Below are 72,089 nucleotides of genomic sequence, written 5' to 3'. Positions count from 1 at the left end.
TCTCCCAACACTCAACATTGGCCATTGAGAGCCCCTTCAGGTTGGCACCTGTTTCCTTTTGATGTGCCTTCATCATTTTTGAGTTCTTCCTTATTTTTGGCACCACAAAGTGTTCCAGGCTTATCATGCATCTTCCCTGACCTCAGCCCTGAAATTAACCCTATTTCTAGGGAGCCCTGGTTCATCATTAACTGGAGAATGGCAGTAGAAACCATGATCTGAGCACTAGATGTGCTCATTAGCACTGGAATGTCATTTACTCTAGGATCTCTCCATTGACAGAGCTAAGAACTCTATGTTGGTGTACTCACACATGCATTGACATTTGTCTATACCTATCTGACTGTGTTACCTACCTACTTATAAAAACTATGAGTTCTTACTGTTGCCTTTGATTCCACTCTAACACCACTGAATTTATTCTAGCTTTTCCTTCTTTGTAACTTCTAACAGCGAGAAAATTGGCTTTTATTTTCCAAAATATGTTCACTTGTTTGTTTGTTTGTTCCTGGTGTGTGTGTGTGTGTGTGTGTGTGTATGTGTGTGTATAGTAGATTGAGAATTGTGAAACCATATGCTTGTTGAGAAATAAATTTACTAATTAGAAAATAGTATTTGTGGGACTTTTTTTGTCTTTAGCTTTCAACAATGAAAATAGAGTTTTCCAAAGTTACTTAGGCTAGTTATGTTCTTCCCCACCTCTTTCTGTGTGCTCATATTATTAGATTTCCTTTTATTAGATTCCCATTTCATTAGATTCCTTTTTATCCTTTTTAGATATTTTATGCACAAATGAGCAGATAACATGTATGATTTTTAATATCCCCGTCTCATTATATGAAGTGTAGCTTATACCACGTGTGTGTGTGTGTATATATATATATATACATATATATATATACACACATATATATATACACACACATTCTCGCTCTGCGTTTTGCATTTTTTCTTTCCACTTAACAATATAGCCTATATTTTAGAACATATTTAAACTTACTTTCATCTTAGCATGCTGTGATAGCAAACAGTTTCATTATTTTTCAGCCATAGAATTTTGTCTATAAAATATTCACTTCAGAAATGTAAAAGTAAAGCATCAACATTAACAGAAACATTGTCTTTTTAAGGTTTTTCTTTTTTTTTCTTTTCTTTTCTCTTTTTTTTTTTTTTGAGATGGAGTCTCACACTGTCGCCCAGACTGGAGTGCATTGGCGTGATCTCCACTCACTGCAACCTCTGCCTCCTGGGTTCAAGCAGTTCTCCTGCCTCAGCTTCCCCGAGTAGCTGGGACTACAGGCATGTGCCACCACACCCGGCTAATTTTTGTGTTTTTAGTAGAGACAGAATTTCACCATGTTGGCCAGGCTGGTCTCGAACTTCTGACCTCAGGTCATCCGCCCACCTTGCCGTCCCAAAGTGTTGGGATTACAGGCATTAGCCACCACGCCCGGCTGAGGTTTTGCTTCTTAAAACTTAACATTCTGGGGTCACTCAGGTATTTTCCCACTGTAGACTTCTGTTAAAGTAGTATAAATTTTTGGTAGTAATTTAAATGTCTTTATTTATAAATGCACATTTATGTTTCATTTCTAGCTGGTTGCAGTGTTTGATGAGCAAGATCTACATCATGGAGGTGATGACACCAGTGCCAGCTCCACGCATACCCAGAGCCCAGAGAGATTTACTAGTGCTAGTGAGCTTGGCACCAACAATGTCTCAGCCTTTCAGTCTGATCAAGCAGCAAGTGAAATTGAGGTCACATATTCAGTACTTCATGCAAGTAAGTGAAAGCTCTTTCTTCTCTGCATACTTCATCCTTTTTTTTTTTTTTTTTGAGACGGAGTCTTGCTCTATTGCCCAGACTGGAGTGTAGTGGTGCAATCTCAGCTCGCTGCCACCTCTGCCTCCCAGGTTCAAGCGATTCTCCCTGCCACAGCCTCCTGAGTTGCTGGGCAGCTGCCCCCATGCCCAGCTATTTTTTGGATATTTTTAGTAGAGATGGGGTTTTGCCATGTTGGGTAGGCTGGTCTCGAACTCCTGACCTCAGATGATCTGCCCACCTTGGCCTCCCAAAGTGTTGGGATTACAGGCATGAGCCAGTGCACCTGGCCACTTCATCTTCATTTGAAGGATACAAAGTTTTGTCATCCATTCTTGCTTCTGTGAATGCAAGGAATTCATTCCTTGAACAGATAATAGAATTCATGACCTGTTTTTATCCAGAATTCAGTTTAGAACCTTGGCAAATGTCTTTCAAGAGAAGTAGGCATATTAAAATTACATTTTAATGAATTAAACTTACTTTAGTCAACTTTTCATGGTAGGGCAGGGTCTATCAAGGCAGGGGGATAGAGAAATATTTAAACACTGGTATGGCCCAAGTCCCAACCAGTTTTAGTATGTGTGCTGCTGAAGTGAGCACCCAAGTCCCAACCAATCTGAATGAATCGTTCTACCATATCCAGCCAATATTAATATTATTCATAATAAAATCTTAATAAATGAAAGTACAGTAAATAAAAAATGAATATAAAATACCTAAACATAAATGTGTCTTAAAACACTAGTTGAGGGTTCTAAACATACCAAGAGTAACTGTGTCAAGACGCTTTAAAGCATTGCAATTTGTACAACCAAAAGGAAATACATCCTAAGGAAAAAAATGAATTGCCAAACAAGGACCCTAAAACTGTTTGTTGTTGGCATTGTTCATCTTCAATTTGTAGATCGGTATTATAGGATGAAGGAGATGAGGAGAAATAATACTTTAATTCTGTCATTCCTGTTGTCATTGAGGACCTAGGATTCTTAGTATAGGAGAAAGGGGATACAGATAGAAGTTACAGAGTAATAAACAACTACTTTATAGTCCTCAATTTGTATAGGACAAGTCATCATGGATTCATGATTTTTTTTTCTTTACAACCTACACTTTATTGATTTTATAGCAGGAAATTAGAATGGAGAAGATTAAAAACTTAAAGACATTGAACTGTCCCAGAATGATAACTTTAGAACTTGAATGAATTCAGAAATCTGAAAATTTAATGAATTTAAGTTATATTGTGGAAATTTCAAATTGCTTTAGAACTGGACTTAGTCCACATCTTTCAATTTATCAGTGTGTTGTGGTTTCACAGACCTACAATAATACACAGAAATATTTGATACTTACAGGTTGCTATTTATAGATTTTCTTCTTGTTATTTGGTTTGAAAGTGCATATGTTACTGCACTTACATGCAACTAATATGATGGTTATTGGTCATCAGTAATAATTTATTGAGCTCATGACTGATGCAAAGCATTGTGCTAGGAGTTATGGTGGATACACAGAGGTTTAGAACTATGATCCTGGCTATAAGGAGCTTGCTATCCAGTTAGGTAGGACTGATGGGAGTTCCCCCCTTGAACCTTTGCACATTTTTCACTGAGAATTTACTGATCACCTAAAGTATATCGCAAAAACTGCTATACATTTTCTGTGTACTAACTCATGTAATCATCAAAATAAATAGTCTGAAAAGGAAACTGAAACTCAGAGGCATAATTTAACTTGATTCGTGTCGTGATATGTTTCAACTCTCAGAGAAAAGAGAACCCAGAAGGAAGGAGAACTCCTGTATGTATTCACAGAAAAAAGCACGAATCAAGGACCAACTTAGTAAGGCAGCATTTCTCATATACAGTCTATATGCTGGAAATAACAATTTTTTTATAAAAAGAGATCAGAGTTCCTTGGAGAAATGCCTGAATTTAGGTCTGGACAGAAGATGTATGAGATGATTCTGGATCATTCTGACATATCATAAAATAAGGATGCTATGAAACACAACTAGGGTATATCAGGGGGCCTAGGAGACGACACGATGCTCCTACTGTCCAAAAACAGGACAATTGGAACTTCAATTGGTATAGTAACAGCAATAAATGCATGGATTTGTAATTATAATAAATAAGTTTACAAGCAAGAAAAAGGCTGCCAGTGATCCAATTTATTATTTGGAAAGCTGATAAGGGAATAATTCATCTATTCTGCATTTCCTGTGTGGGTGGTGTCACTGGATAACTAACAGATCAAGGGGAAGTTACTTTTTATGTAAGTATTTCAGCTAATAAATGAAGGTGTAATGATAGCATTAGAATATTACTATTTTGCAACTCCTGGTGAAATAATAGATCTAGCGATTGATGATTGTATGAAAGGACAATAAAAATTGGGGACCCAATTTACCACGCCAAAAGAAAAAAAGTTAACCTGAAAGCTGAGTCATGCAAGAAGCCACCTTTCCTTGGCTTTGTAAGCAGTTACAGATAAAAGTTTAAACATTTCCACAGGTAGCTACCCTGTTCATCTTATCTAATCAAGTGCTGATTTATTGAGCATAAGATCAGTACAAAATTGACTATTTCCCTACCTGCTCCTTTTGTCTTGCAACGTGAGGATCACCACACACTTCCTATTTCCTCTCTAGGTCACTTTTCCTTTTTAAATATTGAAGCCCTCAAAATCATCTTTGGAGAAAATCACAGACCACAGACTGTGTCTGTGATTCTGTGTTTATTTCTTCTGGGCATGTTCTTAACCTTGGCAAAATAAACTACTACATTGATTGAGACCTGGCTTGGATACTCTTTGGTTTTAGAATTGCTATGGTCTTAATGTATCCCTCAAAATGTATCCGTTAGAACTCTAATCCCTAAGACCACACTGTTGGGAGCTGCAGCCTAATGGAGGTGTTTAGGTAAAAAAGCTACGTATTATTTGGAAAACTGATAAAGGAGAGAATAATTTATTTATCTATTCTGCATTTCCCATATGTGGGTTGTATCTACTATCCTGTAGTAGGTGAGGGAGATGTTACTTTTTATATACATACAAAATAGTTACATCTTATATAAGTATAAAAAGAGCTTGAAGGATTCAGTTTCCTTTTTGTCACTCTTCTGTCATGTGAGCATATCACATCCATCCTCTCTCCCTTTCACCTGCCTCCATGTGAGGATGTAGTAGGAATGCCCTCTCCAGAGGCCTCTTGATTTTGGACTTCCTAGCCTGCAGAACTGTGAGAGAATAAATTTCTGTTCTTTATGAGTTACCTAGGTTCAGGAACTCAGTTATAGCAACAGAACACTCCCAACTGGAGTTCTTCAGCACACCGCAGTCCATCCCCTCACTAACCGCCCACCTGTCCAGTCTTATCTGCTTTTATATCAAAAGCCCACAGCTAACCCAGAGGGCTTCAGCCCTGCCCTGCCTGACTTCCTAGGAAGCCCCCCTCTCCACCCAGAACACTGTCTGATCAGAACACTGTCTGAAGGTTCTCTCTCACCATTTTAAAAAGAAATTTGTCTGACAGAGAGGTTCTGGTGAGGAGGCCAGCTCCCACATCAGAGGGAGATCGCAGTTTGGGCTGGACCAGGATAAAACCGTGCTGTCTCGGGGCTGGCCATCTGATAAGGGGCTCCAGAAAGTGCAGTGATGGACCCCTGGGAGGCTTTCTGCTCTCCTGTCTGCAGGTTCCTGGTGAAAGGACCTATTGGCCACTAGGGTGTCTGCATATGTGTTTGCATGTGTGTGTGTGTGTCTTTGTGTGTGTGTGTCAGAGTGATGTGTGTGTTCTTGGCTTGATTTCTTTCAGCATGAAGCCCACTTTTTTGCTGAATGTATCTCATTGTTTCCTGAAACTCAGTGCCTTCAGCTGGTTCAAGGGTCCTGGGGCCTCACTGTGTCATATTTGCACAAGCCTAGTGTCTGTGCAGACTGTATGCTGGAGTTCAGTTGTAAGACCCTTTTGATCCCTTATCCTGACCCTGTAATAGAAAAGCCATTTCATTCAATGGAACAGAAACCCAGATCTAATGGAGAGATGGTCTAATCTGCCATACATTGGAGCACTATCCAGTGATTTGGACTTTGTGGCATTGATGGAAATTTCCAGGTTCTCTAGGTGGTGGGCAGAGACCTCACTTTTTTAAGAAACTCCCCCACTCCACCCCTGCCAATGAGGACACTGCTTGAGGACATTCCTGTTAATGTTAAGTAGAAGAGATGGTTTCTTTTCTTTTCTTTTCTTTTTTTTTTTTTTTTTGAGAAGGAATTTTGGTCTTGTTACCTAGGCTAGAGAGCAATGGCCCGGTCTCAGCTCACTGCAACCTCTGCCTCCCAGTTTCAAGTGATTCTCCTGCCTCAGCCTCCCAAGTAGCTGGATTACAGGGGCACACCCCCACGCCCAGCTACTTTTTTAATTTTTAGTAGAGACAAGGTTTCACCATGTCGGTCAGGCTGGTCTCGAACTCCTGACCTCAGGCAATCCACCTGCCTCAGCCTCCCAAAGTGCTGGGATTATAGGCATGAGCCACCATGCCTGGCCAAGAAATCGTTTCTTCATGTTGAATTTCAGGTAAGGAAGCCAGCTCCTGCATATCAGGGTGGCGGTGCTTGGGCTGAGACAGGTCTAGACAGCACTGTCTGAAAACGGGCTCAAGGAAGTACCTGTGAAAGGCCCCTGGGATGTTTTCTGCTCCCCTCTCTGCAAATGTCCTGGAGGGACATCCTGTCACTTTGGGGTATGTGTGTGTGTGTGTGTGTGTGTGTTCATCACTTGGTTTTGTTTGTTTTTGCTTTTCTTCATGAAATCTGCAGAGTTGCCCAAAGTACCTTGTTGTTTTCTGAAAGCAGAACCAATGACCACATTCCAGGGACTGAGTCCTCAAATCTGTGGTATTTGCTAAGGATGGGTGTATACCTGCAGACAGTGTGATGGGGTTCAGGGCCAAAGAACACTAGTTTCTGTGCCCTGTTTCTATGTTAAAAAGACATTTAATTCAACTGGATAACAGGGCAATCTGGTGGAGAAAAGGTCTACTCTGCCATAGGATGGGGCAGCAGCCTGCAGTTCAGAACACTGGTGTGTGTCTGGAAATTTCCAGAGCCTCCAGTTGCTGGTAGAGGCCCAGAAGGTATGGGGCATTTGTCTGCAGATAAAAGGTGAGGGTTCTGCTCACCCCATTATCTGGGCCATGTGTGCACTCTTGAGTTTGCAAGGTTGGATGTCCTGACTGACTGTGCCATAGGAGGGTATGAGACTGAGGGTGACAAAGCTATAGGCTGTGGGGATGATGTACATAGGGAGCTTCCCTGCTGCCTGTGGCAAGAGTAAAGAGTGAAATGCTTGGGGCTGGGAAGAGACAACAAAAGTCTACAGAATCTATTGTCCCCAGATCATCTCCCATCGTAGTCCAATCATGGCCTAACCTCCTTAGCTACCAATTGCAGAGGAGACTCTGTGCATTTGTGTTCATGTGGCCTTGGATGTTGGCAAATTCAGATTGGTGCCCCAGGCATCTGTGCCTGTAACTGCAGTTTCAACAGGCTCAGGACTAGGCTAAAGGGCCTCCAAGCTTCCTCCAGTTTCCTGGTGCCTGCATGTGCAATATACTCCCCTGGCCTGGGTCTTTTCTGCCTCTTCTTGCCAGTTGGGTCAGAGCTAGCTTATTAACCAGTGTTTTCTGAGATTTAATAGAACTGGCTCAGAGCAGTTGGAGACTTGAAAAGGGCTACATGATAGTAACAGATTTTTAAAGATACATTATTATTTTAGAGTAGATTTGAGTGTACAGCAAAATGGAGTGCAGAGTCCAGAGTTCCCATATGCCCTCGATTCCTGTACACTCTTGGGTCACTCCACCAACAATCTCCTACACCAGAGTAGAATATTTATTATAGTCAGTGAACTTACATTGACACATCGTCATCACCCAGAGCAATACTCTTGGTGGCACACATTCTAAGGGCTTGGAGAAATGTATAATGAGAATGAAATGTATAATGAATGTATCATTATAGCTGTTATGATATCCTGCAGTGTATTTTCATTGCTGTAATAATCTTGTGCTCTATTTATTTATCCTTTCTTTTCCTAACCATTGGAAACCACCAATCTTTTCACTCTCCATAGTTTTGCATTTTTCTGAATGTTATATACTTGGAATCATAGAGTAGATAACTTTCCAGATTAGCTTCTTTCAGTTAGTAATATGCATTTAGTGTGTAATACACAGTTAGTAATAGCTCATTTCTTTTCAGAGGTGATTAATATTTCATTTTCTAAATATATCACATTTGTATTTATCATTAAGCTACTTAAGGACATCTTGGTTCCTCCTAACTTTTGGCAGATATTTTAATAGCTGCTATAAACATCTGTGTGCAGGTTTTTGTGTGGACATAAGCTTTCTGGTCATTTGGATAAAGACCTAGGGAGTGCAACTGCTGGATCACATAGTAAGATTGTGTATAGTTTTGTAAGAAACTGCCCATATTAGGAGAGTCTTTATGATGGTAGAAGAGAACGTGTTCACATACTGAGAATCAATCCCATGAAGGAGGTAGAACTTGAAAATCCAGAAACAATGACATAACCATGAGAGCTGTTAAAAGATACAATTAGGCTCTTTGGAACATTAGGAAGTATATTTGAGCATTCAGAAATGCATAAACCAGGCAGCCCGAGACTGCAAACATCCCTGAGCTCCAACAGAGAGGCTTAGGGAGGGTGGGGGAAGGCTTTTATATGGTGAATATGGAAGAAAAAGAAAATACTTGATTGGGTAAAGTGCAGCAGTGGCCTCATTTGGAACATTACAGTGGAAAGTCTCTGGTTAGATGGTAGTTAGTGGTTTCTGATTGGTTAAGCTTAAGTTTCCTTTTATTATTTAATTGAGTCAAGTTTTGGTTTGTTGAAGGAGGAACTGAGCGTACTGGAACCACCTCAGCCTCATAGCCATCTGTTTATTTGATCATTTTTAACAGAGAAGATCCTTTTAAAAATATGTGTTGCCCCACCTGGAGTGCAGTGGTGTGATCACGGCTCACTACAGCCTCAACCTTCCAGGCTCAGGTGATCCTCCCACCTCAGTGCTCCCCACCCTGAGTGGCTGGGACTACAGGCATGTGCCACCGCACCACCACGCTCAGCTACTTATTTGTTTGTATTTGTTTTAGAGATGGGTTTCCCTAAGGTGCTTGGGCTTGTTTCAAAATCGTAGGCTGAAGTAGTCTGCCTGCATTGGTCTCCCCAGGTGCTGGAATTACAGGCCATGTAAATCTTTTATCTCAGATTTGCCTTGTGAGAAAAGGAGAGGTACTTTTTCTGACATGATGAGGCAGAGAAAGATGAGGTGGGTGCATCCTGTGCATATTATTTTCTTAGGTGATGAGAGGATGATCGGCTCTTGCCTAACGGGATATATTTTCTCCTTGAATGATATGGCAAGATATTCAGGTGAAAGAAGTAGAATGAAAGTTAGAGGAACATAGAAAAGATTGGTTATACATGTTGGGTTTCTGAAGAAATGATGTCATTGGAGAAACAAAAGTTTTATTGATTTTTGGAAATATTTAGGGCCAATTTGTTGTGTAATTAATTTGAATTTATGATGACATTCTGACCACTTTTTGATATTTTTCTGGTTCAGCTGAGTGGTGTCATTGAGCCAACACAAAGTGGTGCTCATCCAGGGATGAGATTTTGCCAGAGAAAAGACAAGCATTGAGTCAGGGAGCTTAAAGTAATTATGACAAAGTGACTATCTAAAATTGCTTAGGTAGGAAAGAGATTGGATTTTTGTGTATTTGGTATTTGGGAGAAGAGGGGTGTGGGTATGTACATGAGATGTGTTGTTTATTCTCTTAAGAGAGAAAATGAGGGGATTAATGGACTGTAGTTCTGGACAAGGTGGAAAACTCTTAAAGTGGAAGTATTGGTGCAAGTGCTGTGACAGGCTGAAATGGTGCAGTCAGTCCCTTCATCCATAAATCAGTAGAATATTAGCAGTTCAGACTCAAACCTTGTAAAAAATAGGTGGAGAAAAGGAAGTCCCTCGCAGTAACTGGCACCATAATCAAGACAGAATGTTTCTAGAATAAATGGAGTCATCTGCTTTCAGCCCCAGGTTGTAGCTATTGTCTGCCCTGATGACATGTGATAATAATTTGTGATCCCAATGTCTTAAAATGGGGTCACTCATCTCCAGTAGAATTAAGTCCACAATGAAGTTGTCCCCTCATCCCCAAAGAGATAAACATATATGATTGGACTGAGATGATAACAACTACCGCTGCCTGGGATCATGAGAGACCTGAAACGAACTGATAGGAAGTGAAAGGTGGCTGAGAAAATGAGAATGGACCCATCTGCAGAGGATCATGAAACCAGCAAAGACAAGGTCTTGTCCAAGATGCCTTCAGAAGCTTTGTCCATGAGAACTCTAAGGACTTCTCCATACCTGGTGGCTGCTGCTGTGATCTCTGCCCAAAAGGAGCCTCTGACCAGTATCCAAAGGGCTTCTGGACCCACTGGACTCTTCTGGAGGTACATTGGTCTCCCGAGTCATTGTTGTGGTTTTTTATTCCCTTTACTACTGCCTGTGTGTAGAATGATATTGCCTAATGGATTATGTGAATAACTCTTGATACATGGTACATCTGAGCATATGTAATTGGCTGCCATGTCATTGTGAAACCTCACAGCTTCAGTCAGTGTCAGCACAGCTAGGCAGCTTGCACCTAACGCAAATATCAGTGGGCATAGTCCACAGGCACCTAATGACTCAGGAACTTTAACAGTCACTAAGAGTGTATCTGCAAGGAATAGTCCAACAACACATGGCTGGCCTGACCCAAGGTAACTATATGTCCAATCCAGGGTCATACTGAGTGGACATCTGCCAAACACAGGTCATTCCCCCTGCCTGCCATTGAGCGTTCAAAAGTGACTGGTGTAAGCAGACATGAGTGAGCTTGTTCAACTCAGTATTTGCTTCTTCCGACGGGATCATACTCAGGATCTAGGTCATTGTGCCTTATTGGAGTCCTACACATTTCACTTGTAAATTATATTGGAAAATTAAATTACCATGTTGCTAGTCGTTCACAAAACATTTTTAAAAATTACATTCTAGAACCCGTATTAACATCCTGTGACCTGTAGAAAACAATAGAGAAATGTATTAGGCAAAACGTTCTGGCAAAGACCAGCCTGATACTGGCCTGATTACTCAACCTCAGGCATTGGTCACATTAACTCACAGAGCTAACAAAAATAAAAAGTACTAGTCTTGTTACTCAAGACATTAGGAACTATTGATTTAGATAGATAAAAGATTTTACCTAACAAAATATTATAAAGTCATCCTGAAGAATATGTCCATCTTCCAGAGAACCTAGGAGGTTATCATCGCATCTGGAAAGCCTGACCAGGAATAACAGTGAAAGTTACATAGCTGCCTGAGTGCAGAAATATAATCTCTACTGAAAATAAGTTTTATAGTAGGCACAAATTTCAAGACATCCATAGAATTTTTGCTTACAAAGTCAAATCACATCTACAAATTCCATATGGTTTAGAAGTTAATGGTGGTAAATTCATTATGCTTAAGGGAAGCGAAGTAGGACAAATGATTGGAACAGCAAATAACTCCAGGATTCATGATGAATTAATTGATAGAGCGCAAAATATCCAAGACCTTCATGACTTATGCTGTGGACAGGTAACAGAAGTTGGATGAGACAATACCCAAAAGTGATTCCCAGGTTTACCTAAACTAAACAATGGAAGACTGTAGAAGATGCCATTAAGATATCTCATGAATATGGAAGATTATTATTCACTTCTGATGGGACAGGACGTTATAGGGCACCTGAAAAAATTCTCATGAAAAACGACTTTTACAAAATGTCAAGTTATGATATCCAAGATGAAACCAACGAGTCACAACATTCACATAATATACTGTATAACCCTGATCTCTTGACTGTCATAAAATCTTTCTTACCTCTAAACCAAAGTTTCATTTAATAATTTAATTTTTCTCATTTGTTCTGTCCTCTCAGCTTAAGAAAAGATCATTACAACCTTTTTTGTATGTTTTCATATATGCTTGCAAAGGATTGTAAAATTTTATTGTGATTATTCTTGCTCTAAGCCAAAACTTCCCTAATCTTTCTTTAGAGATTGTGGAATGGCATGCTAGTTTATTTTCCATATCCAGTTGTTTCTTCTGTATTCATTACCCTAGCTATATGATCATGTCTTTTGAACCTCTCCTGCAGCTAGGTATGGTCTTGTGACTAAGTTTTAAGCCAATATTTTGTAAGCACTGTGCTATGAGTACCTTCTAAAAAACCTTCCTTCTTCTTTACTCTCTCTACCCTGTTGTCTGGAATGAAGATCCAATAGCTGGAGATCAGTAGTCATCCTAGGTAAAGCAGGCAACATGGTCTGTTAACACCCTTACTGGAAGATAAGTTTAACAAGAATAAGAACGTTGTTTATGTTGGTCCAAGCAATAGCCCCAGAACTTACATACAGTGTGCGGCATGTTTGCTAAGGGTTCAGGTACTAAATAGGTATTGAATGAATGGATGAATTAGTTTACTTTGGAGCCATAAAGAAACAAGGTCTCAGCTCATTTCAGAATTGATTTCAGAATCAAGCTCCTGATTAATTCAAATCACAGTACTCTAAGTTATTTCTTTTTGCTCTCTCAGACTTGCCAGTGTCATGGTAGGATATGATTTTTCTTAATGTACTTCAATATTATCTTCAACCAAAATGTTTTAAAATCTATTTTCATAACAATGTTTCCCAATATTTTCCTGTTTAGAGAGTTTAAAATTCTTCCATTTTTAAAGTCATGGATATCTGTGGGCCGGGTGCGGTGGCTCACGCCTGAAATCCCAGCACTTTGGGAGGTCGAGGTGGGCAGATCATGAGGTCAGGAGTTCAAGACCAGCCTGACCAACATGGTGAAACCCCATCTCTACTAAAAATACAAAGATTAGCTGGGCATGGTGATGTGCGCCTGTAATCCCAGCTACTCAGGAGGCTGAGGGCTGGAGAATCGCTTGAACCCAGGAGGCAGAGGTTGCAGTGAGCCGAGATTGTGCCACTGCACTCCAGCCTAGGGGACAGAGTGAGACTGTCTCAAAAAAATAAAAAGTAAAGTAAAGTCATGCAGAGTGTGTCTGTTGTTAAGTGCAGACACTATTTTGTAACTTTAAATAGACATCATCTCAAGTCTACAAAAATTATCCAAAATGGTACCTAATGATATTTCTAGGTCTTCAGATGCTATTAACGCAGATTGTAGCCACTAGGTCCTGAGGGTTTTACTAGATATTGGTTACTGAAATTGAACTTTCTTGAATTCTTTTTTTTTCCACTGTGGTTTCCCACATTTCAACATATCACCTATTTTTGTCCTCGAACTTAAATATTTTCAACAAAATTAAATTACATGTGAATCATCCCTTCTTCCCTGATTTTTGAAATTACCCATTGCTTCCTATGATGATGATTCTTCTGGTCCTTTTTGTAGTGATCTTATGTTAGAATTTGTAAATATTCACACATTTTGGAATTGCATATAATTTTCTTCTTTTTTCCTCTTCCCCGAAAGTTGTTGTTACTTCTTTTAACTCTCTGTGGGAACAATTAAACTCATGTTTCACTTTTTTGATATACTTATTGGTAATTGAACTACTTGGTTTATGCTCAAATTGCTTTTCCAGTTATCCACTTTTAGGGAAGATATTAGTTGGGTTTTGTTTAGTGTACCAAGCTTTTTTGTTGTTGTTGTTAGATGTATCAAGAACTGTAGACTTTTCTATACATAGTATCCTTTTTCCCACAGTAGTTTTTTGAAAAGTCTATTAAAATAAAGGTCATCAAAGGGTCTCTTCCTAAACCTTTCCTCTACCAGAAACATTTCTGGAATGACATGTTCCTTTCTCCCATCTTGCTTTTGTAGAAGTCCAAAGCTAATCTGCCCTGATCTGGATTGCGTGCACTTGTGCCTTTTGGGGGCCCTTCTGGATTCGTTCTTCCTTCTCTTCTAAACTCAAAAATGTATTTTCTCTGTTGGCTCTTTCCCTTTAACATAGAAGTATACTCACCCTTTTTGTTGAATCTTGGAATAAAAGGCTTTCTTTACCATATTTACCCTTTAACTACTACCTACATCTCTCTTCTCCAAGCCAAATACTCGGAAAGAGAAGCCCTCAGTTTGTGTCATTGTTTTCTCACCTCCAGTTCAATACTTTACCCATTACCTGACATCCAGCTCACTCACACACACACACAAGCCCAATCACTAAGTTATCATAGCCAATTTGTAGCTTTCCTGCCCTCCTGGCAACATTTCACTCTGTGCATTGAGATAATACATGTTGAGTACCATTGACCAGGCACTGTGTTAGGTGCTGCTGTTACAGAAATGAAAAGCAGACATCATCTCCTTTCTAATGACTTACAGAGGCAGCCATTCCTGATTTATATGCAGGTCTCTTGACTCCCAGTGCTCACTTTGCCAAGCTTCACTTAATGCCGTGGAAATCACCCTATTCTCCAGGGTTTTTTTTCCTCCCAATTCTTCTTACTGTACACAATTTCTCAAGGTAATCACTTCCATGCCCACGGCTTCAGTTGCATTCTCTATTCTCTGAGGACAATAGAATTTTAAATGTTTTGTTTCATGTAGTAGCTTTATTTTATACAAGGTGCCTCATTTGCTATAACCATAAATTCAGAATTGCTCCATGAAAGTAATAAATGAAAAATGGTGACATTATTAGCATGCAAATTTTAGAAAATTTCCCCAGTTACTCTTAATGGTTTGATTTAGTATGTGTGTTATTTTTGAAACATATGTTGGAATGTCACAAATGGACTTAGCCTACATAGATTTATATTCAACTTTTGACCATAGAATTCCATTTTATGTGACACTGAGAGTAAAAAACTATCTTTTCCTCCTTACCTATTTCTCTTCCTACATTCTCTGCCAGGAGGAAGGCACCGCTACATAGCCAGTCTTCCCCAGCAGAGCCTGAGCAGCTCTGTTTTCCCTCTACTTCACCTCTTCTTTCACATCTCTTGACCACACACTTCCTATTCCATCTCTGAAATGATCGGAAAATTTTTCCTCCACTTTTGTCACTGCCACTGCCTTTATCATTATTCTTCTTTTAGATAAAGTCTCTTAATTGGTCTTGTTACTTCCTTCAGTCCTTCCTTATTATACAGACCACTATACACACATCTGACAGAGACTCTTCACCTGTGTATGGTTCAATAACTCAAATTTTCAGAATAAAATTAAAACCATCCCAGCATCAAATTTGGGGTCAAATAGAGGTGGGTCTGTATCTCAGGTTTATACCCTGTCCGGCAGTGTGGTCTCAGAAACCTGAACTCCTTAAGCCTTTATTTTTGTATCTGCCTATGAGCATTAAGAGTTAGGACTGTTTTGGCCTGGCACGGTGGCTCACTCCTGTAATCCCAGCACTTTGGGAGGCTGAGGCAGGCGGATCATGAGGTCAGGAGATCGAGACCATCCTGGCTAACACGGTGAATCCCTGTCTCTACTAAAAACAGAAAAAATAGCCTGGTGTGGTGGTGGGCGCCTGTAGTCTCAGCTACTTGGGAGGCTGAGAAAGGAGAATGGCGTGAACATGGGAGGCGGAGCTTGCAGTGAGCCTAGATCACGCCAGTGCACTCCTGCCTTGGTGACAGAGCAAGACTCCATCTAAAAAGAAAAAAAAAAGATGTGAAAGGACTGTTTCACACATACAGTGACTGGCATGGAGAAGGGACTTAATCAATGTTGAATGAAGTGGAGGCATTTTAAAATCCACATAAAAAAATGTTTTTCTTTTAAAAATATACTGATCTACTATGTCACTTTCCCTCCAAGCTTGACTTCTACCTTTACTTTCTGATATGGTTTGGGCATGTCCCCACCCGAATCTCATCTTGAATTGTAATCCCATAATCTCCACGTGTTGAGGGAGGGACCCAGTGGGAGATGACTGGATCATGGGGACAGTTTTCCCCATGCTGTTCTCATGATAGTGAGTGAGTTCTCATGAGACCTGATGGTTTTATACGTGTTTGACAGTTGCTCCTTCACACGCTCATGCTCTCTGGCCTGCTACCATGTAAGAAGTGCCTGCTTCCTTTTCCACTGTCATTGTAAGTTTCCTGAGGCCTCCCCAGCCATGTAGAACGTGAGTCAATTAAGCCTCTTTCCTTTATAAATTACTCAACCTTAGGTATTTCTTTATAGCAGTGTGAAAATGGACCAATACACTTTCTGATAATCACGCTTGAGTAATTGGGGAATTCATACTACCTGGGATCAAATTGTGGCCCCAGCCTGAGCAGTCGTGTGACCTTGGGGAGATAACTTACCTCTCCATTTCAATGTCTTCTGTAAAACCTGTAAAATGAGATTGTTCTGAGGGTTAAATGAGCATAGCATAGTTAGAACACTGTCAGGCACATACTGATTGCCAGATGTTGAACATTCATCTTTATTGAGTTAGGACTGTGGTACCCCACTTTACAGCTCTCTATTTTGTATGATAAAATCATGCTTAATGCTTTGTTAGTAAAAGAGAGAAAATCTGAAAGTCCTTGCCATGGAAGGAAGAAACAGAGGGGAGAAAAGGGAGTTGGTAAGTTTCAGCATTTCAGAACTTGGAGGGACAAGTTAGGTTTCTAGTTTATGGAGAAGGAGGTGGAGGCGGGATGGGTCCTAACGTGTGATTCAAGACACACAGCCATAACTCTTTATTGAGAGTAGAGCTAGGGCCCCAGGGACTGCTATGGTCAAGCTGCAGACAAAAACTACCACTCATTGGAAGACAGGAGAGGAGTATTTAGTTACAAAAGCAGTCAACAATTCAGGTGTATCTACATTGAGTCAGCAAATAAAAATTGTTCAACTGGGTTGCTAATGGGACCCACTCTACTCACTGAGGGTTTGTATAGAACTCATAGAGGAAGATGGCTTCAAGTAAGGAAACACCTTATGCTTTCCTTAGGACTAAAAAGCTCAGGAAGCTGTTGATGAATGAAAATCTTAGTCCCACTGGCACTGCACAAGGGGCCAGGAGAGCAGCAGCAGCATAAGTCACAGGGTGGGGCAGGCCAGGCAGGGACATTCTGAGCTGTGGGGGAGGGGTGGCAGCCAGAGTGGGGCATTGTGAGCTGTCAGGGAGGGCATTGTGAAGTGTAGGGCAGGGCATTGTGAGCCACAAGCCTGGGCTCCCACCTGGGCCAGTGGGCTTCAGTCTGTAGGTGACTACAGAAGAAGGAGGAGCTCCATCTGTTCTCTCTTCAGGCAGTTGTTGTGTCTCTCAGCGCTTGTTGGGTTCACAACCTATTAAATAAGCTGGCTGGTCTTCACTCTCCCAGACAAGTCAACTCAGGGGAGGCGGCAGGGCACGGGCCTTGGCCTGCAGCCCCAGCCGGGGCTGGGGCTGGGCTGCGAGGTGGGCAGGCGAGCAGCGGGCAAGACCATCTCTGCATGTGCAGCATAGCCTCGGCCTGGGGCAGCGGGAGTGTGTGGCCAAAGCTGTGAGCAGAGGCACAGGTGGTGACAGGAGTAGAGGCACCCCATGGGAAACATACTGACCTGTTGTGTGTGTCCCAGGGCCAGCCCCGAGTTGCACCAGCACGAGGGGTCGGTGTGTCACTGTGAGTCTGAGATCTATGAGGCAGCAGCTGGGGACCTGATAGCAGGAGTGCCTGTGGCTGCGGCTGTAGAGCCTGGTGAGGTGACTTTTGAAGCTGGTGAGGGCCTCCACATGCACCACATCTGTGAACCGGAGATGCCTGAAGGTAAGGAGGTGACAGGTGCCTTCTGCCCTTGGCACACTTCTGGCTGCTGCTATCCCCAGGGTCCTCTGGGAGGCATCCCCCACCTCAGGCTCCTTTCTGCCTGTAGCCAGCTATCCTAGGGCTCTCCAGGAACAAAACCTGGCTTGCCTTGCGTTTCCACCCCTTAGTGTTTCTCCACAGAGTCCAGTTAGTTTATTTTTTCCTTCCCTCCAAAACTCCCAATTCTTGCTCCCTCATCTCATTCTCCCCTTCTGGCATGGGACCATTTATTTATGGCTGTTCTTGTCTGTAGCTCTGTTTAGTATCCTGTGGGACTTTGTTGAGGCTTCTTTGGAATATTCTCTTCCTTTTCTCAATAAAAACTCAAATATCCCAACTTTCCAGTACCCATCTCATTCTTTTTATACCTATCCAGATAGTACCTAAGTGAAGGAACCAGGTATGTGCCTAATTGTTTCCTTTGTTAAAGTAGCCAAATCTCAGGACAATTCATACTGAAATATTTGGGGATTTCTTATTTAAAATCAGAATGCAGGTTGCCATAGGAGAGACTATATGGGTTGCTTTAAGTCACCTTGATAGAAGCTGCTTAGTTTCTTCTAACTAATCTGAACACAGAAGGAAAGAAAATGGAGGGTGCTTAAAATAATTGGGAAAGGTGTGAAATGTCATGGCCAGGGCTGCAGAAAAATGCGTGTGGGGTGGTTTCCCCAAAGAAGTTTACCTAAGAGGCTCTGATTACTTTAAAATTCTTACTTTAACACAAAATGTGTCTCCAGATTTATTCTGGTGACTTAACAGACATTATTTACCTCCTCATTCTAAAAGAGAGGTGCGGATGATTTGTGGTCAAAACTTTCGAAAGACAAAACGTAAATGTAGGCTTTGAATGTGTATTATAAAGATTGAAGGTTAAAATGTCAGACCTTGCCTGTGTAAGAGTGTTTGTTGCCATGGCTTCCCCTTTGTCCTTCCCCCTCCTGACCATAGCATCTTGTTCAAAATAAGAAAGTTAGAGTTTTTCAGTCTCTACACTGCTGGGAGAGGTGGGGTATGGGAGGGGGTAGAAAAGAGAAAACAGTTGGTTTGCCTCTAAAATTTTGCAAAGAGGTGAATCTAAGTAAAAAGAATTCTGGGTAACAATATGGTTCTTGAATAAAAACTAAATTTTTCCAAATAGAAAACATTTTATCATAAAGATACTAAATCCACTGGCTTTTTGGTTTCATTTAAATGCCAGAGGTTTATTACTGTAGAGGAAATGTCTTATAGCTCTTCTATTTAAACTTTGATTGGGCTTTGTATAGCCAAGACAATCCTAAGCAAAAAGAACAATGAGAACACATGGACACAGGGAAAGGAACATCATACACTGGGGCCCATCAGGGGGTGGGGGAAAAAGGGAGGGAGAGCATTAGGACAAATACCTCATGCATGTGAGGCTTAAAATCTCGATTGTGGGTTAATAGCTGCAGCAAACCACCATGGGACATGTATACTTATGTAACAAACCTGCATGTTCTGCACATGTATCCCAGAACTTAAAGTGAAAAAAAAAAAAAAAAAAAAACTTTGGTTGGGCTTTTATTTTTTTCAGAGGTGGAATAATTAAGACTCATGATGAGTGTGACTTTGTAACTTGGAGTACTATACTCATTTTCCAAGATATTTAAGAATTTAGAATAAACAAATATGTGAATTAATTCATTATACCTTTATACACAAAGCATGTAAGTACTTGTGTAAACATACTCCACTTGGTGGTGTAAGGAAAGCCTCTGAGTGATTTTTCACACCAGTTAATAGATGGGTAGTGTTGGATGAGAGCTCAAAAAAGGCTCTTTATTGTCATTCTTTAGGATTACAGCACAGTTTATGTATGTCTCATTTGGCTCTTTGCAATACAAATAAGGCCTATATATGTTCTCCCTACATTTTGCTAATGAAGAAATGAAGACTTAGAGATCTCATGTGACTATGGAAGACAGCTACTCAACAGAACTAAGGTTCTGTGTCCTCAGAATGACATGGAAGAGACAGATATGCTGAATTTACTTTTTAAAAATTTTAAAAATTCCAGATTACATCTTATATTTTGCCTATAAAATAGACCTGTCTTTTAAAACATACTGCCATCTTGTTTTATTCTATGCAGTTGATTTTACACAACTTAAAGGCAAATTTACCTTTTTTTTGTTTTAAATAAAGGAGGGTCTCACCATGTTACTCATGCTGGCCTCAAATTCCTGACCTGGGCTCAAGTGATTTTTGCATCTCAGCCTCCTGAGTAGCTGGGACTACAGGCATGTGCCATCTTGCCTGGCTCTATCGTCTGTCTATACATTCATTTCAATGGATAAGAATAAAAGTAGAGGTAGTGAAATAGCCTAAATGCAGCAGTCAAATAAATGAGTTGATAAATTTTTATAAATGATCACATATTTTTTTTCTCTCCCTCTATAGATATACCTTTGGAGCCCAACCCTTCTGACCATCCAAAGGCAAGCACGATATTCCTGAGAAAATCTCAAACAGATGGTGAGACAACATTGTTTATTCTGCCAAGAAAGAGATTGAAAACTCTTGTTATTTGATCAGATGTATTATAGAAAATATTTAGAAAAACTCATATTGGTTTAATTTTTTCAACTTTTCACATATTCACTTGTCTTATTTTAATACGTGATATACTTTTTTTAGTTGTTACTCGGTTAGTGAAATCATGTAAATTTTTTATTTATACATTTTGCCATCTTTTTATCAACACAATTTGTCGTGTGATGGAGGAGTCATAGATTTATCTTTTTTTATAATTCTTTGCCCCTTTTCCCTTGCTCCTAAGAGTATATTTTAAAGACAGAACTTAGGCTTCAGCTTGGTTTCCACTTAAACAAATAATAAAAAAAACATAGTTGTTCATCAACAGAGATTGAATCTGTGATTTTGGCCTCCTCTTGCACAGTCCTCTGATCACATGCATTTATCACATCCAAGTTTATGCTTCTCAAAACTTTTAAGTTATTAACCTTTTCATCTGATGTAAATTTAAACATGCCCTACTTCTGCTTATTTTCCTTAATGTTAAGTTAAATCCTCGTTTGTTTGCTAGAAAGCCATACACGGCCAAGTTTTCCAGTTGATTTAAGCAGCAAGAATACAAGTGAGGATCTATAATAATATGGGAAGTAATGCAGCACAGTAAAATATGGGAGTTTGTAACCTTTCTTTTTGTAGTTTTGAGTAGACTTTGCCTGTCTTGAGTAAGTTATTTCTGGTTAGAATTTGTGTTCATTTTTGTGTTACTATAAAGAGGTACCTAAGGCTGGGTAATTTATAACAAAAAGAGGTTTAATTGGCTCATAGATCTTCAGGCTGTACAAACATGGCTTCAACATCTGCTTCTGGTGAGAGCCTCAGCAAGCTTACAATCATGATGGAAGACAAAGCGGAAGCAGGTGGTTCCACCCAGTGAGAAGGGAGGGAGAGGCAGGTAGAGGGAAGGTGTCACACTCTTTTAAACTACCAGAATGAGAATTTGCTTCTTACCATGGGGATGGCACCAAGCCATTCATAAGGAATCCACCACCATTACCCAAACACTTCCCACTAGGCCCTGTCTCCAACATTAAGGGTCATATTTTAACATGAGATTTGGAGGGGGAAAATATCCAAACCATGTCAGAGTTGTTTTTCCCAGTTCCTTCCAGAGCTATGGGCTTCTCACACATAGAGAGCATGGAAGAGGTAAAAACAAAAGCTATTCCATGTCCCTCACTCTTCAGTGGTAGGAATGTTTGCCTGCAAGGCCCTTCCAGCATCAAAGGTGGAGGCAGTGTAGGAAACAAAGCATGGCCCAAGTCCTCTTGGAGCTTTCATTATGCTGTCCTTTTTTTTTTTTTAGAAAAAAAAGATTTTTTGTGCTGCAGACGCCATGTCCAATCAGGTTTGTATAGTCATTTTAAAATTTAAATTTAAGATAAGTTACTTTCCAGTTGTTTTGTTTTTAGTGACATATTAGTAGATGATCACTAAGTGTGGTTTGAGATGCTTACAGGGATTCTGGTGCATCCAGAGGTAGGTGCCTAGCCAGAAAGTAGTTCTTAGAACTGTTAACTCTTAGATTCTGGCAAATAAAGTAAGCTATGTGTAAATGCAGAATGAGAAAATACTCATGGCTCATATATGCAACAGTTAAACTTTTTTATTAGCTAACTTTTTCATCTGTCCTCATTTTTTTTTTTTGCTCTTTTATGCACAAGGATTCTTTCATGTGTATGTAAAAGAAACAAAAAGTAAACTAGATCAAAAAGTAAAACTAAGTTATTAGATTTTACTTTATGAGATTTATCATGCCAGATAATTTAAATGTAAATTGTTGAAAGTAATTTTTTAAAATGGATTTTTTTCTTATTTAGGAGTAATTAGTAAGACATTAGCTACTACTCTTATTTTATGGTATTTGTATCAGAAGTGACCATTTTCTTTTTCATTCTTAGTACAAGAAAAAAGAAAAAGCAACTATACAAAGCATGTACGTAAACAGTCAAAAAGTTAAGAAATTGACAGTTTGATATAAAAATATGTCTCTCTTGATTCCTTTAAATTATAATGGGGACCGAGTGGTGATAGACTGGACTTCTTTTTGTATTTTCCTGAGTATAAAATTTACTCAGAGAAGTCTTCAGCTTAGAAATTTTAAGAATTTCTGACATTTAAGTTAAATTTCAATACTCTGGTTGTGGTATAAAGATCTGCCTTAAATATTTAATCATATTCTTAATCAAATAACAAAAATAGAATAGCTAAGAATTAACAAATAACAAAATAACAAACACAGAATAACAAATAACAAAAATAGAATAGTTATCAGCACTGTCCATTGACTTTGTCGTAGCAGGTGAAAGCATACCTTCCTCACTACACCATGACCTTATTTTTCTCCCTCTGTTTCTTCCAATTGTAGCACACTTTTTAATTAAATCAGTAATATTTACATGATTATGACTATGCAAATTCTATTCACTGCTAAGTCATATGATGTTTTCACTGTGCCTCTGCATTATATGTCCTTCATTCTTTCTCTGAAACAGTTCTGAAATCTGAGCATTTCGGCACTTTTCCTGGATCATCTCTTTTTCCCTAGCCTATGTTACTTTACCCAGCCAAATGCAATAAGTAGCCCCTGGCTGGTCTGTTTGCTTTCACATCCATTTTCTTTTTTTAGCCTGAAGCTAATTTTCTGACTATATTCATTTGCCTGTTTTCTAACAGCTGTTTTCCCCCTAAGTGTTGCAGCATTTATCACATGCCTTTCAAAGATACTTTCCATCAGCTAAAACACATATGTTCCTTTTTTTTTTCTTTTTGCCAGGGGTGGGGGGTAACTTTCTTTGGCATTTTGTCATCCTAGTTCAATATAGAGTGGCTTTCCCTAAATATGCTCGATGTCCGCTTTTCTGTGCTAGCTCCTTGAAGTCTTTTGGGATCTCACATAACTGCCATCTTGTGTGGGATCACCTGAGTCCTAGATTCTGTTTCCTTCTGTCCTGTTATCCTCACTAGTTGTACTTGAGCACATTTTCCTGGGCAGAGATGTTTAGGGATCTGGCCAGTCTTAAAATCCCCCCTTTTTGATACAGAGTAAACTTCTAGGTTGAATCTAAACTTTATGGTTCTGAAGATATTTTGCAATTGTGCTCTCATTACAGTGTTGTTCTTGACTCTATTGCCATTGTGAGATACATTATTTATAACCAGGTTTTATGTCTCTGTGGAAGCTTTTTAGAAGCTTCTCTCTCACTGAGATTCTGAAATTTCATAACAGCTTGGTGGGAATCTTTTCATTTTATTGAGGCTACTAAGTCTGAAGACTATCTCTTCTTGAGAATTTTTTTATTTTCTCTGTTCCTTTTTTTCTGATAGTCTTGTTATTCAGACACTCAGCTGCTTAGACCAGTATACCTGCATTGGTTTTTAATTTTTCCCCTTCGATTTTTCAGTTTCTGTGACTTTTTACTCTAATATTTCTATTGAATTTTACATCTTTTTCAGAGTGTTTTTAGATTTTTTTTTAAGTTTTGCTCCTGATTTTGACTAGTCCCATGAATCCCTTTTTTCAGTTGTTTTGATGTCTCTTGTTGGAGGCTTCCCTCCAATGTGTGGTGGTCCCTGGCTTTATTTGGAAGCAGGACTTCTGTTAACTGGTGGCACTCAGTGTGAGGTTTTGGAAGCCAAACTAGCTGTTCATTTGTGGGACTTCAGTATATTATCTGGGGATCTTTATTCGAGCCAGTTCAGTTTCTTCTGAGAAAGGGTCTCCCAATTTTCTCCCTGGGAAGTAAAAGAATGGCTACTTGCTTTCCAAAAGCAGAATTAGGGAAGCAAGTTGGAGTTCTATTTTTGGTGTACAGTTTTCTTTATATCTCAGGTTTAAGCCGTGGTATTTCTGAACCTAGAAATTCTCAGGTTTGGTATATCCAGAGAACACACATCTAAGTTTCTTATCAGATGGGTGGACAGGTGGACTTGGGGCTCTAACCACAGATTTTCTGACCTTGCTGGCTTTTGTTTTATGTTTTACCCTACTTTCCAAACTTCCATTTGCCTGTAAGTTCATAGCCTGCCTTTAGTTCTACAAGACAAACTGGCTTGCTTCTCTTCCAGTCACTCTTTGTAGGGACCAAAGTTGTGCTTCTGTGTTATTTACCACTCCTTTATCTACTTTTTATGTCCCAGCATTTATTAAAAATCATCTCTGTCAACCTTCTCTCTTGATCCTGTGTGTAAACTGTATTTTATATATGACTAACGAGACTTCCAGAGGCAGAGGAAATAAATTTGTGTTCAATCTATTATATTTAATCCAAATTTAGGACTTATATTTACATGTGAATCAAAGTTTAATTTCAATATAATTAGTGGTATTAACCTAGACAATTTTTTTAGTGATGTATCTATAATAAGTATATTATACTTTTCTCCTAAGGCCTTGTTTAATATTTTTATTCAAACTTTCACTGCCGTATTATCCCATTACCTCACAACATAGATGGAGCTGTTTTCATGAATGCCCAAAGTGTTAGAAATATTTAAGTTAATTAAAATTTGTTTATTTTTAGCCTGGTCAACATAGCAAGAGCTCATCTCTACAAAAACATGTACCCTAAAACTTAAAGTATAATAATAATAAAATTTAAAAAAAGTTAAATAACAAATTAGCCAGGCTTGGTAGCATGTGCCTTTAGTTTTACCTACTCATGAGGCTGAGGCAGAGGATCGCTTGAGCTCAGGAGTTTGAGGCTGCAGTTAACTATAATTGCACCACTGCACTCCAGCCTAGGCAACAAGGGGAGACCCCGTCTCAGAAAAAGAAAAAAGTTATTATTTAAAAACATTTCTAAAATTTGTCCTGCCGAAAAGGAGAGAGGAAAACGTAAACTTGAGTTTTCATTTTATTTTATATTTGCTGGGAAGAATGCCGTAGTTTATTTATTTATATATTTTTATTTCCATAGGTTTTGGGGGAAACAGGTGGTATTTGGTTACATGAGTAAATTCTTTAGTGGTGATTTGTGAGATTTTGGTGTACCTGTCACTTGAGCAGTATCCAGTGAACCCAATTTGTAGTTTTTTATCCCTCACCCCCGTCCCACCCTTTTCCTTGTGTCCCCAAAGTCCATTGTATCATTCTATGCATTTGCATCCTTATAGCTTAGCTCCCACATATGAATGAAAACATATGATCTTTAGTTTTTCATTCCTGAGTTACTTCACTTAGAATAGTAGTCTCCAATTCCATCTAGGTTGCTGGGAATGCCATTAATTTATTCCTTATTATGGCTGAATGGTATTTCTTAATCCACTTGTTGATTGATGGGCATTTGGGCTGATTCCATATTTTTATAATTGCAAATTGTGCTGCTGCAAACATACATGTGCAACTATCTTTTTTGTATAAATATTTCTTTTCCTCTGGGTAGTTACCCAGTAGTGGGATTGCTGGATTGAATGGTGGGTCTACTTTTAGTTTTCTAAGGAATCTCCACACTGCTTTCCATAGTGCTTGTACTAGTTTCCATTTTTACCAGCATTGTAGAGAAGTGTTTTAACCACATCCACACCAACATCTATTATTTTTTGATTTTTTGATTATGGCCATTCTTGCAGGAGTAAGGTGGTATGGCATTGTGGTTTTGATTTTCATTTTCCTGATCATTAGTGATGTTGAGCATTTTTTCATATGTTTGTTGCCCAGTGATATATCTTCTTTTGAGAATTTTGTATTTATCTCCTTAGCCCACTTTTTGATGGGATTGTTTGTTTTTTCTCTTGCCCATTTGTTTGAGTTCCTTGTAGATTCTGTATATTAGTCCTTTGTCAGATGTATAGATTTTGAAGATTTTCTCCCATTCTGTGGGTTGTCTGTTTACTCTGCTGATTGTTCCTTTTCCTGTGCAGAAGCTCTTTAGTTAAGTCTCAACTGTTTATCTTTGTTTTCATTGCATTTGCTTTTGGATTCTTGGTTATGAAGTCTTTGCCTAAGTCAATGTGTAGAAGGTTTTTCTGATATTATCTTCTACAGTTTTTATGGTTTCAGGTTGTAGATTTATGTCCTTGATCCATCTTGAGTTGATTTTTGTATAAGGTGAGAGTTGAGGATCCAGTTTCATTCTCCTGCACATGGCTTTGCCAATTATCCTGGCACCATTTCTTGAATAGGGTTTACCTTCTTCACTTTATGTTTTAGTTGGCTTTGTTGAAGATAAGTTGGCTGTAGGTATTTGGGTTTATTTCTGGGTTTTCTATTCTGTTCCATTGGTGTATGTGCCTATTTTTATACTAGTACCATGCTGTTTTGGTGACAATGGCCTTATTGTATAGTTCGAAGTCAGACAATGTGATGGCTCCAGTTTTGTTGTTTTTGCTTAGTTTTGTTTTGGCTATGGGGGGGTCTTGTTTGGTACCATATTTTAGAATTGTTTTTTCTAGTTCTGTGAAAAATGATGATGGTATTTTGATAGGAATTGCATTGAATTTGTAGATTGCTTTTGGCAGTATGGTCATTTTCACAATATTGATTCTACCCATCATGAGCATGGGATATCTTTCCATTTGTTTATGTCATCCATACTTTCATTCAGCAATGTTTTGTAGTTCCCAATGGCATATCAAAAAGATAATCTGCCCTGATCAAGTGGGTTTCATACCAGGGGCAGGGATTGTTTAACATAAGCAAGTCAATAAATGTGATACATCACAGAAACAGAATTCAAAACAAAAATCACATGATCATCTCAATAGATGCAGAAAAAGCATTTGACAAAATCCAGCATCCTTTTATGATTAAAACCCTCAGCAAAATTAGCATACAAGGGACATACCTCAATGTAATAAAAGCCATCCATTTCAAACCCACAGCCAACATAATATTGAATGGCAAAAGTTGAAAGCATTCCCCCTGAGAACTGGAACAAGACAAGGATGCCCACTCTCACCACTCCTATTCAATATAGTACTGGAAGTCCTAGCCAGCCAGAGCAATCACACAAGAGAAAGAAATAAAGGGCATCCAGATCAGTAAATAGGAAGTCAAACTGTCGCTGTTTGCTGATGATATGATCGTATACCTAGAAAACCCCAAAGACTCTTCCAAAAAACTCCTAGAACTGATAAATGAATACAGAAAAGTTTCAGGATATAAAATTAATGTATACAAATCAGTAGCTCTGTTATACCCCAACAGCGACAAAGCTGAGAATCAAACAAAGAACTCAACTCCTTTACAACAGCTGCAAACAAAACAAAACAAAACAAATCAAAACAAAACAAAAAAACAGCTTAGGAATATAACTAAGCAAGGAGGTGAAAGACCTCTACAAGGAAAACAGTTTTAGTGTTTTTAATGGGTTAAAATAGAGGCAGCAGGTGCAGTGGAAGAAGTCAGTGGTTGGGCATCGGCGTCCAACGGGTACTGGACCTTTGATGGTAAGGCTTTGGTTTTGACTTACTAAAATATGAGGTATGATTATTGTCTAGTTTTTGTCATTAAACCTTAAAACCACTAAGTAAACCCTTCCATTTCTTGTTAAAGATTGTAAAATTTCATACTCTGTGATTTATGCTGACTGAAGTTAGATTTGTTTCTATTTTGTGACTACCTTAAATAATACCTATAAACAGTAAACCGTTAGTAGTGTTTTTGCTGTAATTAAATGTAGTAAGACTTACCTTCCAAATTATAACTGAATTAATTTGTCAAACACTTGAACTTTTTGATTTATTCAAAATTTTATGCTGAGCAGCTGGAGGTAGGAACAGTTAGGGCTCTCCCTTACTCTTATGGAGAGGCGTACTTTCTCATGAGGTGAATACTCTGCTAGAATTAGTATCTTGTAATCAGTTAGTGTACACAAAAACATGTTTTGGTGAGGCTACTGGCAAAGAGATCCAAGAGGGTAGATGGAGTCAAGCTTGTTGAAACAAGGAAGGAGAAAAGCATTATTCCAGACAGAGAACAGGGGTAGAGCAGGAAAATGCCTAGGTGTGGGTCAAATGATTTATAGAATAAAATTAATCAAGTTTTGAAATGAATGGGAAGTATTCTCTGAGGGTCTCATTTGAGTCATGTCATGGCAATCTCATTTAAACATGAAGTGAAGGTTAAATTTTTTAAGTTGTCATCTGTTTTCAGGGTGTGAGAGAATATTTAGGTGATACTCTTTTTATCCTCCACATAAGAAAACAGGACTAGAGAAACCTATGTCTTCCTCACTTGTTGGTGGCCTAGCAGCCCTGGTACATGAGCCTCTGAATCTGAAACACTTGTTTTGTCACAATATCGCCTGAAATAATACATTTAGGATTAGTAACTTAGTAAATGCGTTAGTCTTAGTCTTGTATTCATTGCAGTAAAATGGTCTTATACCAATATTATTCAATACATTACATTTTACTGTAGTAAATAAATAACAGAAATAGAAATTCTCAGCTGTTTTATGTCACTATAAAAAATGAAATCTTATTTTAAACTTTTCTCATTATTTATAAAGGAAATTCATAAAATCCTTGTTAGTTTTGATGATAGGTACCACATTAAGGGCAGCCTTTTATAACCCGTATCTCAAACATCCTCTGTGGAAGTTAAGAGCCTCCGATGGGTTTTCTATAGAGTGCACATGATACCACACTCAGGTAGTTCATGGAGTATAAGAAATATCCTAGTGCTTTGAAAAATTTGACATTTTAATCAATGAAAAAATATACTTTGATAAGTTTATCTTATACTTCCCTTCCCTTTCAGGTATCTACTGAGCATTTTACTCAACAATACAGTTCATGTTCGACAATATTCCTTGATGACAGCACAGCCAGCCAGCCTCATCTTACAATGACACTAAAATCGTGAGTACAACTATAATGCCAAGGGATAGACTCCCTTATTCAAAAATTATTTCAGCCATTTGGTTGTCCTCTTCAGCAATCATTTTAAGAAATTGGAGTCAAGTATATATTGATATCCAGATTGTAAATATTAAGTATCAATTTCTCTTTTAATCTTAGACGTCATGGTGGAAGGAAAAATCAGCACATAAGCAATCCCAGAAAAAGTGCAGCTATTTATTTGATGCCTTTATGCCTTAAGACAATGTTGAATGCAATGAGAAGGATAGGTTCCCTTTATTGAATGATTTTTGTGAAATATTAGTTTTTCAGTGCATTGCAGGCCTAAATCAATGTGTACTACTTTGGACATTAGTCTTGGAAGAAGAAAAAGCTTTTTCTCTTCTGGCACCACAGTGTATCTGCATTTGATTTTCTCCCATTGTGCATGAGAACCTCATGGGCCACAAAGATGCGCTTTGAGAGCACCCTGAGATGAAGTTTATTTTAAAAGGAAAAACAACCAACACCACCACAAGCTCCACTGGGTTTGTCCAGTGTACATCATTATCACCTCCTTGGATTATGAGTATTGATTTTTAGAACACAGTTTGGAAAGTGCTAATTTAGAATATTAATGTCTTCTGACAAAGGCCTAATATCCAGAGTCTACAAGGAACTTAAATTTACAAGAAAAAAACAAACCCATCAAAAAGTGGGTGAAGGATATGAACAGACACTTCTCAAAAGAAGACATTTATGTGGCCAACAAACATATGAAAAAAAGCTCATTATCACTGGTCATTAGAGAAATGCAAATCAAAACCACAATGAGATACCATCTCATGCCAGTTAGAATGGCGAGCATTAAAAAGTCAGGAAACAACAGATGCTGGAGAGGATGTGGAGAAATAGAAATGCTTTTACACTGCTGGTGGGAATGTAAATTAGTTCAACCATTGTGGAGACAGTGTGGCGATTCCTCAAGGATCTAGAACCAGAAATACCATTTGACCCGGCAATCCCATTACTGGCTATATACCCAAAGGATTTTAAGTCATTCTGCTATAAAGGTGCATGCACATGTATGTTTTTTTGTTGCACTATTTACAATAGCAAAGACTTGGAACCAACCCAAATGCCCATCAATGATAGACTGGATAAAGAAAATGTGCCACATATACACAATGGAATACTATGCAGCCATAAGAAAGAATGAGTTCATGTCCTTTACAGGGACATGGATGAAGCTGGAAACCATCACTCTCAGCAAACTAACACAGGAACAGAAAACCAAACACCGCATGTTCTCACTCATAAGTGGGTGTTGAACAATGAGAGCACATGGACACAGGAAGGGGAATATCAAACACCAGGGCCTGTCGGGGAGTGGGAGGCAAGGGGAGGGATAGCATTAGGAGAAATACCGGGTTGATGGGTGCAGCAAACCACCAGGGCACATGTATACATAGGTAACAAACCTTCACATTCTGCACATGTATCCCAGAACTTAAAGTATAATTTAAAAAAACATGGCAGCCAGGCATGGTGGCTCATGCCTGTAATCCCAGCACTTCGGGAGGCCAAGGCAGGCCAATCACCTGGGATCAGGAGTTCGAGACCAGCCTGGCTAACACGGCAAAACCCTGTCTCTACTAAAAATACAAAAATTAGCTGGGCGTGATGGCAGGCATCTGTAATTCCAGCTACTTGGGAGGCTGAGGCAGGAGAATGGCTTGAACCCAGGAGGCAGAGGTTGCAGTGAGCCGAGATTGTGCCATTGCACTCCAGCCTGGGCAACAAGAGCAAAACTCCGTTTCTAAAACCAATAACTACAACAACAAAGAGGCAAGTTTACGCTCATAATAATGTCACTTCCTCTCTCCCTTATCACAGTAGTAGAGATGAAATTGTGTTTCAGTGAAAACTGGATTCAAACTCTTGTCTCAAGTCCTGAGCTTTGGGACCTATTTAGTAATCACTAAATGTCTGTATTCAGCCAAGCCTCTAAATCCTTGAGGAAAAAAAAAAAAAAATCACTCTGGTATGTATCCCTGGCTTCTTGAATTCAAAAGTTTTGATGTGTTAGCATACAATTTAAAAGTAGTTTTAAACATTGATCTTGCTCAAACAAATTTCACGCTTTTTTCCTCATTATTCTAATTTTTAGAAGTCTACTTTTGAAAGTAAAGTAAGTTTTAATTTCCCATCAACAAGTTTGAGAAATTATCATTTGGTATATTCACTATTAGTGAAATAAAGGTTTATTGAGCAAATTAATAGGGCAAATTGACTTCAAGAAAAGATTTTGAAAAATGTTTATTATGGGTTAGTAGTGCACTGTTGTCAATGGGGTAGATGGAACTCATTGGGATCACTTTTGCAAGGTTTTTTTTTCAAAATACATGTCTGCAAACATTTGTATCTTCTCACCTCAACCTTCCCTCTGTCTCTAGGCACTGAGAAGCCCTTTAGGAAAATAGGAATGGATGTGAGGCATCTTCTTGTGAAGAAAAGCATCCCAGAAGATTCTGATTTTCACCCCAACTCAATCACTCCAAACTTTGCTGCACTTTGAAGTCACCAGGGAAATTTTTAACAACAACCCTAATGCCTAAAGTCCTACCCAATGCTAATTAATTAAATTAAAAAGTCTCATGTTGAAAATGAGGCAGTTATTAAAGCTCCTCAGTTGATTTTAATGTACAGCAAAGTTTGAGAGCACTGCTTAATTTGAGTTTAGGACGAGAAACTACTCCTATTTGGTGGGACCTTGGGCAAGTCAGTTTTAAGGTTTGTTTCCCTGATCTGTAAAACGAGTGTTGGATTAAATGTCATGTAAGGTCATTGGTCCTTTCCAGCATGTAACTTCAAATTCTGTGATTTTAAAATGATTTTAGAGATGAAAACTACTTGAAGCACTATAGACATATCCATCTTAAATGCTAATGTTATAGGCTTTTTAAAAAGTGCTAATATTGTATAGACCTATTATCAAAATTCAGATTTTCCTTCCCTCAGTTATTTTGAGTCTCATTCTAGATGCTGAGGGCAAATGGAAGCACATAACTTATGTAAGAGAACCTCTTGTTTTGTGATACACGGCATCTGTGAGTAACTTAGGAATATAGTTACATGTATCTGAAGAGGTGTATCTGTTCATAAATATTTCAGTTAAACTAATTGAAGGTAACTGCCATTCATATTACACTGTGTCATGGTATACTGCCTTGTCAGCACTGCATATTTTAGGATCACTGCACCTATCATTGATTTCCTGTGTGCTTATGTTTACTAATATATTTTTAAATAATTATACAAAAGTGATTTCAAATAATTTTGTTATAAAGCACTTTCATTATGTATTTTTAGGGAAATAATTAAAAATGGGTGGTAGGAGATAGTGAACTAAACTAAAATGCATGGCCTAACATCTTAAAAACACTACTGTATGGCTTAAACATATGGACACATAGATGGAAACTGCATGAAGCTGTGTGTGGTGGCTCATGCCTGTAATCCCAGCACTTTGGGAGTTCCGAGGCAGGGGGATCACTTGAGGCCAGGAGTTTGAGACCAACCTGGCCATCATGGTGAGACACTGTCCCTGCTAAAAATAGAAAAATTAGCTGGACATAGTGGTGCAAACCTGTAGTTCCAGCTACTTGGGAGGCTGAGGCGTGAGAATCCCTTGTACCTGGGAAGTGGAAGTTTTGGTGAGCCAAGATCGCGCCACTGTACTCCAGTCTGGGCAACAGAGTGAGACTCTGGGTCAAAAAATAGATAAATGCATAAAATAAATTGCATGGCATGAAAGGTTTTGTGGGTAGAAGAGCATATAACAGGGAAATATGTTGTTATTTATATATTATAATCATCAACAGAAACATGTCTTCTAAAAGCATACTGCCTTGCATTTTGGTTCTCATATTTTTGCTAAAAGCCAAGAAATGAAAATAAGAAAGTGCCCTTATGGTACTGTTCTGAACTATAAGATTTGAATTTCAGAGCCGCTAGGAGAGTTTCCTCTGCCCCCCTCTTAAAACACGTCTTCAAGCCTAACAAATGATAACATTTATTGTTATGAACATTTTTTCCTTCCACAGTGTGACCTTGGCGATATATTATCATATCAAGAAAAGGTGAGCTTTTTTAGTCTTGTTATTCTGGCTAATTACTTTGCATGATATTAAGCTCAGCATTAGATCACAGCTCTAGACATCATAAGCTGTATTGTGCCTACTAAAATATTGAAGCAAATTATTTGTGTTTTCTTTGGTCCTTGAGACTTTTTTAATTCTTAAATGATTGAGTATCCCAATGAGTATGATTTTATATTGATTATATTGATATTTACTCTGATAGAAATATAAACGAGATTTTTTTCAAAATCTATTTTTAGTTTAGATTTCACAGTCTTAACACTATTGATATTATGAGCTAGATAATGCTTTGTTGTGAAGACTGTCCTGTGCATTACGGAAAATTTAGCAACATTCATGGCCTTTACCAACTAGATGTCGGTAGTAACCCATGACCCAGGTTGTGACAATAGAAAATATTCCTTGAGAACAATATTGTTAACATAAAATTTTAAATGAAAATATAACTTTTCTATGATAAAAAGTTGAGTAAAAAGTGTGTCATGTATTTTATTGATAGTCTGTAGTGTTGAGCTTAATAGAAGACAACTGGATTCTCTAGCTCTTTCTTTGCAATTTGCTTTAAAGAAGCAATAAGATGACCTAGCCTCATGCAAATATGTAGCTGGTAAAAGGTGTATTTTTAAAGCTTTAAGACAGTTGTGGGTATTCTTTAATACTAAATCAAAACTTCACAAGTGCTAGTTTCTTAAATTAGTTACAGTGGCATTTTACATATTAGCAAATGTATTCTCAGTACTCACCGATCTTTCTTGAACAATAAATGGTTCTTTCCCCACATACTTGCATTTATAATATTATGCATTAGTTATGTGGAAAATATTGGTTTATGTTTTATTGTATCAAAAATCACTTTTTTAATTTAACCACCAGTCTTATTTTAAAACGTCCTTAAGTATTGAGAAGCGGTCAAGCTTACAGTGGAAGGAGCAAGTTTTTCAAAGTCCTTGGGAAAGCTTCAATTCTATCATTGGAAACAAATACTTATTTTCCTTGTGACATGAGTGACACATTTCCTTGTGAATGAGTGACAGCTTCATTTATTTTTGAGAATGATAGTTGTACCTTTTTTTTAGACCGAGTTTCACTCTGTCACTTGGCTAGAGTGCATTGGCATGATCTCAGCTCAAGCAATCCTCTCACCTCAGGCTCCTGAGTAGCTGGGACCACAGATGTGTGTCCCCATGCCTGGATCATTTTTTTGTATTTTTGGTAGAGACAGGGTTTTGTCATGTTGCCCAGGCTGGTCTCGAACTCCTAAAGGAGCTCAAGTGATCTGCCTGTTTTGGCCTCCCAAAGTGCTGGGATTTTACAGGTGTGAGCCACTGCACTGGCCCAGTTGTATTTTTAAATGAAACTGATGTTTCTCTTTAGTTCTCTGTAGTATATTCTCATGATGTATTTATTATTTTTAGTAGTTTAAATTAAAGGAAGCTAGAAAATCTGAATCACATTTACATTTATTAAAGTTCTAAAGAGAGTATTTCCCACCACTACTGCTTTGTAAAACGTTCTTGTGTTTTAGTGTGTGGTTAGAGGAGTGAAAATGTGTTTGGTTTATTGCCATTGCCTGTTAGGGAGGGTCAATACTTACAGGCAGTTCTGACTGGTTATGGTATAAAAGACTTCACAGTACAGGACATGCTATGCTGAGGAAGAAGAGGACAGGAAACCCTCCACAAGTCAGTATCAAGGAGAATTTGTAAAAACTGTTTTGGTGAAGTAAACACCAAAGCACATAGGCACATAGGAGGCATTATTTTACTAAACAGATATTATACTAAGATATTAACAGTTTTTGAAGTAATACACGTTCTTATTTTATAGAGATGCAGATAGATCTTTGGGCATATTTGATGAACGGTTACACCCACTTACAGTAAGTGTCGCTTTTTTTTTTTTTTTTTTTGAGATGCAGTTTCACGCTTGTTGCCCAGGCTGGAGTGCAATGGTGCCATCTTGGCTCATTGGAAACTCTGCTTCCCAAGTTGAAGCGATTCTCCTGCCTCAGCCTCCCAAGTAGCTGGGATTACAGGTGCCCGCCATCACGCCCGGCTAATTTTGTATTTTTAGTAGAGATGGGGTTTCACCATGTTAGCCGCGCTGGTTTTGAATTCCTGACCTTGGCCTCCCAAAGTGCTGGGATTACAGGCATGAGCCACCGCACCAAGCCTAGTAAGTGTCACTTTTATTGAGTTTGTATTTTTTCTTTTTTTTTTTTTCTTTTTGAGACGGAGTCTCACTCTGTTGCCCAGGCTGGAGTGCAGTGGCGTAATCTCGGCTCACTGCAAGCTCTGCCTCCTGGGTTCATGCCGTTCTCCTGCCTCAGCCTCCCGAGTAACTGGGACTACAGGTGCCTGCCACAATGCCCAGCTAATTTTTTGTATTTTTAGTAGAGACAGGGTTTCACCATGTTAGCCAGGATGGTCTCAATCTCCTGACTCATGATCCGCCCACCTTGGCCTCCCAAAATGCTGAGATTACAGGGGTGAGCCACCACGCCCAGCCTGAGTCTGTATTTTCATCATAGATTTGTATCTGTTTCATGCCTGCAGTCAAAGGCATCTTTCTTTAAGTCTTGTTCCCCATTTCATGTGGCATCTAGTCATCTTATTTTAAAAGTGTTGTAAAAAGAACATGCTGGAATAAGAACTGATCTGCAGGTATGTTTAATTAGTGAGCTAATGTGAGTAAATATACTATCCAAATAACAGAAAACATATCTTTTTAAAAGATAATTGTTAATAGTATCAAGCAATATAAGTATATGTAAATACTTTTAACAAAGAAGCATGATTTTTATGAAGAGGGTTAAAAATAATTTAAGTTCGCTGGTTGTGGTGGCTCACAACTTTGTAATCGCAGCACTTTGGGAGGCTGAGGCGGGCGGATCACCGGAGGTCAGGAGTTTGAGACCAGCCTGACCAATATGATGAAACCCTGTCTCTACTAAAAATATAAAAATTAGCCGGGTATGGTGGCATGTGCCTGTAAATCCCAGCTACTCGGGAGGCTGAGATAGAAGAATCGCCTGAACCCAGGAGGCGGAGGTTGCAGTGTGCCAAGATCACATCATTGCATTCCAGCCTGGGCAACAAGAGCGAAAATCTATGTCAAAAAATCAAACAAACAAAAAAAAGAATTTAAGTTTATATCAACTTACATGGTGTAAAAATTTAAAAATGTACTTCCTTAGGTACATAATAGCCACATGTGGCTAGTGACTATTGTATTTATCAGCACAAGCTTAGAGCCTCATGGTTACAGGAAACTATATTTTTTCAAAGTTTATTGCAGAGAAGAATGACATACAGTCAGTAAGACATTAAAGCCTACTAGTAGCTTACATTTGGATGGAATTATGTGAGGGAAAGGGTAAAAAAGAATATAAACATTTTCTGAGCTTAAGCTCATATAATTTTTAAGTGAATGTGGATGAGTATTAAATCATTATGGTATTTCAGGATCCTACTGTTCATATTGTAAAAAACTAAAAGACATCTCACCAATCAAAATTATCGTAAGTGACACATGGGCACAAATGTGAACACTGCTGTCTTAAGAACACCTCAGGTTTTTTCTTCAATGGATACTTACATTGCATCCTTTCTTCTTTCAGCGAAAAGAGGTTTTGGAGGAATATTTTAAGTATGATCCTGAACACAAATTGATTTTCAGATTTGTTCATACTCTGTTTAAAGCCATGAGGCTAACAGCTGAATTTGCAATCGTAAGTTTGGTAAGATATTTTCTATTTATAAAGCAGCTTTAGAAATTCTTCTTGTAAACAGGGTGGTATTGTCCTGTTTTTTAATACAGTAGGTTTCTGAAGTTATCTCAGAATTTTAAGAGAAACTTTGGAAGCAAATACACACATTTTAGTTGAATCATCATTATGGCTTAAAATGTCACAATTGCTTTTCTCATCACAGAACAATTGCTATTAAAGGCAGCAGGAGGGATTTCTGATTTCTCCCCCAACACATCAGTAAACACATGCACACACAGTGCACACACATCCAGGGCATGTGGAGGGCTTGGAATGGGGAGCAGTAACAGAACCATCTGGCTGATGGGCAGGAAAGGATGCCAGTGTAGGTCTAAGCTGAGTCCCAGGGTATATCCCCAGGCAATTCTGATGCATGTTGTCATTGACAGCTGCTGCCCTCAATTCTTTGTTCCTTTGATGATGTGTGTTTATCTATCCCTGCTGATCACCTGTGCCTGCTCATGAAGTTGCCCAGGAATGTGGTTCCTGTTGGTCTACCAAACCATAGCTGTGTCATTACATTTACATTATTCCTACAAATTCCTTTTGTAAACCTATCATTTTAAATAGTAAATTCTGTTCAAATTGTTGAAAATAATCTTACTCCTCCCCACAACAAACCTATAGAGGAAAGTCAACTGCATGGCCAGGAATGAAAAAATACTTAGGTCAATACTTCTTTAGCAACCAATTAGAGTCTAGGGGAGAAGGCTCCTGCTGTGCACCTGAATCAAAGCCCTCAAAGGGCACTGGACCAGATACAGGCCTTCTCGAGGAGCTGCAAGTCATTTGGAACTCTTAAGCACATGCTAGAGGGAAGCAGGAGTGGTGCTTCCAGATGTAGAGACAGATGATGCAGGAGGGAAAGCTGGATTGGAAAAGGGAGAGTTTTGTACATAGGCTAAGCTTGGTGTGCCTTTGAGAGAGCAGAGTAGCAGAGTCTAGTCATCATTTGGATATACAGGACTAGAGCATGAATCTGATGTAGAGCTACAGAATGAAGAGAAACAGCAGCTGTTTAAATACCAAGAAAGTGTGTAGAATGAAATTGGACAAGCCAGGCATGGTGGTTTTGTGCCTTTAGTCCTACCTACTTGGGAGGCTGAGGTGGAGGAATTACTTGAGCCCAGCAGTTTAAGTCCAGCCTGGGCCAGATGATGAGACCCTGTATTTTTTTTTTTTTTTTTTTTTTTTGAGAGGGACCCTCGCTCTGTCACCCAGGCTGGAGTGTGCAGTGGCGCAATCTCGGCTCACTGCAAGCTCCACCTCCCAGGTTTACGCCATTCTCCTGCCTCAGCCTCCCGAGTAGCTGGGACTAGAGGCACCCGCCACAACACCTGGCTAATTTTTTGTATTTTTAGTAGAGACAGGGTTTCACCATGTTAGCCAGGATGGTCTCGATCTCCTAACCTCGTGATCTGCCCACCTCAGCCTCCCAAAGTGCTGGGATTACAGGTGTAAGCCACCGCACCCAGCCGAGACCCTGCATCTTAAGAAAACAAAAAGTAAGGCCAGGTACGGTTTCTCATGCCTGTAATGCCAGCACTTTGGGAGGCCAAGTTGAGAGGATTGCTCAAGTGTAGGAGTTCAAGACCAGACTGGTCAATAAAGTGAGACCCATTTCTACTAAAAAAAAATAAATAAATAAGAAATTAGCTGGACATGATGGCACATGCCTGTGGCACCAGGCACATGGCAGGCTGAGGCAGGAAGATCACTTGAGCCCAGGAGGTGGAGGCTGCACTCTAGCCTGAGCAACTGAGTGAGACCCTGTCTCAAAAACAGATAAAATGGACAGAAAATAGGTTGGTAAAGACTATTATCATTTAAAGGACAAGCCCCCAGAGGAGTGGCTACTAGAGTGGGAAGAGGAAAAGCAGAAGAGGATAATAAAAGGAGAAAGAGTTCAAGATAGGAGAAGCTGTAGTCACAGTGCTGAATGCTGCCAAGCAGTGACTGATTTGTGAACACTCACTGGATGCTGACCCTGTGCCGCTCTTCTAAGTGCTGGGGTAGAGGAGAGGACAGGTGGAACACAGTTCTTGCTTTTATGAGCTTATTATATTCTAGGAAGATGGAACTTAAGTGTATGAAACAGCAGGAAGAGGAAGCAGGATAAAGGGATACAGAGTGATTGGGGGCTATTTTAGGTAGACAGATAAGGAAGAGCCTCTCTAGAGAGACATTAGAACAGTGACCTGACTGAAGGAGTGACGGGAAAGAGTGCTGACATTACAGGCAGCAGGATGATTGCCAGGACAGACAGAAATGCGTTTCGTGTGTGTTTGAGGAACAAACAGCAAGGTGACGAGCATAGTCAGAGTGAGGAATGAGGGAAACGGTGGAGATGAGGCCCCTCAGGCAGTACCATAGCTTGGCTTGTAGGCCGTAGGAAGAAGTTAAGGTTTTACTCCAGTTTGATGGGAAGCTCGTGGGGAGATCTTGAGCAGAGGAGTGCCATGTTCTAAATGAAGAGGTTATGCTGGCTGCTTTGGGGACAGTAAGCCATAGTTGGGAGGCAGAGTGGAGGCAGCGAAGAGAGTTAAGAAGCAACTAGGGTAATACAGGTGAGCAGTGATAGACTGTGGGTCACCATCAAACCATGCAGACCACCAGTGAAGGTAGATGTAAGAGGCATTGCACACAGATTGGAGCAGGGGAACTGAAATGTAGGTATTTGGCCCCAACACCTAGGCAAATGGCAAATGGCAGAGCTTTAGTTTGTCAGCGTGAAGACACAAGAGACAAGTGCCTGTTGGCAAGAGGAGCCTCAACAGGGGCAGGCAGTGTAGCTGAAGGAGAGATGGAAGATGAGGAGCTGGTATGAGGGTATGGTGCGGTGAGCACCAGTGAGAGGACACAGTTGGAGAGGAGTGGGGAGTGGGATGGGGACAAAGGAAACACAATTTGGAGGAAATTTCTGGTAGAGAAGAAGAAAATCTTCAGAAAGAGGTGATTGTGGGAACAGTGTGCTGCAAAAGTGAGATGGGATCAACTGCACTGAGGGAAGAGTTGGCATCGGTGGGAATAAAGAATTCTCAAAGTCACCCAGAAGGGCACGTGGCATGGATGAGTGTCAGCAGGTCAGCAGCTTAGCAGGAAAGGGGACAGGAAGTAGAGGGCTTGCCATGTTGTTTCAAAGGTCTCTGATTCCTACGCAGTTGAACCCTGGGAGGGAGTTTCACTCTTGAAATACTTGAGAGTGCAGAGTTTGGGAGAAAGGGAGCGGAATCTGTAAAATGTCATGTTCAATAGCCATTTGTTTTTGAAAACATACTTGAGTTTGGCAGTGTTCAGATCAGTATCAGATCTGGCAGTGTTCTGCAATCTGATACCCTTCAGACAAGAAATAAACTTGCTTATTTATATAAAGTTTTTTCCTTTTGTTTCGATGTAAACAGTTCAAGTAGCTCACAGACATACTGTTCTGCAGAGCACCCTCTGAAGTAACAACACCTCACAGCTCACCTTTAATCTTTACTCAGCTATTCACTTTGCCCAATTCTTTGTAGGACAGATGTTTGATAGATGTAAAGTAATTCATAGGATTGTCTCACCAACTGCCTGGCAGGTGTAGAGGAATCCCAGGGATACAGAGACTAGCAGCTGTTTCCACCTTAAAACCAACAGAATTGTCTAAGTTGCAGATGATGTGAGACAGAATAAATTTTTATGAACGGATCATGAAGATGTGCAAAATAGGGGCTGTGAGAAGGACCATCCTTTATACACATGTGTTTCTTACCAAGTGAACAACTGAATATGGGGAACGTTTTACAACCCCACAGACCTGCTCCTGCCATGCTGCTCTACACAGCAGCTGCTGGGAGGCTCTCTTGACCAGCAGTTTTTAAAGCTAGTGCCACAGAAGGGTGAGTTTTTGTGAAAAGGAGGTTAACATTTGCTCACTATTACATGGGTTTTACATATTCAAGCTTGACGTACTTGTAAAATTCCCATCTACCTACCAGCTCTGTGTGAGACATTACATATGTAGGCACTTAAGGATTTATTGAATGACTTTAATCCACACTGGGCCTGTATGTCTGCTATCTTTTATGAGTGTGAAGGTGACAACACTGCCTGTCTTCGTGATGCCCTTGGCTGAGATATACGGTCATTCTTGTAACCAAAATTGGGCTGTGAACTTCTATGGGCAGAGTAGGTAGCAGAAATATCTGACCTACAATTGTGATATGGCCCCTTGTTTGGCCTGATCAAGCAAATCTCTGTAGAACATAAACACTTACTTTCTGGTCAAAACCAGAAGAAATCTGTCATTCATAAGAATTCTCATCACAGCACTTAAACTGAGCTAAATCAAAGGCCAGTGCTCTGTTTTGCAGATTTATATAGAAAGACTTGTAAGTTATGCTAATATCGACATTTGTCCAACTAACTGGAAGAGGATTGTCTTGGGAGCCATTCTTCTTGCCTCCAAGGTTTGGAGTGATATGGCTGCGTGGAGTGAGGACTACTGCAAGCTCTTTGAGAACACTACAGTTGAAGAAATGTGAGTTTGTATGGTTTTTGTGAACTTTCTAACCATTTTTCAGTACTTTATGTGCTCCCATAAACTTAAACACTCTAAGAAATATTTTTAAAGGTTACGTTGTGCAGATAATGAAAATGGACATAAACACCACATACTTTTTCCATCCAGCTTTAGAACAATAGTTCATATTTTTCATTGTTTGCTGGTAGGTCTTGGTAAATTGATGTTTTAATAATCTGCTCATAAATTGAAAAGTATTTTTCTGGTGAATATTTTTGGCATTATCTTATCAGTGTACTACCAGAACATAATAGTACAGTAAATATCTTTATGGCTTTTTCAAAGCTGTGTGCAAGTTCCAGTCTCTTTGTAAGGAGCACATGTGTGGCCTTTGAAATAATTATTTGGCCAGTGACAGGTCTAAGGCCTCTGGACTGTGAAAACTGTGTAGTTTCACCCTGAGTTACACGTTGTGAATTTGCCTTTGCTGGTGTTCCCCCTGCTTTTATCTGAAGTTCTGTTTTATAGAAACCTTGAGATACAGAATATCCACAGATCCCTGTGCCCCTGTCCCATCCCAGTGGAGTGTTACATGTGTTTGGAAATTGGGCTGATGAGTTAGAAGTTCCAGTGTTCCCCTCAGGCAGTCTGAGAAACATTGCTGGAGCATCACCCAGTGCTCACCACACTCAAGAGGTTCCCTGGGCACTCATAAAACCACAGCAGCACTTTGGGGGCCCTGAGTTACCTGTGAGAGTGCAATAAATCTTGCTGAGTCATGGGATTGCTCACAGATGGCACCAACATGATGCTGAAACAGAAGCTTCATGGGGTCTTTCTTCCAGTCTGGCCTCATGATTGTTGTAAAGGGAAGGGCCTTGGAGCTGGTAGGCAAAGTGAGCCAGGGAGGCATTTCCAGCAGAGGCTGTCACAGTGTCCACTAGACAGCGAAAATGGCTTTGTGGGTGACATTTAGGGAAATCTGAAGGAATACCTCTTGATGACATTGAGCACCATATGAAGATCAAGATCATGACAGGCAGTGGCAAGAGGTTTTGGGTTTTTGTTTTTCCTTTTTTTTTTTTTTTACATTTGCCTGTTATTCCAGTTAAGACTGTCTTCCAGAATGTATGCCGTCACAGAGGTGGAGCCTGATGGCTGAATAGCAGTCTCTGCCAATTGTGCTCCCTACAGGAATAACAAATTTAGGAACTATCTAAATAAAAAAAGCACCTGCATAGGAACTAAAAATCAGGTAAGCATTCACAGTACCTGGTTTTAACTTCATATCACTGAAGGAAGCACTGAATAGTGTAGAAAAGACCGTCTTGAATTGCTGATGCCATTCCTCCCCCATGTCCCAGCAGTGGACCTGTAGTGAGAAGAGGGGCTACATGCTTGGGGGAGAGAGAGCACAGCAACTGTGGGACTTTGCACTAAATTCAGCACTGCCATGTCATAGCAGAAAGCAAAACAAGGCTGCACTCATCCAATGCCCACCCATGGAGGAAACATTTAGACTAGCCCTAGCCAGGGAGGAATTGTTCATGCCAGTGGTTGGAACTTGAGTTATGAAAGGCTACTGGCTACTGTGGGATAAAATACTCTGGGGTCCTTAATAAACCTGAAAGTCTGTCTAGGCCACAAGGACTGCTGTGGGGCCCTTGAAGCCAGTGTATTTAGGGGCATGTGACCTACAGAGACAGCAGCTGGGGCAGCTAGGGAGTGCTTGCCCACCCTGCCTCCAGCCCTAGACAGTGCAGCTCACAGGTCTGACAGAGACCTCTTTCTTCTGCTTGAGGGGAGGAAAGAGGACTTTGTCTTGCAACTTGGATACTAGCTCAGCCACAGTAGGAGAGGGCACTGGTCAGAGTCATGAGACCCCCATTTCAGGTCCCAGCTTCAGGATAACGTCTCTAGACAAACCTTGGGCCAGAAGGGAACTTGCTGCCTTAAAGGGACTCAGTAATGGCAGGATTCATCACTTTCTGATGAAAGAGCCCTTGGGCCCTGAAGAATCATCAGTGGTGACCAGATAGTATATACCATGGGCCTCGAGTGAGACTCAGAGATGTGCTGGCTGCAGGTGTGACCCAGCACATTCCCAGCTGTGGTGGCTGTGAGGAGAGACTCTCTCTGCTTGAGAAAAGCTGAGGGAAGAGTTAAGAGGATTTTTCTTGAGCTTAGATACCAGCTCAGCTACAGTGGAGAAGAGCACCAAGTGGACTGTTGGAGTCCCCGATTCAGGCCTTGGCTCTTGGATGGCATCTCTGGACCTACCCTGGGCCAGAGGGGAGCCCACTGCCCTGAAGAGTGAGTTTCAGGCCAGGCAGCATTCACCACAAGTTGACTGAGAGCACTTGGGCATTGAGTGAGAATCAGTGGTGACCTGACAGTAATCCCCATGGGACTGTGTTGACGATATACGTGGGGACAGACTACTCTGCCTGGGGAAAGGGGAGGGAACAGTGGGAATGGATTTGCCTGGTGGATTCAGTGCCAGCTCAGCCATGGTAGAGCAGAACACCAGGTAGATGTCTAAGGTTTATGACTCCAGCCCTGGCTCCCAGACAGCACCTCTGAACCCATCCAGGGACCAGGAGAACTTACTGCACTTAAGGGAAGGACAGAAGCCTGGCTGGCTTCACTACCTGCTAATTGTAGAGCCCCAGGGCCTTGAGTGAAATAGGTGGCAGCAGGTAGGTGTTACAGTGGGCCTTGGCCCACCACAGTGCTGTGCCAGCTTCAGACCTAGTGCTGTCCCAGAGGTGGTGGCCACAGGAGTACTTGCATTGCTCCTCTCTGAGCCCCAGGCAGCCTAGCACAGAGAGAGAGAGACTTCATTTGTGGGAAAGTAAGAGAAGAAGTGAGTCCCTGTCTGCTAACCCAGAGAATTCCTTCAGGTCTGATCTCAGACCACCAATGTGGTACCTCCACAAGTCTGAAAAAAAAAAAAAAATGACATTCTTTACGGAAATAGAAATAAAAAATGAATTCTAAAATTTATATGTAACTACAAAAGACTCAGAATATCCGAAGCTACCCTGAGCAAAAAACAAACAAAACTGGAGGAATCACATTATCTGATTTCAAATTATACTCTATAGCTATAGTAACCAAAACAGCATGACACTGGCATAAAAACAGACACATCAACCAATGGAACAGAATAGAAAACCCAGAAACCAGTTTCTACATCTACAGTGAACTCATTGTCAACGAAGGTACCAAGCACATACAATGGGGAAATGACAGTCTCGTCAATAAGTGGTGCTGGGAAAACTGGATATTCATATGCAGAGGAATGAAACTAGACCTCTATTTCTCACCTTATACAAAAATCAAATCAAAATGGATTAAAGATTTAAATCTCAACTGGGTGCGGTGGCTTATGCCTGTAATCCCAGCACTTTGGAAGGCCGAGATAGAAGAATTGCTTGAGCCCAGTAGTTCAATACCAGCCTGGGCAAACCAGTGAGATTCTGTCTCTATTTTTTAAAACATTAAAAATTAAAAAAATTTAAATCTAAGACCTGAAATATGAAACAAATAAAACATTGGGAAAACTCTCTGGGATACTGGACTCAGCAAATATTTCTTGAATATTTCATAAGCACAGGCAGCCAAAGCAAAAATGGGCAAATTAGGTCACATCAAGTTAAAAAGCTTCTGCACAGCAAAGGAAACAATCAACTAAGTGAAGAGACAACACACAGAATGGGGGAAGATATTTGAAAACTATCTGACAAGGGATTAATTACCAGAATATTTAAGAAGCTCAAAGAACTCCATAGAAAAAAATCTAATATGATTTCTAAACTGGGCAAAATATCTGAATAGGCATTTCTCAAAAGAGGACACATTAGCCAGGCATGATGACACGTGCCTGTGGTTTCAGCTGTTGGGGAGGCTTAGGTGCAAAAGTTACCTGAGCCTGGGAGATTGAGGCTGCAGTGAGCTGTGATTGTGCCACTGCACTCCAACCTGAGTGACAAAGTGAGACCCTGTTTCAAAACTAAGAAAGGCATACAAATAGCAGATAGGTATATGAAAAGATACTCAACATCAATATCATTGATCTTCAGAGAAATGCAAATCAAAATTACAATGAGAGATCATCTCACGCCACTTAAAATGGCCTTTATTCTAAAGATAGCCAATAACAAACGCTGGTGAGGATACAGAGAAAAGGTAACCCTCATACATGGTTAGTGGGAATGTAATTTAAGTACAGCCACTATGGAGAAACGTTTTGGAGTTCCTCAAAACTAAAAATAGAGCTACCGTATGATCCAGCAATCCTACTGCTGGGTATATACCCAAAAGAAAGGAAATCAGTATATCAGAGAGATACCTGCGCTCTCATGTATACTGCAGCACTATTCACAACAGCCAAGATTTGGAAGCATTCCGAGTGTCCATCAACAGAAGAGTGGCTAAAGAAAATGTGGTACATATACACAATGAAGTACTATTCAACTGTAAAAGAGAATGAGATCTTAGTATTTGCAAGAACATGGATGGAAATGTTGAATGAAATAAGCCAGGCATGTAAAAACAAACTTTACGTGTTCCCACTTATTTGTGGGAACTAAAAATTAAGACAGTTTTCTTTTGTTTGTTTTGTTTTTTGAGATGGAGTCTTGCTCTGTCACCCAGGCTGGAGTGCAGCGGCGCTATGTCGGCTCACTGCAACCTCCACCTCCTGGGGTCAAGCGATTCTTCTACCTCTGCCTCCCGAGTAGCTGGGATTACAGGCTCATGCCACCATGCCTGGATAATTTTTGTATTTTTAGTGGTGATGGGGTTTCACCATGCTGGCCAGGCTGATCTCAAACTCCTGACCTCATGATCCACCCGCCTCAGCCTCCCAAAGTGCTGGGATTACAGGTGTGAGCCACTGTGCCCGGCCTCAAACAATTTAACTCATGAAGATATAGAGTAGGAGAACTGTTAGCAGAGGCTGGTAAAAGTAATATGGGGGATGAGGAGTAGGGGGTAATGGTTAATAGGTACACACATATAGTTAGAAAGAATAAACAAGATCTAGTATTTGATAGCACAACAGGGTGACAACACTCAAGAATTATTTAATTGTACATTTTACAGTAACTAAAAGAGTGTAATTGAATTATTTGTAAAACAAAGGTATGCTTGAGGCATGATGGATACTTCATTTACTCTGATGTGATTATTACACATTGTAGTCATCAAAATATTTTATATACCACATAAATATATACACCTATAATATACCCCAAAAACATTTTTAAAGACTTTCATTCAGAATTACTACACTGTATATTTACCAGTGAATTGAGGATTCTTGTGACTAAGAAGAGACTCACTAGTGATGGTCGGTTGGTTTTGAAATGGCTGCTAAATTACTGCTTTGCTAAATAGTAGAAACTGAGTTGTCACGGTGATATTGCTAGTAGCCATTTTAGCAAAGGATGTAAAAGAAAATGAATTTGAAACAAATAGAAGTACTTTGAAAGTTGCAGAAGCTAAAGTGCTCTTAATCACTACTGTCATCAGTCTGTAAACTGGTTTCTTGAAGGGAGCAAAATTTGTAATTATGAACACTTGGCTCCACTATAATGGCAGCTAAATTGTTCTAAAACCTGCAGCTAATCCAGTGGGGCTCTAGTTCTAATTACAAGGTCAGAGAATACACAGAGAAATGTTCAGGTTTCCACAGATGTGAGCTCCAGAAGCAGTGGTGGCAGAAGCCAGCTGCAGTTCTACACAATGCTGTTTGTGAACGCAGAAGCACCCTGATCTGTGCTCTGAACAGGAGCTTTGTTGACGATTTTTAGAAAATGTAAAACATTGCAACAAAGTGTGTAATGTACATTTATCTTGTCCCTCTGCTGTTGATTGTAAAGATCTCTTTTGGACCGTAAATTGAACCATTTAAAAGTTAGTGTTTATCAGATTTTTCTTAAAACTTTTCAACATCTGTTTGTCTTGTTAGAATATATTTTCCTTCAGAAACATCACTAATTCTCAGGGAAATGCAAATGAAAACCACAGTGTGATACCACCTTACTCCTGCAAGAATGGCCATAATTTAAAAATTGAAAAATCGTACATGGTGGTATGGATTTGGTGAAAAGGGAACACTTACACTGCTGATAGGAATGTAAACTAGTACAACCACTATGGAAAACAGTATTGCCATTCAATCCAGCAATCTCACACTAGGTATCTACCCGAAGCAAAAGAAGTCGTATGAAAAAGACACATGCACATGCATGTTGATAGCAGCACAGTTTGCAATTGCAAAAATATGGAATGCCCATCAACGAATGGGCAGATAAAGAAAGTGTGGAATATATACACCATGGAATACTGCTGAGCCATAAAACAGAATGAAATGATGGCCTTTGCAGCAACCTGGATGGAGCTGGATGCCATTATTCTAAGTGAAGTAACTCAAGAATGGAAAACCAAATATCATGTGTTCTCACTTATAGGTGGGAGCTAAGCTATGAGGATTTTATATGTATATATATATGTACACACACATACATACATACATATATACATACATACATACATATAAGTTAAACTGTGCAGCTCCTATTCAGAAAATTTGCTGTGCCTGTAAAGGGTATGCTATTAGCCATTTAAAAAACAACAAAAAACTAAGAAGATACATATCCTGTAGGCATAATGGTTTTCCTCAATAACTAAGCCTTTATTAATAAACATGTTAATTATATAAAATACTATATTTTACACATTTAACATATGTTTGTGGAAAAACATAAGAGATTATGAAGTGCATATATTCCTATAGTAAATTAACTCCTGATTAGCTGATTATTAAAGCATTATCTGATTTACATTCCTATAGTCTTATGGTTATATGAATAGGAAACTAATGTTAGAAGTAGTTTCAGTGGGGTTTTCAGTTAAACAAATGAGAAAACCACCTATCTGCTTATATCCTAACTGCTTTGCATACCAGAGAACATCAAGCATTTGTTGACTTAGCCAATGGATAAAACTTTAAAACCAAGAAACCAAATATGTTGTTGAGGTATTAATTGTTTTTATACAGTTAAGTCTTTATGGGGATTACTATGAAAGTGGTAAGATTACTCTAGTTTTATATTTATTTAAACATTTGACAAAGTGCTGGACACAGTGGCTCATGTCTGTAATCCCAGCACTTTGGGAGGCCAAGGTGGGAGTATCACTTAATCACAGGAGTTTAACACCAGCCTGGGCAACAGGTGAGACCCTGTCTCTACAAAAAGAATTTTTAAAAAATAGCCCAGCTAAGTGGCATGAACCTGTAGTCCCAGCTACTTGAAAGGCTAGGATCGTGCCACTGAACTGTAGCCTGAGCGACAGAGCAAGAACCTGTCTCAAAACAAACAAACAAACAAAAATCTTCTGCCGGGACAGCTGAATAATCACTTGGCAGAGGGCTGCTCCCAGCCTGTTCCCCTCTCACTGCATTCTACTCATCCCCACACTCAGTTCTGGCCAGGAGTGACAGGTGCTGAGCACCTTGGGGTTTCATTTCCAACTTAGGAGAAACACTGTGTAAGGCCAGCGCCCTACCAAAAGTCTTGTCATAAAATGGGTTTAGTCTAGCCAAGGTGTTTCTCTTTGATCCTTCTACCGCCTGAAGTGTAAAGAGTATTCCTGCCCCGTAATAGTGACAGCTAATAAATGGCATCCATCATTTCTGTCATCTGATCACTATTGCGGTGCCTTGGGAGTGAGCATGGAGTCTGAGTTGTGCAATGGAACCCTCAAGAATGAGACCTGAGTCAGCTGCATGAGTGCAGAGAAGGCTGTCCCCTTTCTCCTCATCCCAAACTTGGGGTGCTGGATCCAGAATGGACTGCAAGCAGCTGTGCCCTGTTTGGACATTAGTGTAGGAATCCACCTGCATAGCCTGTATTTGTTTCAAAAAAGAATTTGGAGCTATTCTAGTAGCTCAGTGTGATATTTTTAAATAAACAGAAAAATTTTATTAACTGACTTAACAAAAAAACACTGCCTATTAAATTCATTTAATATTGTTTAAGGAGTATCTACAAAATTTTGACCTCAGTGTTTTCTTGCAAAAGAAGTGGAAGTAAGGACAGAGACCCTTTCAAATGAAGAATCACTGAGAAACCAAATATTTATAAGTAGTATAACATTTACTTATGCACATTTTTAAAGATTATGCCATAATCAGTTTGCATCAGGCTCTCCAATTTCAGAACACTGAGAGGATTTTCCTGTAGGCAAAATTTTCATATAAATGTTGAAGAAATTGTTAAAACTGAAAACTTTTCTGAATTTGGTAATCTACTAGGGTTCAAATCTAGTGTGCTTTCTTAATTTGTAAGGTCCGTCTACAGTGTGTGTTATCATGGGTCTTGGAGTAAATATCACGTAAATGAAGGCATTTCCACATTCTATACATTCACAGGTTTTATTTCAGAAATGAGTTCTGTTGTTCATGTGGAACTCGAAAAACCGAAAGCCTTACCATGGATGTTTGTATTTACAAGGGTTTTCTCCATTGAATCCTTTCATGTTTTCAAAGAAATGAAAAAGCTGAAGGCTTTACTTGTTTCTTAAGATTATGTCATTTTTCTCCATATTAAATTCAAATATGTCTTTGAAAGCTGTGAGAAAATCAAGTTATTAACCCAGTTTTTACATTCATGTTGTTTTTGTTTTTCTAAGTTCTCAAAGAGAACTGGGAAAGTTGCATGCTTTCTTGTATTTCTTAGATCGATAGGGTTCTGTACAGTGTGAGTTCTTTCATGTGTTCTAATAAACTAGAGCACATGGTGCCTTTACCACATTTCTTACACAAGAATAATGTTTTTGAACTAACATTGTCCTGTGTTGGTTTTGTTGTGTTTCTCCTTCCCCAGGAATGAGTTGGAAAGGAAATTCTTGAAGCTAATTAATTATAATGTCAACATTACTAGCAGTGTTTATAGCACATTCTACTTCGATCTTCGCACCTTGGCACACAACAACGGCCTGTATTCACCAGTTTATCTTCTTGACAGAGAAAGAGCATGGAAGCTGGAGGTAAGGCTACGAAGTTACTAAGTGGGTTTTCAGTCAAACACCAATGCCAACATCTGTGACTAGGTCATATTAAGTAGTGATTAGAAAAATGGAAAGCTTCAAAATTAACTAACATACTGAAGAGCTTATTACCTTTTTGGCATTCTACTTCCTGCATCTTTTATGGTTTTTACAAGGATCCACATCATTTGAAAATTATAGATATTATCTTCTCTTTTGTGAGCATAATTCAGAATATTTTAATCAAATTTAATTCGTTTGTAATCTTTCCCTTTTGAACCTTTACCCTTTCAAATAATCATATATAAATGATTTCTTGTTATTGTATTCTGAGCAGTGTCTACATATATAATGCACTTACCACTCTTGACTATTTTTTATTACTTAGTTTGCAAATTTACGTCATTTTCTACTGTATATACCACAGTGCAGTCAGTCCCATGGGTTTGTTAGACACAGCATTAGTGCCTAAGCCAAGAGACCTGCACTTAGACTGTATAAGTTATGCGTGTCTCAAATACTGGATGCGGGAAGTACATGGGATTTTACTGGAAATGATAACTTTTATGAGACAAAGTAATATTTATGGTTTGTGACTTTTGGTAAGTACACAGCAGACTTACAGCTGACAAGGATGAACATTTAAAATAGGCACATTCTGTGGTACCTTGGAAGTATTTTAAAATAATACATTTTCTATCATAATTAATGTACAAGTGAAGTAGTGCCTTTTGATGCTTGAGTCATTAGACTTCTTTGATGTTCCAATACAATCCAGCACATGCCTGCATCGTTAAAATTTGCTTTGAGTGTATAATAACTACTGTAGATTGGGTAGAGTTTGAATAGATTAATAAACTAACTTTTTGCAAAAGTGTACATTCATTATGTTTAAGGAACAAGTGCACAGGTAACATGATACTGCTCTTAGAAGCCTGTCACAATACTGTGACATCTTTGGGAGCCCAATTTTTAAGTAACTTAATAAAACAAGTTCCCCTTTGCTCCAGCAGTCTAGCCCTGAGATTACCTTAATGAGTTGACAGAACTTGGCAGTGTAAACTTCAGCCAAAGTAGCTATAACTGGGCCGGGCGCGGTGGCTCATGCCTGTAATTCCAGCACTTTGGGAGTCCGAGGTGGATGGATCACGAGGTCAGGAGTTCAAGATCAGCCTGGCCAAGATGGTGAAACCCCGTCACTACTAAAAATGTGAAAATTAGCTGGGCATGTTAGCAGGCGCCTGTAATCCCAGCTACTCGGGAGGCTGACGTAGAGAATTGCTTGAACCTGGGAGGCGGAGGTTGCAGTGAGCCGAGATTGTGCCATTGCACTCCAGCCTGGGACTCCTTCTCAAAAAAAAAAACAAAAAACAAAAAACAAAAAAGTAGCTGTAACTGAACTATCTAAAGGAGTTTGCATGTGTGGTTTATCATCAGTGGTGATTGTTAAAAGGTCGGAAACCTTTTTAAAATTGTACCTTTTTTCTATTTGACATTCTTAGGCTTTTTCAAGGATGGAACAAGACAGAGTTTTCTATAGTGCTGCCAAGAATGGGTCTTTGAGTGCTGATGATTTAATTCATCTTCAGCGTGCTAAGGCCATCCTCTCCTGAAGGAAGAAATGAGGAGTAATGTAACATCTGAACCCCTCATCAAAAAAGACAGGAAAATACGAACTCTCCTGCTAAAGAACTAGAAAGATTGGTATTTTCAAAAGAAGAAACACCTCAATTCAAGTTAACTCAAGGACAACTAAGATTGTACTTCGTAGTAAAGAATGGGACCTTGTCAGGGCAACAACACACTCTTACACTCTTCTGTCCTGTTTAATGTAAACAGAGTTATAAAAACCACTCCAAAGTGAAGACTCCTGCCCACACACACATATTTGCTTAGTGTGTGGGCTGATAGCTGTAAACTATATAAGGCTTTTAAAACAATAGTTTAACTTTTTAGATTTTAAAGATAACTTGTCTGTTTCTTTCATGTTTTTTTCTTTTCTCCAATATTCCTGCATATGCATTTGGAATCAGTGCAGTATCACTGTTAAAACATGGGAGTCTAACAACTCCTAAAGCCACTAGGAGCAGTCCCAGCATTGTCAGGTATGGAAGGGCTCTTCCTTCCTACTTTTACCATGGAAGCTACAGTTACTGGCAATCATCAAGCAAAAGCTGCCAAATAACATTTGCCATTCATATCCTTTGTAAGCCCTTCTTATTAGCAGTTTAGCATGTTTGGGGGTCATAAAAAGAGAAAGTATTGGTTATTGATTATCTACTTTTATGAAGCTCTATGGTGTATTTCTTATGAACTATAATGGTTCTCATTTGCTGGTAAATTTTCTTATAGTTAAGTAAATGTATTCAAAGATGTTTTCATAGTGCCAAGCAACATGGTGATCCAGTGGTTATATAAAAATAATAAAATACAAGGTGTCCTGAAAGTTTCAGGGCAGTTTTTAGCTTTAATATAGTGTGCCTGGGCCCCCCAGAGGACTGCAGCATATGTATACATGCTGTAAATCTTTACAAAATATCATTTGAAAGTGTAATTGTATTTCTTCTTTTTATTTTTAATAGATGATGCCTCACTATATTGCCCAAGCTACAGTGCAATGATTAATCAGAGACACAATCATAGCACACCACAGCTGAAAATCCTGGCCTCAAGCAATGTTCCCATGTCAGCCTACCAAGTAGCTGGGACCATGGGTGTGTACCACTGCCTCTGGCTTTATTTTGCAGAATTTGAATGTTAAACTTTTAACCTTTTGTTTCAGTCAATATCTGCTATCTGCAAGAAGGACTGAAACAATAAATTAAAAGCTTAATACTCAGGAGCTAGGCATGCTTGTAGTCCCAGCTACTCATGAGGCTTAAATGATCACTTGAGGCCTAGCCTTGGAGGCTGCAGTGCACTGTGATTGTGCCTGTAAATAGCTATTGCCCTCCAGCCTTGGCAGCATAATGAGACACTGTCACTTTAAAACATGGCAAAACTAAATAAACGTAAAAGAAATACAACAAGCTTTTCAATGATGTTTTGTAAATGTTTGTAGCATTGTTACTTCTACAAGTATCAAAGCTTAAAATTACACTAAGACTTTTGGAATTCTTGTGTTTTTATAAAGTGCCCTTTTCTCTTGTAAAGTAGCTCTTTGCAAGGCTTTTATCTGCATTGATCACCTCAAATTATTTTCCCTAGATGTGATAAAGAGGAGGATCTGTGTTAATTCATGTGTAACAAATTAGAAGGAATTGGACCCTAATAGTAGTAGGTGATGTAATACATTTTATTATCCCACATGTTAGACTGGGTGCAGGTATCATATTTCATGTCCTGCTATTTAAAAAGAACTTCCATAAACCTTCAGAATCCTACCTCCTGAAAACGTATCATTTATGGAATGCAGAGCTTAGAGACTGGAGTATTGATTGCAGTTTTATTTTCAAAATAAATGCTACAATTGATGTGGTTTTCATTTCTCATGTTTATATTAAAAGAAAACCTAGTAAACTAATTAAAATGTGGCGAGTGTGTTTATAACACTTCTATTCCCATAGTGTTGCATCTCTGCCTAACTTAAATGGTTTATATCAGTCTTGATATGTCTTAAAGCATTTTTGTAAGTTGCCTTGACCATACGCAAGTTGGTTTAATTCATGCCTGTATTTAAGATGTAATATTTGTTTTCTCTTTTTTTTTTTTTGAGATGGAGTCTAGCTCTGTTGCCCAGGTTTGAGTGCAGTGGCGCAACCTTGGCTCACTGCAACTTGTGCCTGCCGGGTTCAAGCAATTCTCCTGTCTCAGCCTCCCAAGTGGCTGGGACTACAGGCGCATGCCGCCACGGCCGGCTGATTTTATGTATTTTAGTAGAGACCGGGTTTCACTGTGTGGCCCAGGCTGGTCTCGAACTCCTGACCTCAGGCAATTCACCCGCCTTGGCCTCCCAAAGTGCTAGGATTACAGGCATGAGCCACCATGCCCGGCCCTCAATTTTAAGATAATTTATTGCACCTAAAATAACTCTCTGGCCACAATACTTAGTGGCATAGTGCATTAGATGGCATCTTTGAATAGTTGATTATTGTGTCTGAGAGGAAAAACACATTAGAATATGAAATTAGATAAATATACCAAAGAGAAAGGATTTCCAGGAATAGTGTAGAATTAGAACGAGAGTGTTTGAAGTTTTCAGTTACACAGAAACAAAATGGAAGTACAGAAAGTAGAATTAAAGTTGCTGTACAGAGGGTGACTTAAACCACATAATTTGACTTTAGCACACTGTTTTCAAGTTTACATTTTAGTTAAAAATAAATCACTGTTGGTTTTTTTTAGAATTAAAATTCTAACCACTCAACTTCAGTGATCCTCACTAAATCCTGATAATATTGGTGTATTTTTATCCATTTTAATTATTTAGTACCTAAGGTAAAATCTTCAACTTATCACCTTATCTTGATAAATTGCAAACTAGAATTAATGATCTCTATTAAACTTAGAAGAAAAAGTGTATGATGAATCCTTGTTTATAAGATTGTTTGCACCTTATAATACGCCATTAACTAAGTAGAAGTCCTGACATATATGAGTGGTCAAAGATTTAAAAAGCAGTTTGACAGAAGGACACTGGACATAAATTCATGACTTCAAGAGTAAGTCAGGGCTAGGCGCACTGGCTCACGCCTGTAATCCCAGCGGTTTAGGAGGCTGAGGCAGGCAGATCACTTGAACCCAGCAGTTGAAGACCAGCCTGGCCAACATGGCAAAATCCCCTCTCTACTAAAAATACAAAAATTAGCCAAGCATGGTGGCAACCTTTTATGGTCCTAGCTCCTCGGGAGACTGAGGCACGAGAATTGCTTGAATCTGGGAGGCAGAGGTTGCAGTGAGCCATGATCATGCCTACACTACAGCCTGGGGCGACACAGCAAGACTTTGTCTCAAAAAAAAGAGTAAATCAATAGAATAAGGAACATTAACATTGTTCTGTCCTTTGGCTTGCATTCTAGAAGGGAATACAATCATTTAGATAAATGAAAAATTGGGTCAACTTAGAATAAGAATATAAATGTCACTGAAACTGAGCAGGTTCTCTGACAAATGTTATGGGGCAAGGAAACTAAGTTGCTAGTAGGTGGTAACTATGGAAGTTTTCTTAGAGTTTGATACCTGGGAAAGATAAGTTCTTTAACATAAGACTATGAAAAGGATTATCTGAGTACCAAAGCTCAAATTTACTTTGACTTTTTGGGTTATTTTAACGTTTGTAATACAGACCCCAGTGAAATTTTACTCTAGTAGAGTGTGAACTAAAACTTTTACATCTTCATTACAAGGAAAAGACAAAGATCTGAAATATGTATTGGAGCCAAATGAAATGGCCATTTTTGTAGCACAAAAGCAGTTGCCTATTGGCAGTTTTATATAGTTTATTCCAAGATGAACTACCTAATCTTAGGGCTCAATGTTTCCAGAGAAATTTTATTCTGGTCTTTTATTCACATTTCTTTTTATGTAACCTAGATGCCCATACATTACTGAAATCAAGCAACACTAAATCCTGATTTTATTACAACTCAAGGTTTAGTTTTTTGATGTAGTTTTCCCACATTTCCAAATACACTATTCCTTGGTTTAAAAAAAACATGCCGGCCGGCCACGGTGGCTCACGTCTGTAATCCCAGCACTTTGGGAGGCCGAGGCAGGTGGATCACCTGAGGTCAGGAGTTTGAGACCAGCCTCAACATGAAGAAACCCCATCTCTACTAAAAATTTAAAATTAGCCGGGCATGGTGGTGCATGCCTGTAATCCCAGCACTCAGGAGGCTGAGGCAGGAGAATTGCTTGAACCTGGGAGGTGGAGGTTGTGGTGAGCCAAGATTGCGCCATTGCACTCTAGCCTGGGCAACAAGAGAGAAACTCCGTCTCGAAAAAAAAAATGCCAAAGCCCATCTTAACCAAAAGCCAAATTACTCTTGATTCAGTATTCAGGTTATGCAGTGTTTCTGGAAACTAATTTTGCTGCAGTGTGCTGGTTAGCTAGAATCTTTCATCACCCAGCCCTTTCCCTAGCCACATTTAAGATTTCTGTGGCTTCATTATTTCCTCACACTGCACCCTTGAATATGGAACTACATCTTTGACAGCTGGCAGAGAAATCTCCCAGGTAAGTGCTAGTTTCTATGCAAATTTGTAGAGAACACCCAGGATCTATCAAGTTAAGGATTAGATGACCTTAAGTCTAATGGCCAGACACTTATTACCCAGTTGGGCCCAACATTGTGCCAGCGAGCAATGCAAAAGATCTAGGAGCCCTTCATTGAAACCTGCCCCCTAGGACACAGTTTTCTTTTCTTTTTTTTTTTTTTTTTTTTTTAAATATTCTGAGAATTTTTTTTTTTTGTGATTTCTTTTTTTTATTATTATTATTATACTTTAGGTATATCTCCCAATGCTATTCCTCCCCCCTCCCCCACCCCACAACAGTCCCCAGAGTGTGATGTTCCCCTTCTTGTGTCCATATATTCTCATTGTTCACTTCCCACCTATGAGTAAGAATATGCAGTGTTTGGTTTTTTGTTCTTGCGATAGTTTACTGAGAATGATGATTTCCAATTTCATCCATGTCCCTACAAAGGACATGAACTCATCATTTTTTATGGCTGCATAGTATTCCATGGTGTATATGTGCCACATTTTCTTAATCCAGTCTATCATTGTTGGACATTTGGGTTGGTTCCAAGTCTTTGCTATTGTGAATAATGCCGCAGTAAACATACGTGTGCATGTGTCTTTATAGCAGCATGATTTATAGTCCTTTGGGTATATACCCAGTAATGGGATGGCTGGGTCAAATGGTATTTCTAGTTCTAGATCCCTGAGGAATCGCCACACTGACTTCCACAATGGTTGAACTAGTTTACAGTCCCACCAACAGTGTAAAAGTGTTCCTATTTCTCCACATCCTCTCCAGCACCTGTTGTTTCCTGATTTTTTAATGATTGACATTCTAACCGGTGTGAGATGGTATCTCATTGTGGTTTTGATTTGCATTTCTCTGATGGCCAGTGATGGTGAGCATTTTTTCATGTGTTTTTTGGCTGCATAAATGTCTTCTTTTGAGAAGTGTCTGTTCATGTCCTTCGCCCACTTAGGACACAGATTTCTAAGGCAATTTCTACTGAGGTCTATCTTTTTTTTTTTTTTTTTTTTTGAGACGGAGTCTAGCTCTGTCGCCCAGGCTGGAGTGCAGTGGTGCAATCTGAGCTCACTGCAACCTCTACCTCCCGGGTTCAAGCGATTCTCCTGTCTCAGTCTCCCAAGTAGCTGGGACTACATGTGCCCACTACAGGCTGGTCTCGAACTCCTGACCCTGTGATCCGCCCACCTCGGCCTCCCAAAATGCTGGAATTACAGGCGTGAGCCACTGCGCCTTGCGTCTATTGAACTCTTTTAAATGCATTTGGCAAGTGACAGAACATGTACTTAATGTGAAATTTAAAGAATATCAGCTTGTGGTTTAGGATTTCTAGGGTACAGAAAGAACAACTAACTGGTAAAGAAAAATGGTATAGACATTATAAGAATCTTGAGTCCATTGGAAAATGGTTAACATTCTCTAAAAAAGAACAAGTTAGGTGACTCTTATAACTGGTGTTAGGAAGCTGAGCAATTGGACTGTGATTAGGAAAACTCAGTGATAGTCCCAGAACCTAAGGTCTTTAGTAAAATATGAGTAGTATCTACTTCAAAAGACCTCTATGGATTCCCAAAATAGGCTGCTTGCTTCTTAAAAAAATATATTGCTTCATCTTCACCTTCTCAATTCTACAAACCTTTACCTGTCACCTCAAGCTGGTGACTGCTGTGTCTCCTCAGTGTGACAACTGACTCACAAGCAGAGCTTCAAGTGTTTTATCCACCTCTTCTTCCAGCCCCTGTTTCACCCAAGACCCTTAAAACCCTCCATAAACAAAATCAATTATCCCAGCCTCACCCTTACCTTTTCTGCTACTTTCCAATGTGGCAGTGCTTGATGTTTGTCATTGTGACCCACTGCCAAAGCATTAGCACCAGGTTCTGGAACATGCAGGTTGTATGTAGCTCACAAGCTAACTGACCCCTTGTAATTCCCTTATGTGAGCCCTCTGTGTGCGTTCTCTGAAACACCTGCTCCCAATTTGCTGCACTTTCTGATTCTGACCTACTCACAACCCTACTCGTGTATTCTCAATCTAGCCTGAGTATGAGGTTGTACCCCTTCCTTCCAAAATCTATTTTCTCTGGCATTAATTCCTTATTCTGAAGGTAACACCCTCTCATCTAATGGAGAGGATTCCATCTCTACCTCTAAAATCAGCCTTCTATATTCATCTCCTCCACCAATTCTCCTCTTCAAAATTGCATTTCACCTCCCCAACTTGAGGACGCAGCAATTTTGGTTCATTCCTCTAAAGGTCCCGGTGTTTTTCAAGATGTGATCCCCACCCACCTCCCTCTTATCAGCTGAAAGAGCTTGTGAAAAATGCAGCTTCTCTAAATGCAGTGTGGTATCCTGGATTTGTTCCTGGGACAGGTACAGAACATGAGTGGAAAACCTGATGAAGTCTGGAGTTAGTAGTAATGTGTCAACCTTGACTTTTTAGTTTTAACAAATGTACCATGTCAACACGAGATGTTCACATTAGTGGGGAACTGGTAAGGGCATACAGAAACTGAGTTATTTTGGTGACTTTTTGTAAGTTTATTTTTATAAAACAGCCTTTTGGGCCCCAGAACTAATGAATCTCAATTCCTGGGGCTGAGGCCTGGGAATCTAAAATTGTAACAGATACCCTAAATGATTCTTAGATTCAAATTGAAATCCTTGTCTTGTCAATTTCCTTTTATTTCTTGTCTGAATAGTTGCTTCTCCCTTGTTTCACTTATCTTAACCTGAGTTAATCTTTGAACTCTTCTGAATCCTAGGATTTAAGTACTGTTATCTGTTTTTCCCAGATGAGAAAACTGAATAGTAAGAGGTGGAGTGTCCAGGATCACAGAGCTCATAAAAGGTGAAGCTGGGACTTATATTCCCAATCAGCCTGGCTCCCAAGTCTATGCTTATAGCCGCTCTGCATTAACCCTATTTCTATTCATGATGAGCTCAAGAGCTCTGTAACTAAATCAACCAAAAGCAGCATTCTCGCCAATATTATCCTGGGCCCACCTATTTCTCCACCTTTCTAAGTCCAGCAGTCCCTCTTGCTTCAGCATGTGAACTTTGCCCTTTCCTTTCTGTCTTTCTTTGTTTATTTGTTTTGTTTTTTTGTTTTTTCTTTTTTTGAGATGGAATTTCACTCTGTTGCCCAGGCTGGAGTGAAGTGGTGCAATCTGGGCTCACTGCAAGCTCCACCTCCCAGGTTCACACCATTCTCCTACCTCAGCTTCCCGGGTAGCTGGAACTACAGGCGCCCGCCACCCTGCCCAGCTAATTTTTTTTTTTTTTTTTTTTGCATTTTGAGACGAGGTTTCACCGTATTAGCCAGGATGGTCTCGATCTCCTGACCTCGTGATCCGCCCACCTCGGCCTCCCACAGTGCTGGGATTATAGGCGTGAGCCACCACGCTGGGATTACAGGCATGAGCCACTGTGCCCGGCCCCTTTCTTTTCCACTGGAGGAAGATGAGCAATGGGAAAGCATAGGGAAGATGTGCTGATGACAGTCCTGCACGCAGAAGGTGGAAGGTGCAGTTGCCCTTCTCTCAGGACTCAGCTCAACAACTATATTTTCTGTCTGCTTCTCCCAGTTGCTTTAACTTACATACTAATCAAGTTCACAGCACCCACCTTGACATGAAATTACATGCTCCCATATATTGCTAATTCACTTCTCACTAGATTTATGTGGTCTCCCTGAAACACTTTAAGCTCCTAATTACAGAGTCATGTCTCCCACATACTATGTCTCAGAGTATGATGGAGAATGCTGACATACCAGGCCTTAAAGTGAGGTGGTGTTGGTAGATTTGTGGCCAATCTTTATTTTGCCAAAGCAGCAGTCAGCAGAAGGTGGTGGGAAAATAGCATTTCAGGCTCAGTAAGCATCTGTTTAGATTACCAGGGAGAAGCCAACTCTCAGTTTGTACCTGGGCTTCCTGATGTGGATTTACAGCTCAACAGCAAGTTGCAGATCCAACAGCTGAATAGAAAAGTTTTGGGAGTTTCTGTCCTCCAACCAGATGCACAAAAAGCACCATGTCTATTCAGATTGTTTCAGCATAAATGGAGCATTTATAAAATGGAGGGCAATCTCAGGCAACGACTGTTTTTCCACGTATCTTCATTTCTTCAAGTGGATCACGAAACGATAACAGGATTGCTAGGAGAAACCTAGGAAGTATATTCAATTAAAACATGTTTTAATTAGTTCTGCTTCTGTGATTGGAATTTGCTTGAGTTTAAGATTAATAAAATTTTTGCTGCTTATATTTTAAGTACATTTGAAAAATCTGATTCTAAAATTAAAATCCACATCTCTCCTTACATATCCTTAGGAAGCAGTGTATCTCTGCATGCAAACATGAAGAGAAAGAGACTTCTATGGCATCTCTTTATTTTCTTTGCTATTGCTTTAATGCATTTTAAAATTAATGTAAATTAATTGGGAACAAAGAAACAAAAGCACATTTCTTTTTATCATACATAACTGATTTCCATATTTAACAAAAAAATCATTATTTTACCTTTCTACAAATACAAGCAAAACTTTTTTTGCAAATAATAAAGTTAACAGAAATATATGGGACTAACATAACAAAATACAGCTGCCATTCTACTGACTCTCAGGAAGAAAATAAAAACAAGACTTACCAAGATGCTCTGGGTTTTCTTTTGTTAGTGTTACAACTTCAGATTTATAATCTCATCTATATTATATAGATTTTAGCCATGATAATGTCCATCTGTGGTACATTGTCAAAAACAATGGGACTTCATGTTGATTCAAACTGTTTGTACAGGATGTACATTTTGTAGTTGTGTATCTACAGAATATATATAATGTAGATGAGAGATTTAGTGACTTTTGATATGAGTTTGGTGCAGGTGGATTACTGAGCCAAGTGAGGTACATACTAATTCAGTAGTTTAAATGCAGGTGTTCGATACTCTTTATGGTGTCCAGATACGTATAGTACCTGTCCTATGCAGTGTATGCACTGTCATGTTAAATCCAGAACTTACACATCAGCCAGTGATATTTTATTTGTAGACAATCAACTTGAATCTTTAAATTATTACTGGTAGGTGATTATAAATCTGTTTACCCTTTATCTAAAAAGCTAAATCATTGTGGCATAAAAATTTTCTTTTTTTTTTTTCTTTTTTATACTTCTTCAAAATAGTATCTTTTATTTATATATACTTTTTTAAATGACAAATGTGGGTGACTTTAGACATCTCAGCTCCTTCCATGTACAGGTACCTGCCCTCCCTTGTAGAAGTTCTCCCCCATCTTCTGAAATTCCCAGCTGGAAAAGCTTAAGTTTTCGGCACCAAACCATTTTGTGCATAATTTTTAAAGCAAATCTATAGCGCCTCATTATGAGTTATTTGAGACTAGTTAGATATTCATAGTTCAGTTAGCAGGTACAATTAACATTGGCTATTTCTCGAAGGGAGTTTCTTAGCAATCGTGAGGAATCCTAATGATGCTTGAGAGTTCTGTCTTTTTTTTTTTTTCTTTTATTATTATTATTATTATATCATTATTATACTTTAGGTTTTATGGTACATGTGCGCAATGTGCAGGTAAGTTACATATGTATACATGTGCCATGCTGGTGCGCTGCACCCACCAACTTGTCATCTAGCATTAGGTATATCTCCCAGTGCTATCCCTCCCCCCTCCCCCCACCCCACAACAGTCCCCAAAGTGTGATGTTCCCCTTCCTGTGTCCATGTGTTCTCATTGTTCAATTCCCACCTATGAGTGAGAATATGCGGTGTTTGGTTTTTTGTTCTTGCGATAGTTTACTGAGAATAATGATTTCCAGTTTCATCCATGTCCCTACAAAGGACGTGAACTCATCATTTTTTATGGCTGCATAGTATTCCATGGTGTATATGTGCCACATTTTCTTAATCCAGTCTATCATTGTTGGACATTTGGGTTGGTTCCAAGGCTTTGCTATTGTGAATAATGCGGCAATAAACATACGTGTGCATGTGTCTTTATAGCAGCATGATTTATAGTCCTTTGGGTATATACCCAGTAATGGGATGGCTGGGTCGAATGGAATTTCTACTTCTAGATCCCTGAGGAATCGCCACACTGACTTCCACAAGGGTTGAACTAGTTTACAGTCCCACCAACAGTGTAAAAGTGTTCCTATTTCTCCACATCCTCTCCAGCACCTGTTGTTTCCTGACTTTTTAATGATTGCCATTCTAACTGGTGTGAGATGGTATCTCATTGTGGTTTTGATTTGCATTTCTCTGATGGCCAGTGATGGTGAGCATTTTTTCATGTGTTTTTTGGCTGCATAAATGTCTTCTTTTGAGAAGTGTCTGTTCATGTCCTTCGCCCACTTGTTGATGGGGTTTACAGATTCAATGCCATCCCCATCAAGCTACCAATGACTTTCTTCACAGAATTGGAAAAAACTTCTTTAAAGTTCATATGGAACCAAAAAAGAGCCCGCATCGCCAAGTCAATCCTAAGCCAAAAGAACAAAGCTGGAGGCATCACACTACCTGACTTCAAACTATACTACAAGGCTACAGTAACCAAAACAGCATGGTACTGGTACCAAAACAGAGATATAGATCAATGGAACAGAACAGAGCCGTCAGAAATAATGCCACATATCTACAAGTATCTGATCTTTGACAAACCTGACAAAAACAAGAAATGGGGAAAGGATTCCCTATTTAATAAATGGTGCTGGGAAAACTGGCTAGCCATATGTAGAAAGCTGAAACTGGATCCCTTCCTTACACCTTATACAAAAATCAATTCAAGATGGATTAAAGACTTAAATGTTAGACCTAAAACCATAAAAACCCTAGAAGAAAACCTAGGCATTACCATTCAGGACATAGGCATGGGCAAGGACTTCATGTCTAAAACACCAAAAGCAATGGCAACAAAAGCCAAAATTGACAAATGGGATCTAATTAAACTAAAGAGCTTCTGCACAGCAAAGGAAACTACCATCAGAGTGAACAGGCAACCTACAAAATGGGAGAAAATTTTCGCAACCTACTCATCTGACAAAGGGCTAATATCCAGAATCTACAATGAACTCCAACAAATTTACAAGAAAAAAACAAACAACCCCATCAACGAGAGTTCTGTCTTTAACTTTGAGATAACCTCCCAGACAGGGCGGCCAGGCAGAGGCGCTCCTCGCTTCCCAGACGGGGCCGCCCGGGCAGAGGCGCTCCTCTCCTCCCAGACGGGGCGGCCGGGCAGAGGCGCTCCTCGCTTCCCAGACGGGGCCGCCTGGGCAGAGGCGCTCCTCGCTTCCCAGACCGGGCCGCCCGGGCAGAGGCGCTCCTCACTTCCCAGACGGGGCCGCCCGGGCAGAGGCGCTCCTCACTTCCTCCCAGACCGGGTGGCAGCCGGGCAGAGGCGCTCCTCACCTCCCAGACGGGGCGGCCGGGCAGAGGCGCTCCTCACTTCCCAGACGGGGCGGCCGAGCAGAGGCGCTCCTCACTTCCCAGAGGGGGCTGCCGGGCAGAGGCGCTCCTCACTTCCCAGACCGGGCGGCCGGGCAGAGGCGCTCCTCACTTCCCAGACGGGGCGGCCGGGCAGAGACGCTCCTCACTTCCTCCCAGACGGGGTGGCGGACAGGCAGAGGCGCTCCTCACCTCCCAGACAGGGCGGCTGGGCAGAGGCGCTCCTCACTTCCCAGACTGGGCAGCCGGGCAGAGGCGCTCCTCACCTCCTAGACGGGGTGGCCAGGCAGAGGCGCTCCTCACTTCCCAGACGGTGTGGCAGCTGGGCAGAGGCGCTCGTCCCTTCCCAGATGGGGCAGCCAGGCAGAGGCGCTCTTCACTTCCTCCCAGACGGGGTGGCGGCCAGGCAGAGGCGCTCCTCACTTCCCAGAGGGGGCGGCCGGGCAGAGGTGCTCCTCACTTCCTCCCAGACGGGGTGGCGGCCGGGCAGAGGCACTCCTCACCTCCCAGACGGGGCGGCCGGGCAGAGGTGCTCCTCATCTCCCAGACGGGGCAGCCGGGCAGAGGTGCTCCTCACTTCCTCCCAGACGGGGTGACGGCCGGGCAGAGGCACTCCTCACCTCCCAGACGGGGCAGCCGGGCAGAGGCGCTCCTCACCTCCCAGACTGAGTGGCCAGGCAGAGGCGCTCCTCACTTCCCATATGGGGTGGCGGCCGGGCAGAGGCGCTCCTCACTTCCCAGATGGGGCAGCCGGGCAGAGGCGCTCCTCACTTCCTCCCAGACGATGGGCGGCCGGGCAGAGGCGCTCCTCACTTCCCAGATAGGGCGGCCGGGCAGAGGGGCTCCTCACATCCCAGACGATGGGCGGCCAGGCAGAGATGCTCCTCACTTCCTAGACGGGGTGGCGGCAGGGCAGAGGCTGTAATCTTAGCACTTTAAGAGGCCAAGGCAGGAGGCTGGTAGGTGGAGGTTGCAGCGAGCGAAGATCACACCACTGCGCTCCAGCCTGAGCACCATTGAGCATTGAGTTAGCGAGACTCCGTCTGCAATCCCAGCACCTCGGGAGGCCGAGGCAGGCAGATCACTCGAGGCCAGGAGCTGGAGACCAGCCCGGTCAACACGGTGAAACCCTGTCTCCACCAAAAATACAAAAACCATTCAGGCGTGGCGGCGCGTGCCTGCAATCCCAGGCACTTGGCAGGCGGAGGCAGGAGAGTCACAGGAGCCCAAGGCAGGGAGGTTGCAGCGAGCCAAGATCACGGCAGTACAGTCCAGCTTCGATAACAGCGGGAGACCGAAAAAAGAAGGAGAGGGAGACCGAAGAAAGGGGGGAGAGGGAGGGGGAGAGGGAGGGGGAGGGGAGGGGGAGGGGGAGGGGGAGGGGGAGGGGGGAGGGGGAGGGGGAGGGGGAGGGGGGAGGGGGAGGGGGAGGGGGGAGGGGGAGGGGGAGGGGGGAGGAGGAGGGGGAGGGGGGAGGGGGAGGGGGAGGGGGGAGGGGGAGGGGGAGGGAGAGGGAGAGGGAGAAAATTTTCTTTTTCCAACCCCAGTTTCCATTACTTGGAGACACATTGCTGGTCAGCCAATTGAGTGGTGATACTTAGGGGAAAGACAGAAATAATTCCTGCCATCTGGATTTTTTCAGAATTGGGAAGGGAGAAAAACTATCCCCAAAGACAATGAAAATCCATTCTAGCAAGATGATGCAATGACCTGCAAAGAAAAATGCACTCCAGGCACACTCAGGGCCACAGTGAAGAGGCTCTCCAGAGGGTGGTCACTGAGTACTTCAATGAGCAGAATAGGGGTGAGAGGATCCATATGATAGGATATCATGACTTGACGCTAGAGTCAGGCATATTAACATTCCAGCCAGCACTGCCACACCCTGAGTATGTCATCTTGAAAAGATTTGTTTTCTTATTTCAACTTGCATTTTTAAGTATTCAATGCATTTTATTGACAGATCTTGAAAGATAGGAAAATATTCTCAAAAAAATGTGACTATCACAAAAAGTCTAATGATATATTTAATTTGTTAAAAATTCTTATTTTTATTTGTTCTTCTCCTGAGAATGTGTAATAAGTATCTGAGGTCTGTACCTTCTGGGGGTGGTTTCAAGCAGAATCTCAGGGCTTAGTTTTCAGGATATTACTGGGTGAGAAGGAAAAATTCTTTTCCTTTATACCTGCAGAGAAATTAATATAGTTCCACAAGAAATTGTGGTAGGTCAATTGGTGATTTACAAAAAAAAAAAAAAAAAAAATCAGTTTCTCTTTTTGTAGGGTGGAGTATTTGTGATAGTGGATAAATCTATTCTGTAGGCGGGTGCGGTGGCTCATGCCTGTAATCCCAGCACTTTGGGAGGCCTAGGCAGGTGGATCACCTGGGGTTGGGAGTTCAAGACTAGCCTGACCAACATGGAGAAACCCCGTCTCTACTAAAAATACAATATTAGCCAGGCATGATGGTACACACCTGTAATCCCAGCTACTCGGGAGGCTGAAGCAGGAGAATAGCTTGAACCCGGGAGGCAGAGGGTGTGGTGAGCCGAGATCACACCATTGCACTCCAGGCTGGGCAACAAGAGCGAAACTCTGTCTCAAAAAACAAAAGAAACAAAGAAAAACTAAATGAATAACCTTGACTGGAAATCAGAGACCTGAGCCCATTGACTGCAGGCTAAGGCCAATCTTGACCTGTCAAAGGAGTTCATGAATAGCACAGTCATTTCTTCCTGGGGAGCTTCCCCTGGAGCTGTCCCAGCCTGCTCAGAGCAGCCATTGAAGGAGCCTTTATACTGAGTGAAGCTACAGAGCCCTGGAAAGCTGGGAATCCACAGGCAGACATGGTGAGAGTTGAGATGGGAGGCGAGTTGTGATGTCCTCTGTGAGGGTGTAATTGTTATTATCCTGAGGCTGTTTCTTGATACTGTCAAATAAATTCAGATGTAGGTAAGAAGTGACTTTATTCGAAAAGAGTATTGCAATGGGGAAAGCACCAAGCATCAGATCTACAATCATCTCAAGAGAGAAAATGTCTGTGTTTCATATGGAGGAGCAAACAAGATTAGAAGGAAGGGGGGAGAAAGAGAGGAGAATGGAGAATGGCAAAATCAGATTGAAGGGTAGAGAATGTTCCATCCTAAAGTCAGCCTTTTCTTAGGAGGGGCAAAAAGGCGGGGTATATGTTAGCTCAGACTGAAGGTGGACCAGAGTCTGGGAGCCTGAGGAAAGGAGAGAAACTTAAGCAAAGTTTGTTTAACAAGTACTTTGTTCTGAACACTGAAGACAAAATTATTTGTTTATGAGGGAAAAATCAGAATTTAGAGAGTCTGTGAATTTGTGATATCTAAAAGAGGAAGCATCATCTAAGTCATAATGAAAAGGGTATTTATTTGTAGTGAGCTGTTCCTACAGAACACAAAGGATGGAGGGTTCTTAATCATGGCTGTTTATCAAGATTTACTACCCACCCCATTTTTTCCCCGCCTTACTTTGTCCTATACATTTTTTTTTTCTATTTGGTTTTCCTGAGTTGTATCCTATATAATAACCTGATAAACATAGGTAAAGTTTCTCTGCTAAGTTCTGTGAGTAGTTTTATCAAATTATTAAACTTGAGCAAGGGGGTTATGGAAGTCCATGATTTATGGACAGTAGCTCAGAAGTATAGATGGAATCGCTGGAACCCAGGAGGCAAAGGTTGCCTCCTGAGATCACACCATTGCACTCCAGGGTGACAGAGTGAGACTCTGCTCATAAAAAATAAATATTTTAAATAAAATCTTGTTTTAACAAATTATTTTTTGTATTCATGTAATTTTGTTAATATCAAAGACCCATCTCTAGAAAGACCATTATAATTCTTAATCACACCCAACTAAAGTATACAACCTCATTTTCTAAAAAAAACACAGTTTCTGTTAACTAACCTTTCTACAACCTATGTAGATGATGCGCAACGTGCTTAAACTTTCTGTTTTGCCTAAATATTTATCTTTTTTGAACAACCTAGTCATTTTAGGACAAAAAATTTACCACACAAAATGTCTTCTTATGTAAAATTGTTTCCTTTTCACCTTTACCAAAAATACCTCTTTATATCTTTAACTTTCTTACATCTCTTATTTTCTGGTTTCTTTTACCTTGTTTTATACATAACTTTTAAAGAAGCTTTGAATTAAACAGGGATATTTACCTTTTAATAAGAATATTTAAAAAATGTTTTCCTGTGTTTTTAAGTTGGAAATTACCTACTTAATATCTATTAATAATCTTAGATCCCTAATCATATGGCAAGTCTCTTTACAAGCATTTATTCCATTACACTTACCAGATTATTTAATATTTTACCTTTTTTTTTGAGATAGTTTCACTCTTGATGCCCAGGCCAGAGTGCAATGGCATGATCTCAGCTCACTGCAACCTCCGCCACCCCAGTTCAAGCAATTCTCCTGCTCCAGCCTCCTGAGTAGCTGGGATTACAGGTGCCCACCACCGTGCCCAGCTAATTTTGGTATTTTTAGTAGAGATAGGGTTTCACCATGTTGGCCAGCCTGGTCTTGAACTCCTGACCTCAGGTGATCTGCCTGCCTCAGCCTCCCGTAGTGCTGGGATTACAGACATTAGCCACCTTGCCCCCCATTTACCTAGATTATTTATGAAAACTTTGATAGTCATTATTTAAATTAAATTCCCTGTTAATCATTTTTATAGCTGTGAATTTCAGATGTTTATTTAAGTGAGACTCTTAAGGTTAAATATAAGGGTATTTTTACCAATAATTCAGAATTTAGCTGTCTTCATTAAACCAAGATATTCCATGTCCTATTTATCAAAAATTACACAAGCAAAGATCATTCTGTCTTGGGCTGGGTTTTATACTTTTATAACCCTTATGGCAAATCTTCCAGTATTCTGCAGGAATAATCATGAAATCACTTGATCAACAAATGCAAACAAAAATGCTAATAATTCTTACAACATTTCTAATATTATTTTGCCAATAACTTGAAAGCCAGCTTATTTATAAAAAAATTTACTTAAGTCACATGAACTTTAAAAACCATTTGACTAGTCTTTTTTATTGATAAAATGGTTGATTTATGCACTTGTACTTTTCTTTAAGACAACGAATTAGAGCTCTCTATTTATAGTAGAGAAACGTGTACACAACACATAAATACGTAAACCTATTAGGCACACTGACAGAAGTATGTCTTATAGATTCATAAGACCTCTTTTTTTTTTCTATCCTAGACTTTTAAATTTTTTTGTCTTTTTATTTTTGTTTTTTATTTAAATGGGTTTTTGGGGAACAGGTGGTGTTTGGTTACATGGATAAGTTCTTTAGTAGTGATTTCTGAGATTTTGATGTACCCATCATCTGAGCACTGTACATTGACCAATGTGTTGTGTTTTGTCTTTCACCTACTTCCTACCCTTTCCCCCAAGTCCCCAAAGTCCACTGTATCATTCTTATGCCTTCGCATCCTCATAGCTTACCTGCCACTTATCAGTGAGAACACATGATGTTTGATTTTCTGTTCCTCAGTTACTTCACTTAGAATAATGGTCTTCAGTTTCATCCATGTTGCTATGAATGCCAATATTTTGTTCCTTTTTATGGGTGAGTAGTATCCATGGCATAAATGAGGTCTAGGGAACACCAAGGCTACTGAGAGTAGGTGGGTTAGAGACATGGGTGAGAGTAGATAATTCTTATTCTCTAGGTCATCCCTGCTTCATGGGTGCAAGCTGCTTTGGCACTTATGGGTGGCACCTGCCAAGGTTGCCAGGACTCAGGGATCCAAGGATGGAAGTGGGAAAGAGGACATTCTTCCTTCTCTCCCTCACATACCACGAGTATACCTGCTAGGAAGAGAAGGGAACCAGGCACGCCTGCTCCCTTCTTTCTAAATGGGTAGCCATTCATCTTTAGCTTGTGACCCTTTCGAATGCATCCTGAAACACTGGGACTCCTTTGATAAAAACATCTTTTCCTTTATCCTCCTCTGTCCTCTCTTCACAGATAGGTAGTTGTGTCTCCATACTATGGGACGCTTTCCTCAGATGCATTCTCCATACTGGAAAAAGTTAATTTCCCAAACCTTCAACTGGTTGGCTTAGCACTGGGCTCAGGGGAAGGGAACCCAGAAGCCCAATATGCTGGCAAAAAGTTCAAGTTTTGTTGTTGTTGTTGTTGTTGTTGTTTTACCAGTTGGGCTTTTGGCTTCCCTCTCTCTGTGCAAACTGGTGAAAGGCCTTGGGACTTTTGAGCTGTCCTCACCCCTCCTCTTGTTTCGTTTTGATACATGTTTTCTAATAACCTGCTGTGTCTCTTCTCGCCTTCGGCCATCAGACTTTGAATGGTCAGATAGCTGGAGCCTCAGACATTGACCCCTTCTGCCAGGGACCCTTAGATAGGCCTCTGAGGGGACAGTTGAGTCCCCAAACTGCTCCTGATAGCAGGAAGCAGTATCCTTATTCTAACGGTAGTCAGATGTACTTCTTCTTTTTTTTTTTTAAATCTTTTATTTATTTATTTATTTATTATTATTATACTTTAGGTTTTAGGGTACATGTGCGCAATGTGCAGGTTAGTTACATATGTATACATGTGCCATGCTGATGTGCTGCACCCACTAACTCGTCATCTAGCATTAGGTATATCTCCCAGTGCTATCCCTCCCCTATCCCCCCACCCTACAACAGTCCCCAGAGTGTGATGTTCCCCTTCCTGTATCCACGTGTTCTCATTGTTCAATTCCCACCTTTGAGTGAGAATATGTGGTGTTTGGTTTTTTGTTCTTGCAGATGTACTTCTTTAGAGGGAGGAATGAGGCAGCTAAGTAAAAAGGGGCCATCAGAGAACCTCCCACCGGCCTGCACACTGGGAGGAGTGTGCACTGGGGTGGAGCCTTGGGAAGCTCGCGGTGGGGGGAGCCTGGCCCCTTCCCTTCCTGAGTGGAACCTGGAATTCAATCTGCGAAGCAGGAAGCCTATGCTAGCAGGACTTCTTCTACTGCTGAGGGGCCCTGATTCCCCTTTATCCTTAATAAATTCCATTTTTCTCACCCTTCAAAGTGTCTGTGAGCCTAATATTTCATGACTGTGTGACAAAGACCCCGTCTTTAGCTGAACTAAGAAAAAGTCCTACAACATCTTTAAAAGGAAAAAAATGTTTCCCTTAATTGAATTTTTCCAGTCTGGTATGTTTTATGTTGGTCATTTATGCCTCATCATGCATTACCCGATAAAGAATCACCACAGCAAAAAAGATAGTTTTTTTTTGTTTGTTTGTTTTTGGTTTTTATTTATTTATTTATTTATTTTTTGAGATGGAGTCTTGCTCTGTCACCCAGGCTGGGGTGCAGTGGTGAGATCTCAGCTCACTACAACCTCTACCTTCCAGTTTCAAGCTATTCTCCTGCCTCAGCCTCCCAAGTAGCTGGGATTACAGGTATGTGCCACCACGCCCAGCTAATTTTAGTATTTTTAGTAGAAACAGGGTTTCACCATGTTGGCCAGGCTGGTCTCAAACTCCTCACCTCAGGTGATCTGCCTGCCTCGGCCTCCCAAAAGTGCTGGGATTACAGCCATGAGCTACCACGCACAGCCAAAAAAGATAGTTCTTTAAATTTTATTTCAAGATGATTCATTGAAATAATTTTAATGTTGTTTTTATTTCTAACACTTGATACTAATGCTGGCTTTTTATTGAAGAAATATTGATTGAGCATTTAATAGCACTTATTATTTGGAGCATATGTAGAAAATGGTTCCTGCTTTCTTGTTATTTATAGTCTAAAGAAAACCTGTGTAACCCCCTTTACAAAAACAAATATTTTATTTGTTT

At 40.2% G+C, this 72,089-nt stretch overlaps 1 protein-coding gene across 4 annotated transcripts; it reads left to right on the top strand.

Moving 5' to 3' along the window:
• Positions 1-17,120: 17,120 nt before the first annotated feature.
• LOC129048443 (cyclin-Y-like protein 2) lies at positions 17,121-53,005 on the top strand. 4 transcript variants are annotated; one of them, XM_054523251.2, is made up of 12 exons: positions 17,121-17,344; positions 17,506-17,693; positions 20,157-20,231; positions 21,595-21,636; positions 22,190-22,224; positions 28,993-29,093; positions 33,179-33,214; positions 35,063-35,114; positions 36,855-36,974; positions 41,351-41,517; positions 50,397-50,559; positions 52,062-53,005. In XM_054523251.2, the coding sequence occupies exons 2-12, from the start codon at positions 17,660-17,662 to the stop codon at positions 52,170-52,172; spliced, it is 936 nt and encodes a 311-aa protein (XP_054379226.2). In that variant the 5' UTR covers positions 17,121-17,344; positions 17,506-17,659; the 3' UTR covers positions 52,173-53,005. The 4 variants fall into 4 exon arrangements, with proteins under 4 accessions (XP_054379226.2, XP_054379228.2, XP_054379225.2 ...); XM_054523253.2 differs by having other exon boundaries at positions 17,131-17,344; positions 36,855-36,965; XM_054523250.2 differs by having other exon boundaries at positions 17,131-17,693; positions 36,855-36,965.
• The last annotated feature ends 19,084 nt before the right edge of the window (positions 53,006-72,089 follow it).

The sequence above is a fragment of the Pongo abelii genome, chromosome 8 (assembly GCF_028885655.2).
Source record: "Pongo abelii isolate AG06213 chromosome 8, NHGRI_mPonAbe1-v2.0_pri, whole genome shotgun sequence".
Taxonomy (NCBI): domain Eukaryota; kingdom Metazoa; phylum Chordata; class Mammalia; order Primates; family Hominidae; genus Pongo; species Pongo abelii.
This window is presented reverse-complemented; position numbering and strand designations above follow the sequence as displayed.

What these genes read in the sequence shown, in the direction of transcription:
- LOC129048443 (XM_054523249.2), top strand. Translation starts at nt 17,471, where the DNA reads ATGGGAAACATACTGACCTGTTGTGTGTGTCCCAGGGCCAGCCCCGAG. An exon ending in AAAGCAACTATACAAAGCAT is followed by an intron (nt 22,225 to 28,992) that starts GTACGTAAACAG and finishes CTTCCCTTTCAG; the next exon opens with GTATCTACTGAGCATTTTAC. An exon ending in AATTTGCAATCGTAAGTTTG is followed by an intron (nt 36,975 to 41,350) that starts GTAAGATATTTT and finishes TCTGTTTTGCAG; the next exon opens with ATTTATATAGAAAGACTTGT.